Here is a 72,089-nt window from a genome sequence, read left to right as displayed (position 1 = left end):
ATATCTATATTATTGCGCAATAATATGCAAACAAACTTACAAATCTTAAACTCTAAATAAGCGCTTTTGCCCTTTTTTTAGCCCTGACCCAATGTTCACAGTTCCGTAAAGCTGCAAGCAACTCAGAGTATGCTAAAGTGCAGATGAAGGTAAGTTTTAGGCTGTTCAACAGAGCTGTCACTTAAGTTTCTATGCTCCGCTCCACACAAGGTGAAATGGTTCTCCCAAATATATCATAGACCATGGATCTTTAATGGCCCCCCAGATGTTGTGAAACTACTTGTTCCAACATGCATTGCCACATTTTTTTTCCTATAAGAGCATGCCAAAACTGTCAGGGCATGCTGGTACATGTAGTTCCACAACATCTGGAGGGCCACAGGTTGAAGACCTGTGTCATAGACCATTGTAAGTCTCCGGCCTGTGCTGAGCACCCTAGGGCTAGCTAGACAGCATATGGGTCCTAAAGCCGCCAGATTCCTGCTATGGTACCATAGACCCTGGCTGCTACAGGCATTTGCAATAGCATGATCAGAGACTATAAGCTGCTAATAAAATGTAGTATTATATGTATGTACTCCTGGTAGTAAATGTAATGGGAGTTGATGGAAACTTTTTCTCTCCCCCAGGTCTCTGGAGCGTGTACCCAGCCGATCCCATCATCGTACCACTTATGGTCTCTCCAGTTGTTTCCCTCCCAGGATTTCACCTTTCACCTGCAGGTGTCACCTCCGGTAAGCTGTTCCGATCTACTCACCAGTGTCCTTAGTGCATTTACAACCAATACGCAGCCATCAGCTTGGGTTACACTGCGCCTGTCTTCCCAGAATCCAGACACCGATTATACTACATTGCCAGTATTAGTGTAAGGTCATTAGGCAATAAATGCGCCTTCTAGCACCTGACATCCCCCTCTATTGTCTGATACTTGTGCAGTGTTCATGCCTCATACGCAGGAGTCTTCTCTAACTGTCCCTCTTTCTGTCTCTCAGGGAGCAGCAGGATGCTATGACACTTCTCTGGATCCTTCACAAGTTACAGACTATTATTTCAGTTTTTACCGACTCAGCGACTGACGCGCTCGTTGAACAGCTGGAAAAAAAAACAAATTTTTCCTTTTTTTTTTTCATTGGGCACAGAAAACGTGCCCGTGCCCCTCCTCCTCCATGCCCCCCAGACTGCGGGCAGTCGCGGGGTGACCCAAACCCCTCACTGGCTGTTCAACACTGGACCAAACCAAGCAGCACTGGAATCAACTGGGCACAACTGGAAATCAGTAAACCATCACACTGGAGACACAGGGAACTATCCCCACGCAAGAAAAATGTGATTGATTTTCTGTATGTTAAATGTTATGTATGATTCTATTACAAACCTTCCCTTTATCTGTGACCCTCCCAATCCTTGATTGAAGTTACCAGGAAGACCCCATCTCCGATTGTTGTTAACCATCTCCGCAAGCTGTGTAGCTCAGCAGTCTGACCTGTTAGCTGCTGCCACTAAGCCAGAGGCTGCACAAGCCGTTTTACGTTACTGAGATATCTTTGTGCTCTATTGTATTTTATGTGAATCCTTTTTTTTTTTGGTTCTTGTTTGTTTTGTATTTAATTCTCACCACAAAAGTGCACTTAATCTTAACATGGCGCGAGGACCAATATTGTGCCTCGAAAAGAAGGGGGGCAATCATTAGTGCCAGATGGTGAATCAGCGCTCCCTAAACTGGGCACGTGGCGCGCCAGCGCTGTGCAAACAGATGAAGTGGTGACTTTATTATTACGGACCCAGATACCAGACCCCCGATCGGTCTTTCTGACGTCATTTCTGCTCTTAATGTTACAATCCTGTAAGTATGGTTTTCTTACAGTTAATAAGACACTATCGCATTGTATCATTTTAACCCTTCCATGACTGGAGGTCCAGGCCTATAGTATTGGAAGGGTTAAACTGCCATTTTAGCTGGACCTATGAGCTCAAAGCATTTTTAATATTTGTTTTTATTAAATTTCCCAATTTGTATTTATATTTCCCTTGCTACTCTCCTTGCACTGTTATCCCCTTCCTCTTACCCTGTTCTTTGGGTCTGAAGTAAAATATATATATATATCTTGTCTACATATAAATCCCCAAAATATAAATAATTATTTGTACTCTGACTGGTGTTTTGTGTTTTGTGACTGCAGAAACATTGGATTTGGAGGCCCTGTAGACGCACACCACATAACACTACAGATAAAGGGGTTATTCTGGTTGATTCACAAGGCTGCAAATTCACAGCCTTGCGAGCCCACCAAACCCGGTCTTGCAAATGGTGGCCCGGCCACCACCCATTCGCAAGGTCTATTCCCTCGCAGGGCCTGCAAATGGATGTTACACAGTAACCCTCACGAGGGAGAATAGCCGCTGCCCGTCTGTCAGGGGTTTAGCAGTCGGGATTCCGACGTCGATGTAATTACTGTCGGAATCCTGACTGCCGCTCAGTCATCCGGCACCTATAAAGACAACCTGGTGCCACTGGGGAACAGAATATAAATCAGAAGCCACAGAATGTTGCTGTGACCCCTTACTGCGCCAAGCCATCACCCTGCCAGAATAAGCCTTGTAGGCTTGGCTTTGCTCTGCTTACCTAAACCAGTTGCTGCTGATGTTGTTGCTGTTGATTGTAGGTTACAATAATTCTTATTGCGTAGATTTTTGATAGACTTATACAATAATGAGTTTATCATATGTATGACCTTTGAGTATAAATAACCCTGTTCCAATATAAACAGGAGATTGTTATCTGATATAATACAATATTCATTTTAATAATGGTACTTGTTTCCTAGCAGGGCGCCAGCAATTTTAATTGCATCCATCGGGATCCCAAAAATTGTGTCGATCGCATCGCATGCAACCAAATCGCATGCGATGTGATCGACGCGATCAACGCGATTTTTTACATTGGAACCAATGTAAAATGGTCCCTGAGACCCGATTTTACATTGGCCCCAATGTAAAATGCCCCCCAGACTCCAATTTTCATTGTATACCCACCCTCATGGGTGAAATGCCCCTCTATTGTTAACGGCACCCCACGATCAACCCCAACCCGAAGCGTGGCGAGCATAGCGAGCACGCGAGGGGCGGCGGTACGCGTCCTCCGACCTTTTCATACCCCCACTATCCACGTCGGCGTGGAGTTGACTTTATACAGTGTGGCGAGCGCAGCGATCCACCGAGCCCAAAGCGTGGCTAGCGGACGCGCATTACTTCACAGGTATTACGTGTCCCCTCGCGGGGTATGAACAGGTCGTAGGACGCGTACCGCCTCCCCTTGCAGGCTCGCTATGCTCTCCACGCTTCGGGTTGGCGTTAATCGTGGGTTCCCATTAACAATGGGGGGGCATTTAACATACACATTACCCATTAGGGTGCCTATACAATCAAAAATCTGGATCATTGGCCCATTTAACATTGTTCCCTATGTAAAATCGCGTCGGTCGCATCGCATGCCATTATAATGGCATGCGATGGACGCGATCAACGTGATTTTGTAATAGCCGGCTAATTTAACATTGCTCCCTATGTAATATCACGTTGATCGCGTCGGTCGAACGCGTGCCATTATAACGCCATGCGATGGACGCGATCAACGCGATTTTCTCTTTGCCGGCAATAAAGGCTAAAAATAGCCAAATATCACGTCGGTCGCGTCCATCGCATACCCTAAGTTACCTTAACTTAAGGTATGTGATCACCCACGACGGGCGCCATGCTAGGAAACAAGTACCTTAATAATATGTATGGACAAACTCCCTTTCATTGAAATCACTTTGGTCAGGTGGAGAATGTGAAGGAAAGCTGTGAGACTGGAGACCAAGGAGCATTTTATTCACCTAACAGATAAAGTTATAGACATGCCCAAGGCAGGAAAGGCTACAAGATAATAGCCAATAATAAAGGCCAAGTGCTCTGATGTCCCACTGTAGGATCAGTGGTGAAATGGAAGCTATGTCCTGCTGCCCAGGTGCTGCCTAGACCAAGCCGCCCATCACAAGTCAGCGGTAGAGCCAGGAGACTAGTAAGGGACCCACAGGGTAGCCGACTATTATTATAGGAGGACCTACAGAGCTCAGTGCCTCAGGTGCGAGTGAGAAAGCACCAGTCAGCAATATGAAAAGCTCTGCACACAACTGTCCTGTATGGGAGGGTGGCTAGAAAGAAGCCATTATTAGAGAGACTGCATCAAAGCACATCTGGATTTGCCAGAAAGCATCAAAGTGACTCAGCTACAACGGGCCAGATGTATCAATCTTCAAACGGGATAAAACAGAGAGTGATAAACAGCCAGCCAATCAGCTCCTACCTGCCATGTAACAGGCTGGGTTTGAAAAATGACAGGTTGGAGGTGATTGGCTGGCTCTTTACCACTCCCCATGTTATCACATTTTTGAAGCTTGATACATCTGGCCCAATGCGAGATAAGGTTTTGTGGTCCCATGAGACAACAATTAAGCTTTGTTTCCTCATCTCTAAAGCTCTGGGTGGCACACAGCAAATGAATTGCAGATTCCTCAGCAAGCACCATCCTAACTGTGACTTATGGGGTGGGGATATACTGCAGGGTTGCCGACCCTCCCGGAATTTCCGGGAGTCTCCCGAAAATCTTGTCCCCCTCCCCGCCCCCCGGAAGGGTGGGCAACCCTCCCGGATTCAGGGGGGACCCCCGCTGACCCCCGGATCGCGGCATTAAAATGCAGCAATCCTCGGGTCTCAGAGGAGGGGGCGGAGCTAAAATGACACAATCGCGTCATTTTAGCCCCGCCCCCTCCATGGAGATCCGTGAATTAGCTGCTTTAACAGCATGGGGGCAGGACTTAGTGATGTCACTCGCAAGCCCCGCCCCCTGAGTGGCTGCTGAATCTCTCCTCTCCGTGCTTCTCCCGGAGAGGAGAATCTTAAAGTCGGCAACCCTGATATACTGTATTGTCATGGGGATGCGTTTCTTCAGTGAGGACTGGTACATTGGCTTCCTCGTACACTTTTACACTGTGTGTTCTAGGAGCAGGAGAGATGTGACAGGGGAACCATTTGCAGCCATGAGGCTGTATGTTCTGTAACCCGATCACACCTGTGCAGTGAAGAACAATTGGCACGAGCAGTAGTGATATAACTGGCTGCAGCCCTGGACTCACAAAGGTAGTTCAGAAGCATCCTGCAATGTCCTGGCCAGTCAGGATGGCTACCTAAATGACGATCGCAACCGGCTGCTGACAAGAGTGCAGGGACTGGCTGGAGTACTGTAGGTGCAGTGGTGCAAGTAAGGGGGGGGTACGGAGTCGTACGGCGCACCTTTAAGAAATATGTTGCTCATACACCGTATCACCCTGCATTCCCTGCTGCACTTCTCCCACCCCTCGGGTAGGTGCTGTCGATGAGAGGTGAAGGAGAGAGTAGAGCAGCACCACAAGTTCCCCCACCCCTCCAGCGCCTCTGCCGCTGCCACTGAGAGACTAGAAGAGTGGAGCGCAGCGCCGCAGGCTTTCCTCACCCCTTCAGCGGCTCTTGGCCATTTCAAATATAGTGCAGCTCCGGTGCCAATCAGAGCTCGCGTACAAGCAGCCATGTTGATGTCTGCCTGTTCACGAATTCTGATTGGCTCATGTATCGGCACCATATTTGAAATGGCCGAGAGCCGCAGGAGGGGTTAGAGAAGCCTGCTGCATTGCGCAGCCTGGGGTCAGGGGCCCAGGAGGGGCATGAGCCGACATGGTTGGAGGGAGCCCCCTGAGCAACAAGCATGTAATCCCCCCGCCTTGGGCAACAAGGATGTAAACCCTTTTTCATCCCCTGGGCAATGAATGTGTAATCACCCAATGGCAACGAGCATGGAACCCCCATGGCAGCAAGCATGTAATCCTCTCATGGCAACAAGCATGAAACCCCCTGTGCCAACAAGCACAAAACTCCTGGCATCGAGCATGCAGCTTCTGGCAACTAGCATGTAGGTAAGCGGCACTTATGTGACATGGTATGTAATTGGCATTATGGTGTGTGACATAATGACATGTAATGGGCATAATGGCATGTGGTTTAATAAGTAATGGGCATTACTGTGTTGCGCATAATGTGAAGTGGACAGAGAAGAAAAAAGAATGTCCTTTTTGTTGGTGCACCTCTAATTAATAAACCTTAAAAATTAACCTTTATTATTGTCTTTATTAAAAGGCTGCGAAAAATGAATTAAAAAACATACATAGACATATACAGTTGGGGTACACACATAAAACAAGGTGGCGGGCAGGGATTGCTCTTTATTGCGTTAATTCAAAATATGTTTATGAAGTGTTTAACAGTGTATAGAGGAGCCGATCCAAGTAGTGAATTGGATTTGCAAATAAAAATACCAATCTCTTCTTTCTGCCTGGATCAAGGTCTCAACTCATCTGGTCTGAGTCATCATATCTCAGTAGTCACATTTACCACTGTACAATTTGTAGGTGTGGTGGAGAAAAAGAGAGAGGGGATGTACCTGTCTGTGACACCTTATATAAGGGGGGTGCACACTGGTAAACCAACCCTCTTATCCAAGTGGGGGAATCACTCTCTTAGTATCGCTAATATCCTGGCATGGTCTTCACAAGTCTAACAAGTTGCCACCATGTCTGATAATCAGCAAGGTGACAATCTCAGCAAGGTAGCAGACTCAATATGATGTTGGTATCAAGTGTGTTAATAGGATCTGCTTGGTTACTCATATATGCTGCCACCATATATGGTAATCTGCAGGTAAGTATCTAAGACCAAGCACTGTTATCCCCAATTGGTAATAAAGGGTGTCACTCTGTACAATATCAGGGTGACCTCGACCCCCAAGGGGAGAAAGACCAGCCCTTTGGGAGGCTGTCTCACTGCCAGGTGAGGTCTGGGGGTTTTTGTTTAGATATTAGATACCCCTGCCACCATAATAGGTAATCTGCAGGTGGGTGAATCTAAACAGTTATACGGGGTTTGCTCAGTATCCCCACACTCCTGCCACCATAATAGGTAATCTGCAGGTATGCGAGATTGTCACCTTGCTGATTATCAGACATGGTGGCAACTTGTTAGACTTGTGAAGACCATGCCAGGATATTAGCGATACTAAGAGAGTGATTCTCCCACTTGGATAAGAGGGTTGGTTTACCAGTGTGCACCCCCCTTATATAAGGTGTCACAGACAGGTACATCCCCTCTCTCTTTTTCTCCACCACACCTACAAATTGTACAGTGGTAAATGTGACTACTGAGATATGATGACTCAGACCAGATGAGTTGAGACCTTGATCCAGGCAGAAAGAAGAGATTGGTATTTTTATTTGCAAATCCAATTCACTACTTGGATCGGCTCCTCTATACACTGTTAAACACTTCATAAACATATTTTGAATTAACGCAATAAAGAGCAATCCCTGCCCGCCACCTTGTTTTATGTGTGTACCCCAACTGTATATGTCTATGTATGTTTTTTAATTCATTTTTCGCAGCCTTTTAATAAAGACAATAATAAAGGTTAATTTTTAAGGTTTATTAATTAGAGGTGCACCAACAAAAAGGACATTCTTTTTTCTTCTCTGTCTTCTATACATGTTGTGTCCTTAGGTAGCACACACCTGTTCCTAAAAAATCAGAAATATAAATCGTGGACATATTTAGGGGTCCGACCAATATCCTTGTCTTGTGCGAATGACAACCTCCTCCCCCATTTACTCATAATGTGAAGTGGAATTTACGGTGTGGGATATTATGTGTAATAGGCATTACCTTGTGGGGCATAATGTGAAATGGGCATTACGGCATGTGTCATAATGTGGCCATACCACTTTTGTCCTGTAAACACTCGTTTAGTTTCATATGACCACGCCCCATCATGACACATGGCCACGCCCACTTTTGGCGCACTCGCTTAGAGTACTGATAAATCAATTCTACTTGCGCCACTGGGTAGGTGCCAGAGGGCAGAGGAAGTTCAGAGATTTGCCAGTCTCTGTGGAGAAGTCTGCCCTGATTTAGAGGAGCTGTCCTGGTGCAGAAAGAGGATCAGACGTACAGGTCTGTAACTAGACTCCTCATACACCTCAGAGATTACTAGACTGCCGGATGACAGGAAGTTTATTGTCATGAAGTCCTAAAACAGCGCAGTTGGAGGCTGATAGTGGATAGCTCGTATCGATCTGAGGGGGTGATTCAGGAGTGATCGCCCCCAGTGTATACGCGCCGGGGACCGATGGTGCTGCTCTGAGGATGCTTATGTCCAATTATACACATGTGCAGGGCCTCTGTGCGAACGCTTTCGACACCTGTCAAAGGTGAGGTGCTTGCACGGGTAGGGGAGGGTACAGGAAAAGGCCGGAGCATTTTATAAGCGTCTCCAGGAAAACGCTGCCCATTCCCTTGGAACGCAGGTGGGTCGATGGCCGGCGGCTGACGCCACATGATGTCAGCGCCCACCCTCTCTTTGGTGGACTCTGACGGAAAAGAAACTCAGTTTATTTCTTAAGAGGAGAGAAATCATTTGATGGCCGCATGTGAGGGGAAATGTTCACGTACATCCCCTCGCATGTTACCGACAGGATTCGGTGGCAGGGGGCGCGAGTTATGCCACTCACTAACTGACCACTGCTTAGTGAGCGGTACTGAATCAGGCCTCGAATTCGGAACCAGTCCTGATGGTCGGGTTTTGCACATTTCTGCGCATTTCCAATCCCTGACACCGAACGACTTTGGTGGGCCGGATTGGGGGGGAGGGGGTATGTATCCCCAGTCCCCCCTCTCTGAAAGGGCCCCTGTTCATTCAAGCCAGCTGACATTTTTTTTTTATATAGAGCGGAGCTGTGGGGAAAACATGGAGACAGTTTTGGATGTAATGTTGTAGAGCTGCAGATAGGTGGCGCTGCAGCGCACAGTTCCTCGGCTTTCAGGCAGCTCCTCTCTCTCTACACCTCACAGGGCTGTGAGATGGAGCTGCTTCTGTGCTGGTGAGGCTGACTCCCCAGGTATGTGTGCTTTGTTGTTGGTGCCAGCAGAAGGGGAATAGGCAGTGTGGTGAGGAGTGTAAGAACATAATACATCACTGTATGCTGGCCCAGTGAGCACTGTGATGTCTTGGTAGCACTGCCGCAGTGGGGGTGTGGGGATTGGGGAATAATCTATGATTGCTTCTTGTGAGCAGTGCCGTCTTTCCCATTGGGCACGATGGGCAGTTGCCCGGGGGCCCTAGGACCCCCCGGCCCAGCCCAATGGGAAAGATGGTGGCCGGGGTCCGGGAATCCGCTCACCCTCGCTGGGGGATCCGGGCAGGGGGATCAGGGCGGTGGCGGTAGCTAGAAGCCTGATTCGGCGAAGCTCTATTTGCCGGCGGGGCGGGAAGCGCTGTTGCATTTGAATAGACTGGCCGGACGCTGATTGGCTGAATTCAGAAAATCAGCATCCGGCCAGTCTTTGAAAAGGCAACAGCGCTTCCCACCCCGCCGGCAAATAGCGCTTCACCTCCTAGCTAGCAGTGAATTTAATTTCGGGGGTCCGTGTGCCGGGGTTCTGATCACCCTCACTGGGTGATCCGGCAGGGGGATCAGGGCATCGGTGGCGGTAGCTAGGAGCCCGAAGCGGCGAAGCGCTATTTGCCGGCAGGGGGGGCGAGAAGCGCTGCTGCATTTAAAATGACTGGCTGAATGCTGATTGGCTGAATTCAGCCAATCAGCATCCGGCCAGTCTTTTCAAATTCAACAGCGCTTCCCGCCCCCGCCGACAAATAGTGCTTCGCCGCTTCGGGCTCCTAGCTACCGCCACCGCCGCCCTGATCCCCTTCCCCAGCGAGGATGGTCGGATCCCCGCCACCCGGCCACCATCTTTCCCATTAGCGCTATTTGCCGGTGGGGCGGGAAGCGCTGCTGCATTTGAAAAGACTGGCCGAACGCTGAATGGCTGAATTCAGCCAATCAGCGTCTGGCCAGTCTTTTCAAATGCAACAGCGCTTCCCGCCCCGCCAGTTAATAGCGCTTTGCCACTTCAGGGCAGGCTCCTAGCTACCGCCGCTGCCCTGATCCCGCTGCCCGGATCCCCCAGCGAAGATGATCGGATCCCCGGCCGCCGGAAGCTGACTGGCTGCCGCACGGAGCCAGAGAGGTGAGGGTTGGGGAGGTGACTGTGGGCTCCTGGGCAAACTAATTTGGGGGGGGGGGTCCAGTGAACTAGGTTGCCCAGGGGTCCTTCCTAATGTTAAGACGGCCCTGCTTGTGAGGCTTATTTTCTTAATGTTTATTGCTCATGTGTTTTTATAAACATAGTGTGTTTTTATGCTACGTGTGTATGTATGGTATATGTGTGCGTATGCCCTGTGTGTATATATGGTATGTGTGCATGTATGTCCTGTGTGTATATATGGGGGGTCCAGTGAACTAGGTTGCCCAGGGGTCCTTCCTAATGTTAAGACGGCCCTGCTTGTGAGGCTTATTTTCTTAATGTTTATTGCTCATGTGTTTTTATAAACATAGTGTGTTTTTATGCTACGTGTGTATGTATGGTATATGTGTGCGTATGCCCTGTGTGTATATATGGTATGTGTGCATGTATGTCCTGTGTGTATATATGGTATGTGTGCTTGTATGCCCTGTGTCTATGTATGGTATGTGTCTTTGTATGCCGTGTGTGTGTGTGTGTGTGTGTATGGTACAGTATGTGTGCATTTATGTTCTGTCTGTGTGTATGGGATGTGAGCGTGTATGCCCTGTGTCTATGTGTGTATGTATGGGATGTATGCATGTATACCCTCTGTGTTTGTATGTATGATATGTATGCGTGTATGCCCTCCGTGTGTGTATGTATAGTATGTGTATATCTATGCCTTGTGTGTATGTATGGTATGTGTACGTGTAGGCCCTGTGTGTGTGTGTGTGTGTATGTATGGCATGTGTGTATGTATGGCCTGTGTCTAAGTATGGTATGTGTATGTCCTGTGTGTATGCCCCAACATTAATTTGTGCATGAAATATGCTGGCAAATTGGGCACGAAATATGCTGGCAAAGTGGGCACATGCACCATATTTAACGATTTTGAATAAGTAGCTGCAGTTTTTCAAGGGTTAACGAGTCTTGGGCTACAAATTTGACACCTGAAATCAGCAGAGGGGTATCACCTACATATGTGACCCAAGTGTATTTTGCCTGGCCCAACGCTGGTTTGGGCCAAAGTGGGCACCCGGACCATTTTATCATTTTGAATTAACTACGGTTTTGCAAAAGTTAACAAGTTTTGGGCCACAAAATTTACACCTGAAATCAACAGAGGGGTGTGACCTACAGATGACCCAAGTGTTTTTGGTCTGGCCCAACGCTGACTTGGGCATGAAGTACATGGGCAAAATGGGCACATAGATATGAGACATGTCTCATTTTGAATAAGTAGCTGTAGTTTTGCAAGGGTTAACAAGTCCTAGGCCACAAATTTACCACCTGAAATCAAGAGACGGGTGACACTAGCATATGGTCCAAGTGTATTTTGCCTGGCCCAACGCTGGTTTGGGCATGAATATCGGGGAAGCCCGGCACCGCAGTATATAGCGGTGCCCGGAGCTTCCCCGGCAGCGGAGAGCCTTTGGTGCGGCCGGGCCTGCTCCCTTCAATGACAATGCTGGCCGGGCCCGCCCCTATTCCTGACGACGGCAGCCGGGCCCGCCCCTTTTCATCACGACGCGGCCCGGGCACGCCCCTTTTGTGACCTAGGCGGCACGGGACCACCCAGAACAGTGACGACGGCGGGCCCGGTCCGCCCCCTTGACGATGCCCCCCTTGCAGCGGCTCACTGCCTGCCCCGGTTCCTAGAAGGAACACTAACAATGCTATGGGGTGGAGGAATGCTATGGGGCAGAGTGGGCGTAGGAATGCTATGGGGCAGAATGGGCAGCGGAATGCTATTGGGCGGAGGAATGCTATGGGGCAGAGTGGGCAGTTGTATAGTATGGGGCAGACTGGGCAGCTGAATGCTATGGGGCAGAGCAGGTAGCGGAAGATCTACAGGGCAGAGAGGGCAGCGGAATGCCATGGGGCAGAGTCGGCAGCAGAATGCCATGGGGCAGAGTCGGCAGCGGAATGCCATGTGGCAGAGTGGACAGCGGTATGTTATGGGGTGGAGGAATACTATGGGGGTAGGGAATGCAATGGGCAGAGTGGGCAGCTGAATGCTATGGGGCGGAGGAATGCTTTGGGGCAGAGTGGGCAGTTGTATAGTATGGGGCAGACTGGGCAGCTGAATGCTATGGGGCAGAGCGGGTAGCGAAAGGTCTACAGGGCAGAGTGGGCAGCAGAATGCCATGGGGCAGTCGCCAGCAGAATGCCATGGGGCAGAGTCGGCAGCAGAATGCTATGTGGCAGAGTGGACAGCATAATGCTAGGGGGCGGAGAAATGCTATGGGGGGAAGGAATACTATGGGCAGAGTGGGCAGCAGAATGCTATGGGGCGGAGGAATGCTATGGGGCAGAGTGGACAGTGGAATGCCATGGGCAGAGTGGGCAGCGTAAGGACTATGGGGCAATATCAAGAAGGAGGGGCACAAGCACCCGGGATAAGGGGGTACTCACTGCCACCTGTAGCGCTTCTGCATCACAACTCCTTCTGGACTCGCTCCACAGCAGGTGAGGCTTTGTTTTGTGTCCTCAGCTCCTGCAGCAGGAGGTGCTGGGTCATCCTCGGCTCCACCTGTCGTGCTGTTCTGGGTTGTCCTATGCAAGTTCCACCACCGGCTCCTACCAGGCTAGGGATCTTCCTGGGTCCTCTCCTACGCTCTGCTGTCTCCTGTCCTCCCCGCGGCTCTTGTCCTTGATGTTGCCTCAATGTGTCTTGATGTGTCCTTGATGTTGACAATGCTATAGGGCAGAGTGGGCAGTCGAATAGTATGGGGCAGACTGGGCAGCTGAATGCTATGGGGCAGAGTGGGCAGTCGAATGCTATGGGGTGGATGAATGCTATGGGGCAGAGTAGGCAGTGGAATACTATTGGACAGGGTGGGCAGTGGAATTCTATGGTGTGGAGGAATGCTATGGGGCAGAATGGGCAGCGGAATGTTATGGGGCGGAGGAATGCTATTGGGCAGAGCGGGTAGCGGAATTCTATGGGGAGGAGGAATGCTATGGGGCAGAATGGGCAGCAGAATGCTATGGGGCGGAGGAATGCTATTGGGCAGAGCAGGTAGCGGAATATCTACAGGGCAGAGTAGGCAGCGGAATGCCATGGGGCAGAGTGGGCAGCGGAATGCTATGGGGCAGAATGGGCCGGAATGCCATGGGGCAGAGTGAGCAGCAGAATGCTAGGGGGCAGAGAGGGCAGTGGAATGCTAGGGGGCAGAGTGGGCAGCTTAATCAGGGTTGCCGACTTTTTAATGCTCCTCTCCGGGAGAAGCCAGGAGAGGAGACTTTCCTTACCCGATCGGGGGGCGGGGCTTGACTGTGATGTCATTAAGCCCCGCCCCCATTACGGGAAATACAGTAGTACAAATGACTGATATCCATGGAGGGGGGGGGCTAAAATGACGCGATTGTGCCATTTTAGCTCCACCCCCTCCTCTGAGACCCGCGGATTGCGGCATTTACATGCCGCGATTCGGGGGGCTCAGGGGGGTCCCACAGATTCCGGGAGGGTTGCCCTCCCTTCCGGGGGGGCCGGGAGGGGGACCCGATTTTCGGGAGACTTCCGGGAGGGTCGGCAACACTGAGCTTAATGCTAGGGGCGGAGGAAGGGAAGGAATACTATGGGCAGAGTGGGCAGTGGGAGAGGTCTGCCAATGGAGGTTGTACCTCCATTCAACTACAGACTGGTGAGTGCTGCTTATTCTTTCTGAGAGAGAGAGAGAGAGAGAGAGAGATGAACGAAGAAAGCGGCATTCAGAGACTGTATTGTTTGTAGAAAAGGTAGGACAAATTTTAATCCATAGGAGATGGGGGGTCGCAGCCCCCGTCTTCAGGATCAAATAACAAATACAAAACTACATATATATATATATATACAACTAAGGGTGACTCTAGACGCGCCACTCAGAAGGCCGCTACTCTAAAAAGACTCCCCTGTTAGTGGGAGACAAAGGGTATGGATAGTAGAAATAGTAGAGAGCGCCAAAGGTTTCCACCACCTTAAGTGCAGTGCATGAATTAGATATACAAATGATCAAAACATGTCTTTAAAAATTAACAAATTTTATTAAAACGTTTATGAGAAAACGTGTGGTGTCTCAGTTCTTTTGAAGACGGTAACAACCCAACGCGTTTCGTCTTTAGAAAGACTTCATCAGGGGTTTTTAAAATACAAAGTATACATGGAGATGCCTCAAATATTTTCAAAATGTATGATGAAACTCAATGACAAGAGTGAGCTCGCAATCTTCACAGGATAATCAAAACAGCACCTGCCGTATGATGTAGGTAAATGTCTGAATGGGTCTGGACTGAATGGAACAAGACTGGATGGACGTTCTAAGAGGTCAAACGACCGTAATTTCTTCCAGATGTTTATCTGGGGTAGACCAGATGGTGCAGGTGGAACTAAGTCCGCATGAACAGGCGTTGCTGTATGGATACTTATATGGTGATTTAATGCTAGAATGATTCTTCCAGATGTTATATAGGATGAACAGGATGGTGAAGATGGAACTACTTCCGCAAAAACAGACGTTACTGTAAAAACACTTGTATGGTGGCTTTATGCAACCGTGGTTCTGCACAAATGTAGCAAAGAGGGCATCAGCAACGTTGCTGATGCCCTCTTTGCTACATTTGTGCAGAACCACGGTTGCATAAAGCCACCATACAAGTGTTTTTACAGTAACGTCTGTTTTTGTGGAAGTAGTTCCATCTTCACCATCCTGTTCATCCTATATAACATCTGGAAGAATCATTCTAGCATTAAATCACCATATAAGTATCCATACAGCAACGCCTGTTCATGCGGACTTAGTTCCACCTGCACCATCTGGTCTACCCCAGATAAACATCTGGAAGAAATTACGGTCGTTTGACCTCTTAGAACGTCCATCCAGTCTTGTTCCATTCAGTCCAGACCCATTCAGACATTTACCTACATCATACGGCAGGTGCTGTTTTGATTATCCTGTGAAGATTGCGAGCTCACTCTTGTCATTGAGTTTCATCATACATTTTGAAAATATTTGAGGCATCTCCATGTATACTTTGTATTTTAAAAACCCCTGATGAAGTCTTTCTAAAGACGAAACGCGTTGGGTTGTTACCGTCTTCAAAAGAACTGAGACACCACACGTTTTCTCATAAACGTTTTAATAAAATTTGTTAATTTTTAAAGACATGTTTTGATCATTTGTATATCTAATTCATGCACTGCACTTAAGGTGGTGGAAACCTTTGGCGCTCTCTACTATTTCTACTATATATATATATATATATATATATATATCATAGAGTACATTTAACACTTACCCTCCACCCGTGATGAACTCGGGATACGGTCGTATTATCGACCACAGTTAAGTCGACAGTCATTAGGTCAACACTGTTGGGTCGACAGGCAGCAAGGTCAACATGGATGAAGGTCGACAGGTGTCTAGGTCGACATGGGTTAGGTCGATATGGGTTTTTACACTGTTTTTTGTGCCGACAGGTGGCATTTCATGCCCTACCATCCACTAGGGCATGGTGGGAGAGTAAAATAGTGTGCCGAGCGCAGCGAGGCACCGTGCCCGAAGCAAGTGATGCGAGGGGCTGCAGTTGACTTCCAACTGCGTCCATGTCGACTGGGTCGACATTTGGGTAAAAAAAAACAGTGAAAAAAACCCATGTCGAACTGTCGACCTAACCCATGTATTCCTAATGCATTTGTCGACCAAAACCCATGTCGACCTTGTCCCATGTCGACCTAGACACCTGTTGACCTTCACACATGTCGACCTTGCTACCTGTCGACCCAACGGTGTTGACCTAATGACTGTCGACCTAAGTGTGGGCAGTGGAATGCTAGGAGGCAGAGTGGGCAGCATAATGCTAGGGGCGGAGGAAGGGAAGGAATACTATGGGCAGTGGAATTCTATGGGGCAGCCTCGTGGGGCGGAGGAATGCCATGGGCAGAGATGGCAGCGTAAGGACTATGTGGCAATATCAGGAAGGAGGGGCACAAGCACCCGGGATAAGGTGGTACTCCCCGCCACCTGTAGCGCTTCTCTGTCTCACCCACAACTCCTTTTGGACTCGCACCACAGCACACCCGGGATGCTGCGCATCGCAACAAACCACTGTAACATGAAGTTTGCAAGTGCGGTGTAATGACTGTGGCTGCTCCTCTGCTAGGTAGGTATAGATCCCCTTCAATTACAGTTACTGCATTGTGTTAAAGAACTTTTTAATTATCCCAGATAGTTCCTCTTCTGTAAATCAGTGACAGTTACTTCTCTGCTAGTTGTGTCTTCGGCTCCTGACCTGCAGCAGGAGGTGCTGGGTCGTCCTCGGCTCCGCCTGTCGTGCTGTTCTGGGTCGGCCTCTGCGCCCACCCCCGGCTCCTATCAGGCTGGGGATCTTCCTCTGTCCTCTCCTCCGCTGGGCTGTCCCCTGTCCTCTGAGTGGCTCTTGTCCTTGATGTTGCATCGTGTTCAAAGCTCACTTTCGGGCAGGCATCTCACAGGGCAGCTCCGCACCACTGAGGGGGCTTCTACAGGTCTCTCCAGCTAGGGGTCCTTTGCGTGTCCTCCACACTTCTGGTTCCTCGAGAGAGGGTGTCCTCCGCGGTGCCTGCGCGCCTTGGTCTCCACTTGCTGCGTCCTCTATCTTCTTCGGAGCAACCCCGGGGGAATCCTCCGGCTGGGTGTGCTCCTAGGTAATTTACCCCCTCAGCACCTTCTTCCTTGAGGTTCTAGTCTTTAATCTCTCAGCTCCTCCACGGGCAGGCACTATGTAGGACACCTCGGCAGCACACAACAACATCATTCTGTTCTCTCTGGGTTTGGGGCTCCTCCTGTGGTTGGCAGCTAGTGGGGGCAGCGCGGTTCCTGGTCACACAGCTGCGCAGCCTCCGCTCCTTACAGGTCAGCAGCTCACAGCACTGCCCCCCCCCCCCCCACACACAGGGTAGTGTCTAGATCCCATGCAGTTTAGGTAATTTTCCCATCATGCCCTGGGTCCACGTATACCTGGAGGGGGAATATAAATCTGTGGCGAGCGAAGCGAGCCACCGTGCCCGAAGCGTGCGAGCGTAGCGAGCCCGCAAGGGTACAATGCTGCAAAAATAAAACAAAATAAACGACACCTACATGAATTACACATAAATTTAAAAACGTTGTGAGGGCATCTAACAACTTCCGCCCTCACTGAACGTCACTTCCTGTAAGCTATACTGCATGGGAACTAGTCTCTACCCACTGCACAGGCCCTTGTCCGCTCCAGGGATCACCCTTCCCGGTGCCGGCACTCTCTGCTGTGGGTTATGCATCGCTGCAGGACCGCCTCTGCTCCCCCTGCCCTACCTCTCTATAGTCCCTGTCACTGGCTCCCTCGCCATAGCCTGTACTGGCTGTATCATATATTTTTATATTTCTTTTTACTCAAAGGCTATATATCCCCCTTCCCACACAGATTTAAGTTGACGAGGCTGAAGTTGGCTTCTTCACTTCTTATTCAAGCTCCAGCTTCTTATTCAGAAAAATCCCTCTTGCGAGGGTTAATGAGTATTGGGACACACATTTGACACCTAAAATCATCAGAGGGGGGCCACTTACAGATGACCCAAGTGTATTTTGCCTGGCCCAGCTACTTCTGTCCTGGTGAGGCTGACTCCCCAGGTATGTGTGCTTTGTTGTTGGTGTCAGCAGAAGGGGCATAGGCAATGGGGTGAGGAGTGTAAGAACCATTAATACATCACTGTATGCTGGCCCAGTGAGCACTGTGATGTCTTGGTAGCAGCAGTGGGTGTGATTGCTTGTGGGGCTTATTTGCTTTAATAATGTCTATAGCTTGTGTGTTTTTATAAACATAGTGTGTGTTTATGCCACATGTGTATGCATGGTATGTGTGTGTGTGTATGTCCTGTGTGTATGTATGGTATATGTGCATATATGCCCTGTGTATATGTATGGTTTATGTGCATATATGCCCTGTGTCTATGTATGGTATGTGTCTGTGTATGCCCTATAGGCTATGTATATACATATATATGTATGTATACTCGTATACTATTTATGAAATACATGCAGATGACTGGTGGTGTAGATGCCGGCAGTCAGAATACAGATGCCATCATCCTATCCCTCCTTGCTAGTGCCTAACCTTCGTGCCCCACAGCCTAACCCTAACCCCCCTTCTTTCTAGTGGCCGAACCCTCCTGCCCACAGCTTAACCCTAACTCCGCCACTATTGCCAAAACCTAATTTTCTTCCAGCCTGACGCTGGCCTGCCCCACATACTTATGATTGGGATCAGGGGGTAACTAGAACTTTCAGGGCCCAATAGCAAAATCTTGAAATGGCCTCCAACCACCACCTTTGTCACTACAATGCTTCTATGGGGGGTGGGTCAGGTGCTAAAAAGAGAAGGTGGAGAGAGGGGAGACAGAGAGCAGCAGGAGTGAGATAGAGAGGGGGTGAGGTGATGGGCGGGCAAGAGCTGGTGAGGTGACTAGGGATGATGAGGGGGAGGAGAGGATGCAGGTCAGGGGTGAGGTGACGGGGGCGAGAGGTGGTCAGGTGACTAGGGATGATGAGGGGAAGAGAGGATGCAGGTCAGGGGTGAGGTGACGGGGGCAAGAGGTGGTCAGGTGACATGGGATGATGAGGGGGAGGAGAGGATGCAGGTCAGGGGTGAGGTGACGGGGCGAGAGGTGGTGAGGGGAGAGATTGTGAGGGGGTGGCAGGGATAGAGTTGGTGAGGTGATGTGACGAGGTGAGGTTACAGAGGGTGATGGGGGAAGAGGAGAGGATGCATGTCTTGATTTCACTAGCGATGGAGGGACTTACATTCACAGCGCTGGCAGCCGCAGGCCTCCTCCACCTCCCACAGCTGCAGTAACTTTTCTCCTCCGGTGCTCCTGCAGCCGCTGGGTCTTCTCCTTCCCCTGCTGCCACAGTGACTCACATGTCTCCTCAGGTGCCGGCAGCCAGATGAGAGGGGGTAAGGTGACATGCCGCCATGGTGCCACTGGTCTCTTGAGAGCCGGCAGCCACTGGGCTTCCTGCTGCTCCCACCCACCATAGTGACAGAATTAGTACTCATATAGGCTCCTGCAGCCGCTGTGTTTCCTGCTCCCACCCGGCGATGAAGGGGGGAGTAACAGGATAGTGGCGCAGCCTCTTCCAAGGCGGCACTACTATTTAAAAAAAAATAAATAAACTTAAAATAGGGTGTAGGGGATTGCCCCCGTGCCCCACAGCAGTTGCATCCTCTGCACCCTCTGTAGTGACCCAACTGATTGGGAGGTCTGCATTGATATTCTGACTGCCGGCATCCCATTACATCCCCCTGCTGATGGACAGGAATGAATTCAGACCACGCATGGCACTGCAGTATTAAACCATTATATTACATTGCATTTATTAAACAGCATATTTGCAACATTTCTGGGTCACACAGGCTCTAATATGTAAATAAAAGATATGTATGTGTACACACACACACACACACACACATGCATACACACACACACACACACACACACACACACATACATACACACACACACACATGCATACACACACATACATACACAAACACACATGTATACATACACACACATGCATGCACACACACACATACATACACACACACACACACACATGCATACACACACACAAATTTGTAATATGATTTTAATGTTAGACCTCAGGGCCCCCCTGTCAAAAGTCCCCTCGGCCCTCCAGAGCCTTAACCCAGCTGTGTGCGAGGGGATGTGTGTGAGTACACTCCCTCGCATGGTACTGACGGAGCGTTCGGATGGTTGTTATGGGCTCGCCAAGCAGCAGTTGACCCCTGATTACCGAGCCTTGCTGAATCAGGCCCTTAGTGTGAAATGCTGCAATATAAACTACCAGACAATTACACTGAGGGGAGGGCATAGTTATTTTAAAAAGATTCATTAGGGTCGTACCCACGTGACCTAGGTAACGCCCATTACGACGCCTGCAGGTAACACCTCATAGCCCACAAAAAAAAAGTTAAACCATAGATATACACTCTCCCGCTCCCATGCTTTAGTGCCGCACATTGCCCCGCTGCTAGCCGCTGCCCCGTCACTTCCTCGAGACCTCACCATACATATACAGTAACATATATCAGTTCCCTACCGTCCCCGGTCAGCGGCAGTGCCTGCCGCACAGTGCCCAGCTGCTGGATGCACCTGCCTCCTCCTGCCCGCTGTCCTCTTCTCTCATCGCTGCCCCACCTCCTCCCGCCCTGCCTCCTAGGTCGTAGGTGGGTGTAGGTGGGCAGGCTGACATGGGGGGAGAGGAGGATGCTGCTAGAGCAGGGGTGTAGGTGGGCAGGCTAACATGGGGGGAGAGGAGGATGCTGCTAGAGCAGGGGTGTAGGTGGGCAGGCTGACATGGGGGGAGGGGATGATGCTGCTAGAGCAGGGGTGTAGGTGGGCAGGCTGACATGGGGGGAGAGGAGGATGCTGCTAGAGCAGGGGTGTAGGTGGGCAGGCTGACATAGGGGGAGAGGATGCTGCTGCTAGAGCAGGGGTGTAGGTGGGCAGGCTGACATGGGGGGAGAGGAGGATGCTGCTAGAGCAGGGGTGTAGGTGGGCAGGCTGACATGGGGGGGGAGGAGGAGGATGCTGCTAGAGCAGGGGTGTAGGTATGCAGGCTGACATGGGGGGAGAGGAGGGTGCTGCTAGAGCAGGGGTGTAGGTGGGCAGGCTGACATGGGGGAAAGGAGGATGCTGTTAGAGCAGGGGTGTAGGTGGGCAGGCTGACATGGGGAGGGAGGAGGATGCTGCTAGAGCAGGGGTGTAGGTGGGCAGGCTCACATGGGGGGAGAGGAGGATGCTGCTAGAGCAGGGGTGTCGGTGGGCAGGCTGACATGGGGGGATAGGAGGATGCTGCTAGAGCAGGGGTGTCGGTGGGCAGGCTGACATGGGGGAGAGGAGGATGCTCCTAGAGCAGGTGTGTAGGTGGGCAGGCTGACATGGGGGGAGAGGAGGATGCTGCTAGAGCAGGGGTGTAGGTGGACAGGCTGACATTGGGGGAGAGGAGGATGCTGCTAGAGCAGGGGTGTAGGTGGGCAGGCTGACATGGGGGGAGAGGAGGCTGCTGCTAGAGCAGGGGTGTAGGTGGGCAGGCTGACATGGGGGGAGAGGAGGATTCTGCTAGAGCAGGGGTGTAGGTGGGCAGGCTGACATGGGGGGAGAGGAGGATTCTGCTAGAGCAGGGGTGTAGGTGGGCAGGCTGGCATGGGGGAAAGGAGGATGCTGTTAGAGCAGGGGTGTAGGTGGGCAGGCTGACATGGGGGGAGAGGAGGATGCTGCTTGGGCAGGGGTGTAGGTGGGCAGGCTGACATGGGGAGAGAGGAGGATGCTGCTAGAGCAGGGGTGTAGGTGGGCAGGCTGATATGGGGGGAGAGGAGGATGCTGCTAGAGCAGGGGTGTAGGTGGGCAGGCTGACATGGGGGGAGAGGAGGATGCTGCTAGAGCAGGGGTGTAGGTGGGCATTCTGACATGGGGGAAAGGAGGATGCTGTTAGAGCAGGGGTGTAGGTGGGCAGGCTGACATGGGGAGAGAGGAGGATGCTGCTAGAGCAGGGGTGTAGGTGGGCAGGCTCACATGGGGGGAGAGGAGGATGCTGCTAGAGCAGGGGTGTAGGTGGGCAGGCTGACATGGGGGGAGAGGAGGATGCTGCTAGGGCAGGGGTGTAGGTGGGCAGGCTGACATGGGGAGAGACGAGGATGCTGCTAGAGCAGGGGTGTAGTTGGGCAGACTCACATGGGGGGAGAGAAGGATGCTGCTAGAGCAGGGGTGTCGGTGGGCAGGCTGACATAGGGGGAGAGGAGGATGCTGCTAGAGCAGGGGTGTCGGTGGGCAGGCTGACATGGGGGGAGAGGAGGATGCTGCTAGAGCAGGGGTGTCTGTGGGCAGGCTGACATGGGTGGAGAGGAGGATGCTGCTAGAGCAGGGGTATAGGTGGGCAGGCTGACATGGGGGGAGAGGAGGATGCTGCTAGAGCAGGGGTGTAGGTGGGCAGGCTGACATGGGGGGAGAGGAGGCTGCTGCTAGAGCAGGGGTGTAGGTGGGCAGGCTGACATGGGGGAAGAGGAGGATGCTGCTAGAGCAGGGGTGTAGGTGGGCAGGCTGACATGGGGGGAGAGGAGGATGCTGCTAGAGCAGGGGTGTAGGTGGGCAGGCTGACATGGGGGGGAGAGGAGGATGCTGCTAGAGCAGCGGTGTAGATGGGCAGGCTGACATGGGGGGAAAGGAGGATGCTGCTAGAGCAGAGGTGTAGGTGGGCAGGCTGATATTGGGGGAGAGGAGGATGCTGCTAGAGCAGGGGTGTAGGTGGGCAGGCTGACATTAGGGGAGAGGAGGATCCTGCTAGAGCAGGGGTGTAGGTGGGCAGGCTGACATGGGGGGAGAGGAGGATGCTGCTAGAGCAGGGGTGTAGGTGGGCAGGCTTACATGGGGGAGAGGAGGATGCTGCTAGAGCAGGGGTGTAGGTGGGCAGGCTGACATGGGGGGAGAGGAGGATGCTGCTAGAGCAGGGGTGTAGGTGGGCAGGCTGACATGGGGGGAGAGGAGGATGCTGCTAGAGCAGTGGTGTAGGTGGGCAGGCTGACATGGGGGGAGAGGAGGATGCTTCTAGAGCAGGGGTGTAGGTGGGCAAGCTGACATGGGGGGAGAGGAGGATGCTGCTAGAGCAGGGGTGTAGGTGGGCAGGCTGACATGGGGGGGAGAGGAGGATGCTGCTACAATAGTAGAGTGGGTGAATAGTCTGGAATGGAATAGAAGGACTTGGAATGGGTACTAGGGGCCGTGCGCATGTGCAGTTTATGAAGAATCGGCTGATATGCAAATTCGCAGCCACGTGATCAGGTCTGAATTAGCCCCAAGGAGATGGGGTGATACTCTATTGATGTATTTTATCACGCTGTTTGTGCTCATTAGGATTAGGTTTAGCCACGCACAGCCACTGGTCACTTATTTCAGCCCGTCCCTCCCCGGCCGGTGTGAGCTGAAATGCCGACTCCAGCGGCCGACAACGCACCGGATGGCGGAACTGTATTATAATCATCTTCTAATAAATCAGTATTTTAGTTGGTTTAGCATCTGTTCTATAAGGAGACCCTGGTTTCTGTATTTCCCCCGGAATGCCCTGTATACTATCTGATCACTCTCCCTCTCAGGGTTGGGCTACTTGTACCTACTAGGTGGGTACTTAGAGAGCTCAATATACATTACACGGTTCCCAGGCGTCAGCTCGTCGCACTGACTATTCTTCACCTGTTACATTGGCCGGCGGCTATAATCAGTTTCCAGCTTATTTACAATGTGATCGTTCCACTACGTTGAATTACATATATTGTTTTTTACAGTATCTGCTCCACGCTTTACTATTATTTGCATGTCATGTAATACATAGATTTAACAGCATTTAATGTATGATAATTGCGAAAAAGACATTTCAGGGCTCAGTCAGAGAAATGATATCAGTGATTCCCCCCTTTTCGTAGACTCCAATCCATGCTGGTCCGCACTCCCGGAATGCACAGGGGACTCCGGAATTTAGAGGCGATGTTCTGACTTCCAGAAGTGCATCCCGTTACATCTGCTGGAATTCCCGCACCCCCTACACCTGGTATCCCGGAGGGCACCATTTAATAGCAGGTGAGTATGTGATCACTTCCTGTCTTGTAATTTACATATAGGGGATTATTCTGGTTGATTCGCAAGGCTGTAAATTTGCCGCGTTGTGATTACACCAAAGCCCGCCTTGTGAATGGTTGGCTGGTGCAGTAACATCCACAAAGTAACATCCATTCACAGGCCAGGGGGGAACGGCCACATCTTTTGATGGTTGCCGACCATTGAAGGATGTGGTGCGTGCATGCAAATAAAAGTGACTTTCAAGGCACTTACATATGTGGGCACACTGGGAAGGAAATGGGGGGGCAGCTGACATCCGGTGATATCAGCAGCTGCCCACCCCCCGCATCATGGCCTCATTAGCATGAGAACGCCCTGAGTTCTTATAGGAACGTCCATGAAACACTCCCATATGCTAATGGGGCCACCCCCGCCCGCTGTCCTGGTTGCGTATGCACAGTGCCACCACCGTTCCCTGCGTGGCAACCAGAATAAGGGCCATAATGAGTTTTACAATCACATTTGCTGGAATGTAAGTAGAGATTTGTCCATAGGAGTTTTGTAGACACTACCATTTACATACTGAACAAATGACATCTGCATAGAAAATGGGGTCTACAGACCATATATAAGGTGTGCCCAAATGAAAAGGGAGACTACGGTTGTATGTAAACAATATTTTAATCAAAGAATATTTAATTACAGTTCATGTGTAACATTACAACTACACATAATTGACATTGATGCAATGATCCAGCGCGTAACAAGGGAGTGGATGGATTCAGTGTAGAAACTCCTTGGTTGCTGATGAATCCAGGTTTCCACGGTCTCCTGCACCTCCTTGTCACAGGTGAACCGTTCACCTTTAAGTGTTTGTTTTTTAAGTGGCCGAAGATATTGGAGTCACATGGGGAGATAACTTCACCATGCAGCGTAAGTGTATATTTATATAAAATATAACATCAGTTCTGGCCTCCATCCGCCCCAAGTTGCCAGCCAATCTTTCACCTTTGATGTTATATTTTATATAAATTTAGCTGAGCTTCCGGTACGGGGCAGAGAAAGGGCGCCATGACGGCGGAGGGGGAGGACGGATGGCGGCACGGTGACTACTCCCCCCCCACCCCGGCCGGGGCGGGCGCACTGCAAAGGCAGGAGATGCACGGAGATGCGGCACTGGATGACGCCACACTGGACCAGGCCGCAGCCAGCAGCGCACAGCTCAGCCCCCGGGTACGGCACCATAGGCTCAGGACCCGGCCACAGGCACGGTCCCCGGCATGATGACCCCCGAGGCGACGGTGGCCCCCATCGGCACCTGGAGGCGGCTTCCGGCCAGGACAGGGGAAAGATCAGGCCCAAGCTGCTGTCCCGCAGCATCAGCAGATGCAGGAGTCCGCAGCAACCAGTGGCGCCTCTGATGGCTGCCTAGGCGCTGTGCAGCTCGGCAGGTATGTGTTCCCTGTGTGATACTGTACTGTCCCGGCTTATATTGTTACATACCTGGCTGCTGCAACGACCAGTGGTGCCGCTGATGGCTGCCTAGGTGCTGTGCAGCTCGGCAGGTATGTGTTCCCTGTGTGAAAACTGTACTGTCCCTGCTTATTAGTGTTCACTCTAGCAGTTAGAGCGGGCAGGGCGCCGGGGGCGGACCGGGCCGCCATTGACACAAGAGGGGCATGCCCGGGCCGCTGCCGTCATCAAAGGGGGCGGGCCCGGCCACCGCCGTCACCAAAGGGGGCGGGCCCGGCCCCTCCGAAGTCGGTTTGCTGCTGAGGAAGCGCTGGGCATCGCCATCTACGGCGGCACTTTGCTTCCCCGTGGGGCTGTTTTAGCGGGGCGCTGCTAGAGCTAAAGCAGCCTAGCGGGAACACTACTTATATCGTTACCTACCTGGCTGCTGCAGAGACCAGTGGCGCCACTGATGGCTGCCTATGCGCTGTGCTGCTCGTCGGACATGTGGTCCCCGCATGTAATGTCTCAATGTAATGTATGTAATGCCGCCCCCCCCCCCCCCCCAGTGCTTGATGCTACACTGTAAATCCCCAAAAAATTCCTAGTGTGCGCAAGCACACATGGCCAATAAAGTTGATTCTATTCTATTCTATTCTTGGGTCGCAAATGATAAGCAGCTTATCATGTGGGATCCTAAAGCAATGCAAATGCAGGAGGAGGTGCATACCACCCCTTGCCGGAATTTGTGATCAAATCAAACTGCGATGCAATGGCAGTTTAGAGGGACATTGTGACCATCGGTTGCAGTGTCCCTCTATGGCTACAGCTTAGGTAAGTCTCCGCTTTCTCAGTCTTGCAGTTGCAGGCCGGCTTGTAAGGCGAAGGAACTTCACCTTGAAGCATCCCCGGCATGATGACCCCCAGAGGTGACGGTGGCCCCCATCGGCACCTGGAGGCGGCACCCGGCCAGGACAGGGGATATATCAGTCCCACAGAACCAAGCCGCTGTCCCCCATCATCAGCAGATGCAGGAGCCATCTATCCTGTGGCAGCACCCCCCATCCCCCCCAGGGAGGATGTATGATTAGACTATAGGGGGCAGAGGCGTGGAACTCAGCCCAGGGAGGGCCCAACTCCAGCCTCAGACCTCATTGTCTCTCCCCAGGCCTCAGTGACTCTATCCTCCCCGCCCCCCACCACCACCACTGTCCTTGCTTATATCGCTACCTACCTGGCTGCTGCAGCGACCAGTGGTGCCTCTGATGGCTGCCTAGGTGCTGTGCAGCTCGGCAGGTATGTGTTCCCTGTGTGATAACTGTACTGTCCCTGCTTATTAGTGTTCACTCTAGCATTTAGAGCGGGCAGGGCGCTGGGAGGTGGACCGGGCCCGCTGATGTCACAAGAGGGGCGTGCCCGGGCCGCAATGTCATCAAAGGGTGCGGGCCCAGCCGCCGCCCTCATCAAAGGGGGCGGGTCTGGCCCCTCCGAAGTCGCTTCGCTGCTGGGTAAGCACCGGGTATCGCCGTCTGCGGCGGCGCTGGGCTTCCCCGTGAGGCTGTTTAAGTGGGGCACTGCTAGAGGGGCAGGGCGAATTTTGCCCTTTAAAAATGTGGTCCCCGCATGTAATGTCTCAATGTAATGTATGTAATGCCTCCCCCCCCCCCCCCTTATCCATGCTTGATGCTGCACTGTAAATCCCCAAAAAATTCCTAGTGTGCGCAAGCACACATGGCCAATAAAGTTGATTCTATTCTATTCTATTCTTGGGTCGCAAATGATAAGCAGCTTATCATGTGGGATCCTCAAGCAATGCAAATGCAGGAGGAGGTGCATACCACCCCTTGCCGGCATTTGTGATCATATCAAACTGTGATGCAATGGCAGTTTAGAGGGACATTGTGACCATCGGTTGCAGTGTCCCTCTATGGCTACAGCTTAAGTAAGTCTCCCCTTACTCAGTCTTGCAGTCGCAGGCTGGCTTGCAAGGCGAAGGAACTTCACCTTGCAGTGTAAATGTATATTTATATAAAATCAGTTCTGGCCTCCATCCGCCCCAAATTCCAGCCAATTCCTCGCCTTTGATTTTATATTTTATATAAATTCAGCTTGGGTCACATATGATAAGCTGCTCACAGCAGCTTATCACGTGGGATCCTCAAGCAATGCAAATGCAGGAGGAGGTGCATACCACCCCCTGCCGGCATTTGTGTTCATATCAAACTGCGATGCAATGGCAGTTTATAAGGACACTGAGACCATCAGTCACGTTCACCCTCTATGACTACAGCCTAAGTAAGTCTCCTCTTACTCAGGCTTGCAGTCGCAGGCCGGCTTAATTTTTGGACTGCACTTGATGCGCACGATGTATTGCACGTTATAGATAGAAAGTTAGAGCATGTGACATGTGTCCTGTGTGTTGAGGTACCAGGAGTACCTTGTTGTGTGGAGAAGCCGATGGTCCATGGTCCCGGACTGCTACGGCCGTACCGTTCGCACAAGCTGATCTACGTTCTTCCTAGGTCAGTGTCCTGTACACTCTCACGTGGTGACAGCCGCATGCAGCTGGCAGTCATAGCCATTGCTGGGGAGCGATGATTTAGGCAGGCTGTCAGTACGTTTAAAGTGCAGACATGCAGCAATTTGGTATCACAGATGTGCAGCAGGTTGGTGTCACAGATGAGGCGGGAATCCTTTGGAAACGCGTTTCCGGCTTTGTCAACCTGGCTAAAGTGCTCAGATTTTAAGAGGCTTTAGAGAGTTGATGTTCCGGTCTCTCGGTCTCCAGTACTTGATGGACAGACCAATCCTTGGGATGCGTTTCGCCGCACTCAGGGTTGCTTTTTACGTGACGCCTCCCCACTTAAGCGCTGCAGACACCATTTTTTTTCCCAGCATAGAGAACAGGTCTGAATCAGGCTCTCAGTTTGGATTGCATATGATAAGCTGCTTGCAATAGTTTATCATGTGCAATCCTTAAGCAATGCAAATGCAGGAGGAGGTGCATTCCACCCCCTGCCTCCATTTGCCATCGTATCAAACTGTGATTGCAGTTTAGAAGAACATCGGGACCATCGGTGGCTGTGACCCTTTGCGACTGCAGCCTGAGTAAAGGGGCATACACACGTAGAGATCTGTGCTAAGCAATTTTTCTAAGCAATTTTGCTAAGCAACTTTGCTGGTGTCGATCTCCCATGGGGAGCACATATACACGCAGAGATTTGTGCTAAGCAATAATAGTGGGTGGATATTACCAGAGGGGAGTTTTTTTTTTTTTTTTCTCATATTTTACTGATGTCGTATGCATACATATTTTTTCAATACGAATTTGTATTTATCAGCCATTAAATACTAATTCGTATCAGCAGAAGCCTACATGGATCATTCAGATCCGTGCAAGTGTCAGTGTAGAAAATAAATATTTTAAAAAAAATGTCATCAAAGGGTGCGGGCCCAGCCGCCGCCCTCATCAAAGGGGGCGGGTCTGGCCCCTCCGAAGTCGCTTCGCTGCTGGGTAAGCACCGGGTATCGCCGTCTGCGGCGGCGCTGGGCTTCCCCGTGAGGCTGTTTAAGTGGGGCACTGCTAGAGGGGCAGGGCGAATTTTGCCCTTTAAAAATGTGGTCCCCGCATGTAATGTCTCAATGTAATGTATGTAATGCCTCCCCCCCCCCTTATCCATGATTTATGCTGCACTGTAAATCCCCCAAAAATTCCTAGTGTGCGCAAGCACACATGGCCAATAAAGTTGATTCTATTCTATTCTATTCTTGGGTCGCAAATGATAAGCAGCTTATCATGTGGGATCCTCAAGCAATGCAAATGCAGGAGGAGGTGCATACCACCCCTTGCCGGCATTTGTGATCAAATCAAACTGCGATGCAATGGCAGTTTAGAGGGACATTGTGACCATCGGTTGCAGTGTCCCTCTATGGCTACAGCTTAAGTAAGTCTCCCCTTACTCAGTCTTGCAGTCGCAGGCTGGCTTGCAAGGCGAAGGAACTTCACCTTGCAGCGTAAATGTATATTTATATAAAATATAAAATCAGTTCTGGCCTCCATCCGCCCCAAGTTGCCAGCCAATTCCTCGCCTTTGATTTTATATTTTATATAAATTCAGCTTAGGTCACATATGATAAGCTGTTAACAGCAGCTTATCACGTGGGATCCTCAAGCAATGCAAATGCAGAAGGAGGTGAATACTACCCCCTGCCGGCATTTGTGATCATATCAAACTGCGATGCAATGGCAGTTTACAAGGACACTGCGACCATCGGTCACGTTCACCCTCTACGACTAAAGCCTAAGTAAGTCTCCTCTTACTCAGGCTTGCAGTCGCAGGCCGGCTTAATTTTTGGACTGCACTTGATGCGCGCAATGTATTGCACGTTATAGATAGAAAGTTAGAGCATGTGACATGTGTCCTGTGTGTTGAGGTACCAGGAGTACCTTACTGTGTGGAGAAGCCGATGGTCCATGGTCCCGGACTGCTACGGCCGTACCGTCCGCACAAGCTGATCTCCGTTCTTCCTAGGTCAGTGTCCTGTACACTCTCACGTGGTGACAGCTGCATGCAGCTGGCAGTCATAGCCATTGCTGGGAGCGATGATTTAGGCAGGCTGTCAGTACGTTTAAAGTGTAGACATGCAGCAAGTTGGTATCACAGATGTGCAGCAGGTTGGTGTCACAGATGAGGCGGGAATCCTTTGGAAACGCGTTTCGAGCGCTCAGGCCGGCTTTGTCAACCTGGCTAAAGAGCTCAGATTTTAAGAGGCTTTAGAGAGTTGATGTTCCGGTCTCTCGGTCTCCAGTACTTGATGGACAGACCAATCCTTGGGATGCGTTTCGCCGCACTCAGGGTTGCTTTTTACATGACGCCTCCCCACTTAAGCGCTGCAGACACCATTTTTTTCCCCAGCATAGAGAACAGGTCTGAATCAGGCTCTCAGTTTGGATTGCATATGATAAGCTGCTTGCAATAGTTTATCATGTGCAATCCTTAAGCAATGCAAATGCAGGAGGAGGAGCATTCCACCCCCGGCCTCCATTTGCCATCGTATCCAACTGTGATTGCAGTTTAGAAGAACATCGGGACCATCGGTGGCTGTGACCCTTTGCGACTGCAGCCTGAGTAAAGGGGCATACAATTTTGCTAAGCAACTTTGCTGGTGTCGATCTCCCATGGGGAGCACATATATACGCAGAGATTTGTGCTAAGCAATAATAGTGGGTGGATATTACCAGAGGGGAGGTTTTTTTTTCTTTTTTTTTCTCATATTTTACTGATGTCGTATGCATACGTATTTTTTCAATACGAATTTGTATTTATCAGCCATTAAATACTAATTCGTATCAGCAGAAGCCTACATGGATCATTCAGATCCGTGCAAGTGTCAGTGTAAAAAATAAATATTTTTAAAAAAATGTCATCAAAGGGTGCGGGCCCAGCCGCCGCCGTCATCAAAGGGGGCGGGCCTGGCCCCCCCGAAGTCGCTTCGCTGCCGGGTAAGCGCCGGGTATCGCCATCTGCGGCGGCGCTGGGCTTCTCCGTGAGGCTGTTTAAATGGGGCACTGCTAGAGGGGCAGGGCGAATTTTGCCCTTTAAAAATGTGGTCCCCGCATGTAATGTCTCAATGTAATGTATGTAATGCCTCCCCCCCCCCCCCCCCTTATCCATGCTTGATGCTGCACTGTAAATCCCCAAAAAATTCCTAGTGTGCGCAAGCACACATGGCCAATAAAGTTGATTCTATTCTATTCTATTCTTGGGTCGCAAATGATAAGCAGCTTATCATGTGGGATCCTCAAGCAATGCAAATGCAGGAGGAGGTGCATACCACCCCTTGCCGGCATTTGTGATCATATCAAACTGTGATGCAATGGCAGTTTAGAGGGACATTGTGACCATCGGTTGCAGTGTCCCTCTATGGCTACAGCTTAAGTAAGTCTCCCCTTACTCAGTCTTGCAGTCGCAGGCTGGCTTGCAAGGCGAAGGAACTTCACCTTGCAGTGTAAATGTATATTTATATAAAATCAGTTCTGGCCTCCATCCGCCCCAAATTCCAGCCAATTCCTCGCCTTTGATTTTATATTTTATATAAATTCAGCTTGGGTCACATATGATAAGCTGCTCACAGCAGCTTATCACGTGGGATCCTCAAGCAATGCAAATGCAGGAGGAGGTGCATACCACCCCCTGCCGGCATTTGTGTTCATATCAAACTGCGATGCAATGGCAGTTTACAAGGACACTGCGACCATCGGTCATGTTCACCCTCTATGACTACAGCCTAAGTAAGTCTCCTTTTACTCAGGCTTGCAGTCGCAGGCCGGCTTAATTTTTGGACTGCACTTGATGCGCACGATGTATTGCACGTTATAGATAGAAAGTTAGAGCATGTGACATGTGTCCTGTGTGTTGAGGTACCAGGAGTACCTTGTTGTGTGGAGAAGCCGATGGTCCATGGTCCCGGACTGCTACGGCCGTACCGTTCGCACAAGCTGATCTACGTTCTTCCTAGGTCAGTGTCCTGTACACTCTCACGTGGTGACAGCCGCATGCAGCTGGCAGTCATAGCCATTGCTGGGGAGCGATGATTTAGGCAGGCTGTCAGTACGTTTAAAGTGCAGACATGCAGCAATTTGGTATCACAGATGTGCAGCAGGTTGGTGTCACAGATGAGGCGGGAATCCTTTGGAAACGCGTTTCCGGCTTTGTCAACCTGGCTAAAGTGCTCAGATTTTAAGAGGCTTTAGAGAGTTGATGTTCCGGTCTCTCGGTCTCCAGTACTTGATGGACAGACCAATCCTTGGGATGCGTTTCGCCGCACTCAGGGTTGCTTTTTACGTGACGCCTCCCCACTTAAGCGCTGCAGACACCATTTTTTTTCCCAGCATAGAGAACAGGTCTGAATCAGGCTCTCAGTTTGGATTGCATATGATAAGCTGCTTGCAATAGTTTATCATGTGCAATCCTTAAGCAATGCAAATGCAGGAGGAGGTGCATTCCACCCCCTGCCTCCATTTGCCATCGTATCAAACTGTGATTGCAGTTTAGAAGAACATCGGGACCATCGGTGGCTGTGACCCTTTGCGACTGCAGCCTGAGTAAAGGGGCATACACACGTAGAGATCTGTGCTAAGCAATTTTTCTAAGCAATTTTGCTAAGCAACTTTGCTGGTGTCGATCTCCCATGGGGAGCACATATACACGCAGAGATTTGTGCTAAGCAATAATAGTGGGTGGATATTACCAGAGGGGAGTTTTTTTTTTTTTTTTCTCATATTTTACTGATGTCGTATGCATACATATTTTTTCAATACGAATTTGTATTTATCAGCCATTAAATACTAATTCGTATCAGCAGAAGCCTACATGGATCATTCAGATCCGTGCAAGTGTCAGTGTAGAAAATAAATATTTTAAAAAAAATGTCATCAAAGGGTGCGGGCCCAGCCGCCGCCCTCATCAAAGGGGGCGGGTCTGGCCCCTCCGAAGTCGCTTCGCTGCTGGGTAAGCACCGGGTATCGCCGTCTGCGGCGGCGCTGGGCTTCCCCGTGAGGCTGTTTAAGTGGGGCACTGCTAGAGGGGCAGGGCGAATTTTGCCCTTTAAAAATGTGGTCCCCGCATGTAATGTCTCAATGTAATGTATGTAATGCCTCCCCCCCCCCCTTATCCATGATTTATGCTGCACTGTAAATCCCCAAAAAATTCCTAGTGTGCGCAAGCACACATGGCCAATAAAGTTGATTCTATTCTATTCTATTCTTGGGTCGCAAATGATAAGCAGCTTATCATGTGGGATCCTCAAGCAATGCAAATGCAGGAGGAGGTGCATACCACCCCTTGCCGGCATTTGTGATCAAATCAAACTGCGATGCAATGGCAGTTTAGAGGGACATTGTGACCATCGGTTGCAGTGTCCCTCTATGGCTACAGCTTAAGTAAGTCTCCCCTTACTCAGTCTTGCAGTCGCAGGCTGGCTTGCAAGGCGAAGGAACTTCACCTTGCAGCGTAAATGTATATTTATATAAAATATAAAATCAGTTCTGGCCTCCATCCGCCCCAAGTTGCCAGCCAATTCCTCGCCTTTGATTTTATATTTTATATAAATTCAGCTTAGGTCACATATGATAAGCTGTTAACAGCAGCTTATCACGTGGGATCCTCAAGCAATGCAAATGCAGAAGGAGGTGAATACTACCCCCTGCCGGCATTTGTGATCATATCAAACTGCGATGCAATGGCAGTTTACAAGGACACTGCGACCATCGGTCACGTTCACCCTCTACGACTAAAGCCTAAGTAAGTCTCCTCTTACTCAGGCTTGCAGTCGCAGGCCGGCTTAATTTTTGGACTGCACTTGATGCGCGCAATGTATTGCACGTTATAGATAGAAAGTTAGAGCATGTGACATGTGTCCTGTGTGTTGAGGTACCAGGAGTACCTTACTGTGTGGAGAAGCCGATGGTCCATGGTCCCGGACTGCTACGGCCGTACCGTCCACACAAGCTGATCTCCGTTCTTCCTAGGTCAGTGTCCTGTACACTCTCACGTGGTGACAGCTGCATGCAGCTGGCAGTCATAGCCATTGCTGGGAGCGATGATTTAGGCAGGCTGTCAGTACGTTTAAAGTGTAGACATGCAGCAAGTTGGTATCACAGATGTGCAGCAGGTTGGTGTCACAGATGAGGCGGGAATCCTTTGGAAACGCGTTTCGAGCGCTCAGGCCGGCTTTGTCAACCTGGCTAAAGAGCTCAGATTTTAAGAGGCTTTAGAGAGTTGATGTTCCGGTCTCTCGGTCTCCAGTACTTGATGGACAGACCAATCCTTGGGATGCGTTTCGCCGCACTCAGGGTTGCTTTTTACATGACGCCTCCCCACTTAAGCGCTGCAGACACCATTTTTTTCCCCAGCATAGAGAACAGGTCTGAATCAGGCTCTCAGTTTGGATTGCATATGATAAGCTGCTTGCAATAGTTTATCATGTGCAATCCTTAAGCAATGCAAATGCAGGAGGAGGAGCATTCCACCCCCGGCCTCCATTTGCCATCGTATCCAACTGTGATTGCAGTTTAGAAGAACATCGGGACCATCGGTGGCTGTGACCCTTTGCGACTGCAGCCTGAGTAAAGGGGCATACAATTTTGCTAAGCAACTTTGCTGGTGTCGATCTCCCATGGGGAGCACATATATACGCAGAGATTTGTGCTAAGCAATAATAGTGGGTGGATATTACCAGAGGGGAGGTTTTTTTTTCTTTTTTTTTCTCATATTTTACTGATGTCGTATGCATACGTATTTTTTCAATACGAATTTGTATTTATCAGCCATTAAATACTAATTCGTATCAGCAGAAGCCTACATGGATCATTCAGATCCGTGCAAGTGTCAGTGTAAAAAATAAATATTTTTAAAAAAATGTCATCAAAGGGTGCGGGCCCAGCCGCCGCCGTCATCAAAGGGGGCGGGCCTGGCCCCCCCGAAGTCGCTTCGCTGCCGGGTAAGCGCCGGGTATCGCCATCTGCGGCGGCGCTGGGCTTCTCCGTGAGGCTGTTTAAATGGGGCACTGCTAGAGGGGCAGGGCGAATTTTGCCCTTTAAAAATGTGGTCCCCGCATGTAATGTCTCAATGTAATGTATGTAATGCCTCCCCCCCCCCCCCCCCCCCTTAGCCATGATTTATGCTGCACTGTAAATCCCCCAAAAATTCCTAGTGTGCGCAAGCACACATGGCCAATAAAGTTGATTCTATTCTATTCTATTCTTGGGTCGCAAATGATAAGCAGCTTATCATGTGGGATCCTCAAGCAATGCAAATGCAGGAGGAGGTGCATACCACCCCTTGCCGGCATTTGTGATCATATCAAACTGCGATGCAATGGCAGTTTAGAGGGACATTGTGACCATCGGTAGCAGTGTCCCTCTATGGCTACAGCTTAAGTAAGTCTCCCCTTACTCAGTCTTGCAGTCGCAGGCTGGCTTGCAAGGCGAAGGAACTTCACCTTGCAGCGTAAATGTATATTTATATAAAATATAAAATCAGTTCTGGCCTCCATCCGCCCCAAGTTGCCAGCCAATTCCTCGCCTTTGATTTTATATTTTATATAAATTCAGCTTGGGTCACATATGATAAGCTGCTCACAGCAGCTTATCACGTGGGATCCTCAAGCAATGAGAGGTTTTGTTTTTTATATTTTACTGACTATTTTACTGATGTCGTATGCATACGTATTTTTTCAATATGAATTTGTATTTATCAGCCATTAATTCGTATCAGCAGAAGCCTACATGGATCATTCAGATCCGTGCAGGTGTCAGTGTAAAAAATAAATATATATTTTTTTGAAACGGCGTCCCCCCCCCCCCCGAACAAGTAAACAAGTAAGGGTTCCCCGTATTTTTTTAAACCAGCACCAGGCCCAATGGCCGGTCCTGGTTCCCAAAATACAGAGGACAAAACGAATGGGGTCCCCCGTATTTCAAGAACCAGCCCCAGGCCCAACCAGCCAGCAAGGTAATGCCACAGCCGGGGGGGCGAGGGGAGACTTTTTCTACAAGTCCCCCCCGCGAAAGCATTCATCCCTCCAACCGGTCAGCCTGGTCAGGGGTCCTGGGGAAGTGGGGACCCCACCGATAAAGGGGTCCCCCCTTCCAGAACTTACCTGGCCACGCAGTCCCAGTACCCCTGGCCTGTGAGGGGTGTGGTATGGGGTTCCAACATTCGGGATCCGGACAGCCGGACTCAGACAGCATGGCGAGCGCATAAAAACCCCTTGCGGGGGGTATTCTATTCTCCCTCTATGGGGGTCGTGGACCCCCACAAGGAAAAATAGCGAGTGGCCGTTGGGCTGTCGTTGTTTTGACAGTCGGGATCCCGACGTCTGGTAAATGACTGTCGGGAACGCGTCTGGCACCCCCAGTGGGTACCGGGCTGATTCAAGTGTAAAAATTTGAATAAACCATTGGGTTTTGCTGTGGAACTATGAGTTCCAGCAAGCCTGGAACGCATACTGGGACTTGGAGAACCACAAGTCCCAGCATGTGGCCCATTTAAGAGCTTGCTGGGCTCATAGTTCAAAAGCAGAACCAATAGTTAAATAAAAACACAAACACACATGAAAAATAAAACTTTATTACATTCAGAGCCCTTTCATCTGAATACTTACCTATCTTGACACGTAGGTAGGTCTCCTCCATCCATCTGGTGGTCCCTAAGAAATCCTGTTAGGTTACCTGGGGAAGGAAAGCATACTCACCAGGGTTCGCCGTTGTAGATGGCTCTGGCAAGGTTTGGAATAAATTTTTTCCATCTGTATAAACAGAAATGTCCTGCCTGTAGTATAATGTGGAAGCACCCAGCACAGGGGCGTAACTAGATCTCTCTGGGCCCCATAGCAAATTTTGAAAAGGGCCCCCCCACCCCTTTGTACAGGGTGTCAAAATGCATACACAGAGGCAGGAGGTAAGAAGCACAGGGGTAGTGGCCGACAGGAGGGTCAAACACAGAGGAAGGTGGTACAGTACTACAGGGGGTCACAGTGGGGGTAGGGGCAAGAAGGTGTCACACAGGCATAGTGGGTTCAGGGGGTCTTACACAGAGGAAGGATGTGGAGAGTGGGGAAGGTGACACATACAGGGGATGTGTGGTACAGGAGGGTTAAAGACCAGGGATGAGGGTGGAAGAGGGTCAAGGTGTCATACAAGAGAATAGGGGGAAATACACCAGGGGTGATGGGGGGTGAAAAGGGTCACACACAGAGGAAGGGTGTAGGTGGCTCATAAGGTTTCATACACACACACGCACACTGGGTACAGAAAAGAAGGTACAGTGCTCCAAGGGCACTTACCAAGCAGGGGGTGAGCTCCAGGCACAGGGTCAAGTGGAGACCGGCGGCAGGGGAATTCATGCTGGACAAGGCAGCAGTGTCATCCCTGTGCGGATGCTGGAGGCAGGCCCAGCACTGTGTTCCCATCATGATGCAGCTACTGGAGAGGAGGTGGGTGCAGGGACTGCTAGGCGGGGGTCAGGGTCACGCAATATCTCCGGCGTCTGGGGGGTAGGCAGTGCGGCGGTGGGACGCACATCTCTAGCATCTAGGAAGAGGGTGGGGGACCCGGGAGGTCGCAGGGCGCATCACCGGCTATTGGTGGGGCGCGGGGCGGCGCAGGACACACGCACATTTCTGGCTCCTGAAATGGGGGTGGGGGAGGTCAGTGCAGGCCAGGGTACATCTCTGGCTGGCTATTGAGGGGCGAGGCAGGACCCAAAATGATCTCCGGCGTCTGAGGGGGGGCAGAGGGTGTCGCTGCAGTGGGTGCCACTGCCTTTTTTTTTTTATAGGGTGCAGGGTGAGTAGCGGGCCCTACCGACAGCTCAGGACCTGTAGCAGCTGCACCCACAGTAGTTACGCCACTGACCCAGCAGATAGCAGGCTCCCCGTGTACTGCAGGATGTCTCATTCAGTGTATGTACACCTTATGCAGCATGTGCTGTAGTAGCGGGGGTGTGCTATACATGGGGACAGAGGGGTGACTGGGCATTAGGGTGTGCTCTACATGGGGACAGAGGGGTGACTGGGCATTAGGGTGCGCTATAGATGGGGACAGAAGGGTGACTGGGCATTAGGGTGTGCTATACATGGGGACAGAGCGGTGACTGGGCATTAGGGTGTGCTATACATGGGGACAGAGCGGTGACTGGGCATTAGGGTGTGCTATACATGGGGACAGAGGGGTGACTGGGCATTAGGGTGTGCTATACATGGGGACAGAGGGGTGACTGGGCATTAGGGTGTGCTATACATGGGGAAGGAGGGGTGACTGGGCATTAGGGTGTGCTATACATGGGGACAGAGCGGTGACTGGGCATTAGGGTGTGTTATACATGGGGACAGAGCGGTGACTGGGCATTAGGGTGTGCTATACATGGGGACAGAGCGGTGACTGGGCATTAGGGTGTGCTATACATGGGGACAGAGGGGTGACTGGGCATTAGGGTGTGCTATACATGGGGACAGAGCATTGACTGGGCATTAGGGTGTGCTATACATGGGGACAGAGGGGTGACTGGGCATTATGGTGTGCTATACATGTTGACAGAGGGGTGACTGGGCATTAGGGTGTGCTATACATGGGGACAGAGGGGTGACTGGGCATTAAGGTGTGCTATACATGGGGACAGAGGGGTGACTGGGCATTAAGGTGTGCTATACATGGGGACAGAGGGGTGACTGAGCATTAGGGTGTGCTATACTTGAGGACAGAGGGGTGACTGGGCATTAGGGTGTGCTATACATGGGGACAGAGGGGTGACTGGGCATTAGGGTGTGCTGTACATGGGGACAGAGGGGTGACTGGGCATTAGGGTGTGCTATACATGGGGACAGGGGGGTGACTGGGTATTAGGGTGTGCTACACATGGGGACAGAGGGGTGACTGGGCATTAGGGTGTGCTATACATGGGGACAGAGGGGTGACTGGGCATTAGGGTGTGCTATACATGGGGACAGAGGGGTGACTGGGCATTAGGGTGTGCTGTACATGGGGATAGAGCGGTGACTGGGCATTAGGGTGTGCTATACATGTGGACAGAGGGGTGACTGGGCATTAGGGTGTGCTATACATGGGGACAGAGGGATGACTGGTCATTAGGGTGTTCTGTACATGGGGCAGAGCGGTGACTGGGCATTAGGGTGTGCTATACATGGGGACTGAGGGGTGACTGGGCATTAGGGTGTGCTATACATGGGAACAGAGGGGTGACTGGGCATTAGGGTGTGCTATACATGGGGACAGAGGGGTGAATGGGCATTAGGGTGTGCTGTACATGGGGACAGAGGGGTGACTGGGCATTAGGGTGTGCTATACATGGGGATAGAGTGGTGACTGGGCATTAGGATGTGCTGTACAAGGTGACAGAGGTGTGACTGGGCATTAGGGTGTGCTATACATGGGGACAGAGGGGTGACTGGGCATTAGAGTGTGCTATACATGGGTACAGAGGGGTGACTGGGCATTAGGGTGTGCTATACATGGGGACAGAGGGGTGACTGGGCATTAGGGTGTGCTATACATGGGGACAGAGGGGTGGCTGGGCATTAGGGTGTGCTATACATGGGGACAGAGCGGTGACTGGGCATTAGGGTGTGCTATACATGGGGACAGAGCGGTGACTGGGCATTAGGGTGTGCTATACATGGGGACAGAGGGGTTACTGGGCATTAGGGTGTGCTATACATGGGGACAGAGCGGTGACTGGGCATTAGGGTGTGCTATACATGTTGACAGAGGGGTGACTGGGCATTAGGGTGTGCTATACATGGGGACAGAGGGGTGACTGGGCATTAGGGTGTGCTATACATCGGGACAGAGGGGTGACTGAGCATTAGGGTGTGCTATACATGGGGACAGAGGGGTGACTGGGCATTAGGGTGTGCTATACATGGGGACAGAGGGGTGACTGGGCATTAGGGTGTGCTACACATGGGGACAGAGGGGTGACTGGGCATTAGGGTGTGCTATACATGGGGACAGGGGGGTGACTGGGCATTAGGGTGTGCTACACATGGGGACAGAGGGGTGACTGGGCATTAGGGTGTGCTATACATGGGGACAGAGGGGTGACTGGGCATTAGGGTGTGCTATACATGGGGACAGAGGGGTGACTGGGCATTAGGGTGTGCTATACATGGGGACAGAGGGGTGACTGGGCATTAGGGTGTGCTATACATGGGGATAGAGCGGTGACTGGGCATAAGGGTGTGCTATACATGTGGACAGAGGGGTGACTGGGCATTAGGGTGTGCTATACATGGGGACAGAGGGATGACTGGGCATTAGGGTGTGCTGTACATGGGGCAGAGTGGTGACTGGGCATTAGGGTGTGCTATACATGGGGACAGAGGGGTGACTGGGCATTAGGGTGTGCTATACATGGGAACAGAGGGGTGACTGGGCATTAGGGTGTGCTATACATGGGGACAGAGGGGTGACTTGGCATTAGGGTGTGCTATACATGGGGACAGAGGGGTGAATGGGCATTAGGGTGTGCTGTACATGGGGACAGAGGGGTGACTGGGCATTAGGGTGTGCTATACATGGGGATAGAGTGGTGACTGGGCATTAGGATGTGCTGTACAAGGTGACAGAGGTGTGACTGGGCATTAGGGTGTGCTATACATGGGGACAGAGGGGTGACTGGGCATTAGGGTGTGCTATACATGGGTACAGAGGGGTGACTGGGCATTAGGGTGTGCTATACATGGGGACAGAGGGGTGACTGGGCATTAGGGTGTGCTATACATTGGGACAGAGGGGTGACTGCGCATTAGGGTGTGCTATACGTGGGGACAGAGGGGTGACTGGGCATTAAGGTGTGCTATACGTGGGGACAGAGGGGTGACTGGGCATTAGGGTGTGCTATACGTGGGGACAGAGGGGTGACTGGGCATTAAGGTGTGCTATACGTGGGGACAGAGGGGTGACTGGGCATTAGGGTGTGCTATACGTGGGGACAGAGGGGTGACTGGGCATTAGGGTGTGCTGTACATGGGGACAGAGGGGTGACTGGGCATTAAGTTGTGCTATACATGGGGACAGAGGGGTGACTGGGCATTAAGTTGTGCTATACATGGGGACAGAGGGGTGACTGGGCATTAGGGTGTGGTATACATGGGGACAGAGGGGTGACTGGGCATTAGGGTGTGGTATACATGGGGACAGAGGGGTGACTGGGCATTCAGGTGTGTGCTGTACAAGGTGACTGAGGGGTGACTGGGCATTAGGGTGTGCTATACATGGGGACAGAGGGGTGACTGGGCATTAGGGTGTGCTATACATGGGTACATTGGGGTGACTGGGCATTAGGGTGTGCTGTACAAGGTGACAGAGGGGTGACTGGGCATTAGGGTGTGCTTTACATGGGGACAGAGCGGTGACTGGGCATCAGGGTGTGCTATACATGGGGACAGAGGGGTGAATGGGTATTAGGGTGTGCTGTAGATGGGGACAGAGGGGTGACTGGGCATTAGGGTGTGCTGTACATGGGGACAGAGGGGTGACTGGGCATTAGGGTGTGCTGTACATGGGGACAGCGGGGTGACTGGGCATTAGGGTGTGATGTACATGGGGACAGAGGGGTGACTGGGCATTAGGGTGTGCTGAACAAGGTGACAGAGGGGTGACTGGGCATTAGGGTGTGCTGTACAAGGTGACAGAGGGGTGACTGCCATTAGGGTGTGCTATACGTGGGGACAGAGTTGTGACTGGCATTAGGGTGTGCTATACATGGGGACAGAGGGGTGACTGGGCATTAGGGTGTGCGTTACATGGGGGCAGAGGGGTAATTGGGCATTAGGGTGTGCTATACATGGGGACAGAGGGGTGACAGGGCATTAGGGTGTGCTGTACAAGGTGATAGAGGGGTGACTCGGCATTAGGGTGTGCTATACATGGGGACAGAGGGGTGACAGGGCATTAGGGTGTGCTGTACAAGGTGACAGAGGGGTGACTGGGCATTAGGGTGTGCTGTACATGGGGACAGAGGGGTGACTGGGCATTAGGGTGTGCTATACATGGGGACAGAGGGGTGACTGGGCATTAGGGTGTGCTGTACATGGGGACAGAGGGGTGACTGGGCATTAGGGTGTGCTGTACAAGGTGACAGAGGGGTGACTGGGCATTAGGGTGTGCTATACTTGGGGACAGAGGGGTGACTTGGCATTAGGGTGTGCTATAGATGGGGACAGAGGGGTGACTGGGCATCAGGGTGTGCTGTACATGGGGACAGAGGGGTGACTGGGCATTAGAGTGTGCTGTACATGGGGACAGAGGGGTGACTGGGCATTAGGGTGTGCTGTACATGGGGACAGAGGGGTGACTGGGCATTAGGGTGTGCTATACATGGGGGCAGATGTGTAATTGGGCATTAGGGTGTGCTATACATGGGGACAGAGGGGTGCCAGGGCATTAGGGTGTGCTATAGATGGGGACAGAGGGGTGACTGGGCATCAGGGTGTGCTATACATGGGGATAGAGCGGTGACTGGGCATAAGGGTGTGCTATACATGTGGACAGAGGGGTGACTGGGCATTAGGGTGTGCTATACATGGGGACAGAGGGATGACTGGGCATTAGGGTGTGCTGTACATGGGGCAGAGTGGTGACTGGGCATTAGGGTGTGCTATACATGGGGACAGAGGGGTGACTGGGCATTAGGGTGTGCTATACATGGGAACAGAGGGGTGACTGGGCATTAGGGTGTGCTATACATGGGGACAGAGGGGTGACTTGGCATTAGGGTGTGCTATACATGGGGACAGAGGGGTGAATGGGCATTAGGGTGTGCTGTACATGGGGACAGAGGGGTGACTGGGCATTAGGGTGTGCTATACATGGGGATAGAGTGGTGACTGGGCATTAGGATGTGCTGTACAAGGTGACAGAGGTGTGACTGGGCATTAGGGTGTGCTATACATGGGGACAGAGGGGTGACTGGGCATTAGGGTGTGCTATACATGGGTACAGAGGGGTGACTGGGCATTAGGGTGTGCTATACATGGGGACAGAGGGGTGACTGGGCATTAGGGTGTGCTATACATTGGGACAGAGGGGTGACTGCGCATTAGGGTGTGCTATACGTGGGGACAGAGGGGTGACTGGGCATTAGGGTGTGCTATACGTGGGGACAGAGGGGTGACTGGGCATTAAGGTGTGCTATACGTGGGGACAGAGGGGTGACTGGGCATTAGGGTGTGCTATACGTGGGGACAGAGGGTTGACTGGGCATTAAGGTGTGCTATACGTGGGGACAGAGGGGTGACTGGGCATTAGGGTGTGCTATACGTGGGGACAGAGGGGTGACTGGGCATTAGGGTGTGCTATACGTGGGGACAGAGGGGTGACTGGGCATTAGGGTGTGCTATACATGGGGACAGAGGGGTGACTGGGCATTAGGGTTTGCTATACATGGGGACAGAGGGGTGACTGGGCATTAGGGTGTGCTATACATGGGGACAGAGGGGTGACTGGGCATTAAGGTGCGCTATACATGGGGACAGAGGGGTGACTGGGCATTAGGGTGCGCTATACATGGGGACAGAAGGGTGACTGGGCATTAGGGTGTGCTGTACAAGGTGACAGAGGGGTGACTGGGCATTAGGGTGTGCTATACATGGGGAAAGAGGGTTGACTGGGCATTAGGGTGTGCTATACATGGGGACAGAGGAGTGACTTGGCATTAGGTTGTGCTATACATGGGGACAGTGGGTGACTGGGCATTAGGGTGTGCTATACATGGGGACAGAGGGGTGACTTGGCATTAGGGTGTGCTATACATGGGGACAGAGGGGTGACTGGGCATTAGGGTGTGCTATACATGGGGACAGAGGGGTGACTGGGCATTAGGGTTTGCTATACATGGGGACAGAGGGGTGACTGGGCATTAGGGTGTGCTATACATGGGGACAGAGGGGTGACTGGGCATTAGGGTCTTCTGTACATGGGGACAGAGCGGTGACTGGGCATTATGGTGTGCTGTACATGGGGACAGAGGGGTGACTGGGCATTAGGGTGTGCTGTACATAGGGACATAGGGGTGAATGGGCATTAGGGTGTGCTATACATGGGGACAGAGGGGTGACTGGGCATTAGGGTGTGCTATACATGGGACAGAGGGGTGACTGGGCATTAGGGTGTGCTACACATGGGGACAGAGGGGTGACTGGGCATTAGGGTGTGCTATACATGGGGACAGAGGGGTGACTGGGCATTCGGGTGTGCAATACATGGGGACAGAGGGGTGAATGGGCATTAGGGTGTGCTATACATGGGGACAGAGGGGTGACTGGGCATTAGGGTGTGCTATACATGGGGACAGAGGGGTGACTGGGCATTAGGGTCTTCTGTACATGGGGACAGAGCGGTGACTGGGCATTAGGGTGTGCTGTACATGGGGACAGAGGGGTGACTGGGCATTAGGGTGTGCTGTACATGGGGACAGAGGGGTGACTGGGCATTAGGGTGTGCTGTACATGTGGACATAGGGGTGAATGGGCATTAGGGTGTGCTATACATGGGGACAGAGGGGTGACTGGGCATTAGGGTGTGCTATACATGGGACAGAGGGGTGACTGGGCATTAGGGTGTGCTATACATGGGGACAGAGGGATGACTGGGCATTAAGGTGTGCTATACATGGGGACAGAGGGGCGACTGGGCATTAGGGTGTGCAATACATGGGGACAGAGGGGTGACTGGGCATTAGGGTGTGCTATACATGGGAACAGGGCGGTGACTGGGCATTAGGGTGTGCTAAACATGGGGACAGAGGGGTGACTGGGCATTAGGGTGTGCTAAACATGGGGACAGAGGGGTGACTGGGCATTAGGATGTGCTATACATGGGGACAGAGGGGTGACTGGGCATTACGGTGTGCTGTACATGGGGACAGAGGGGTGACTGGGCATTAAGTTGTGCTATACATGGGGACAGAGGGGTGACTGGGCATTAAGTTGTGCTATACATGGGGACAGAGGGGTGACTGGGCATTAGGGTGTGGTATACATGGGGACAGAGGGGTGACTGGGCATTAGGGTGTGGTATACATGGGGACAGAGGGGTGACTGGGCATTCAGGTGTGTGCTGTACAAGGTGACTGAGGGGTGACTGGGCATTAGGGTGTGCTATACATGGGGACAGAGGGGTGACTGGGCATTAGGGTGTGCTATACATGGGTACATTGGGGTGACTGGGCATTAGGGTGTGCTGTACAAGGTGACAGAGGGGTGACTGGGCATTAGGGTGTGCTTTACATGGGGACAGAGCGGTGACTGGGCATCAGGGTGTGCTATACATGGGGACAGAGGGGTGAATGGGTATTAGGGTGTGCTGTAGATGGGGACAGAGGGGTGACTGGGCATTAGGGTGTGCTGTACATGGGGACAGAGGGGTGACTGGGCATTAGGGTGTGCTGTACATGGGGACAGCGGGGTGACTGGGCATTAGGGTGTGATGTACATGGGGACAGAGGGGTGACTGGGCATTAGGGTGTGCTGAACAAGGTGACAGAGGGGTGACTGGGCATTAGGGTGTGCTGTACAAGGTGACAGAGGGGTGACTGCCATTAGGGTGTGCTATACGTGGGGACAGAGTTGTGACTGGCATTAGGGTGTGCTATACATGGGGACAGAGGGGTGACTGGGCATTAGGGTGTGCGTTACATGGGGGCAGAGGGGTAATTGGGCATTAGGGTGTGCTATACATGGGGACAGAGGGGTGACAGGGCATTAGGGTGTGCTGTACAAGGTGATAGAGGGGTGACTCGGCATTAGGGTGTGCTATACATGGGGACAGAGGGGTGACAGGGCATTAGGGTGTGCTGTACAAGGTGACAGAGGGGTGACTGGGCATTAGGGTGTGCTGTACATGGGGACAGAGGGGTGACTGGGCATTAGGGTGTGCTATACATGGGGACAGAGGGGTGACTGGGCATTAGGGTGTGCTGTACATGGGGACAGAGGGGTGACTGGGCATTAGGGTGTGCTGTACAAGGTGACAGAGGGGTGACTGGGCATTAGGGTGTGCTATACTTGGGGACAGAGGGGTGACTGGGCATTAGGGTGTGCTATAGATGGGGACAGAGGGGTGACTGGGCATCAGGGTGTGCTGTACATGGGGACAGAGGGGTGACTGGGCATTAGAGTGTGCTGTACATGGGGACAGAGGGGTGACTGGGCATTAGGGTGTGCTGTACATGGGGACAGAGGGGTGACTGGGCATTAGGGTGTGCTATACATGGGGGCAGATGTGTAATTGGGCATTAGGGTGTGCTATACATGGGGACAGAGGGGTGCCAGGGCATTAGGGTGTGCTGTACAAGGTGACAGAGGGGTGACTGGGCATTAGGGTGTGCGTTGTGTTGTGTGTGCCCATCACCCAGTGACCCGGCGCGTGAGACCCGGCAGCAGCAGCCTCTCTGACACAGCTGCAAGGAGCACACAATTACGGGGCAGATGATGAGTGAGAGCCGGGTGTGAGCGGCTGCGCCCCAATCCCGTCTGCCTGCAGCAGCCCCTGCTCCCCTCCTCCCGGGGCCGCCGGCATGCCCCCTGCCCCCCTGTGCCTGCTCTGCTCGGGCCTCCTGGTTCTCCTCCTGCACCTCGCCCGCTGCTTCTCCCCGCCAGTCTGCCTGCTGAAGACGGTCACCGCGTCCACGCTGCCCGCGCTCAGGGAGCAGGAGCCACTGTGTCCTCCGTGCATCCCGGAGCGGGGGATTCTCGGCTTCCCCTACACGTCCAAAGTGAGGCGCACAGGAGCATGCCCGCGAGGGACGACCTGCACAACACCGAGTGGCCCTACCACACACACTGGGTGAGGGACCAGGGAGATGGGGGGCTTGCACGCTGGAGAACAATGGGAGGGGACAAGTGATGAGGGGGGAGTGGATTCAGGACGCGATCGCGGAAGTGGTCGCGTCCTGTGTACACACGCAGTGAGACATGCAGATATTCTAAGCAATCTTACTAGATTGCGTCTGCATGCACTGACTTACTAATCAGGCGATCCCGGTGTGCGGGACCGCGCATCGGGATCGCCAGGAGCATACACACGGTGAGATTTGTGCTTAGTTTCTAAGCAATCTAGTAAGATTGCTTAGAAAATAGCACAAAATGCTCCGTGTGTGCACCAGTCTCATCAGGCTTGCAGATGCAGGTTGGCTTGCGAGACCAAAGAAACTTTGCCTTGCAGCTTAAATGTATATAAAATATAACATCAGTTCTGGCCTCCGTCCTCCCCAAGTTGCCAGCCAAACCCTCGCCATTGATGTTATATTTTATATACATTTTCAGTAGATGCCTGATTCAGTTTGGATTGCACATGATAAGCTTGTGCAATCCTTAAGCAATGCAAATGCAGGAGGAGGTGCATTCCACCCCCTACCTCCATTCTCTACACCGCAAGCTCCCCTGCAGTAAATATGGCAGAGGTGTTTGTTGTTCTGCGATGTGATCGCATGTGCAGAATGTAAACATTGCGCATAATGGGCCTTATTCAGATTTCATCGGTACTGCGCGCATTCGCACGCAGTACCGATGTTGGGCGTCTGCGCATGCGCAGACGTGTTTCTGCGCATGTGCAGGCTCATGGTGCGTGCACCCACGGCAACCTTTTGGGTCGCCGGGTGCACGCACCCATGGCAGCGAGGGGGGGGCAGAGATGGGCGGGGAGCGCCGGGCTGCCCCATTACCATATGGGAACGCCCAGCGTTCCATGGGCGTTTCCATGAGAACGCTGGGCGTTCTCATGGTAATGAGGAGGTGACGCGGGTGTGTGGGCCGGGTAGCTGACATCACCGGATGTCAGCTGGCCGCCCATATCCACGCCAGCGTGCACGCATATATATGCAACTGAAAAGTCACTTATATATGCGTGCACGCTAAACATCATTCGATGGTCACCGACCATCGAATGATGTGGGCGGACACCCCAGCAAAGCGAATGGATGTTTATGCAAAACATCCATTCGCTGCTGTGCGGGCGAAGCCACACTTTGCTGGGGCGGCGGAGGGGCATGCGTTCGCCGGGCGGGGTTTGGTGGATTCGCAATGTGGGTTGGATCGTACTTACCCAATCAGGAAGAGAGTTGATGTTCCGGTCTCTCGGTCTCCAGTACTTGATGGGCGTTGGAGAACATACCGTAGTTGTTAGTTGAGGGGCGATGTTCTGCCACCTTGTGTAATTCGGGCTGACGGAGGAGCCAGGTGTTCTTCTGGAAGCTGGAAGTTGTTATGTGGCTACTGATGGAGGTATCGGCTGCTCCTGTGTGAGATGATGTTATACCTCCTGCACCTGGGGAAGTGATGTTACCTTCACTGTGGCGGCTGCAGGGAGAAGCTGGGAGTGAATGGGTCCTGCAGATGTTCTAACTTCTCCCAATCGATTCCCGTGAAGAATGGATGTTCTCTGATGTTGCCGTTCTCACCCAGACGCATCTCAGGGTCACCACACAGGAGCTGGAAAGAGGAACAGGAGTGTAACTAAGGGGGTTATTCTGCTTGGTGCGTGGGACCGTACACGGTCGGTTCAGGGTTTTTTTGCATCTGCGCATACGTAGCTTTCGCTATGCGCATGTGCGGTGACCTCACACCGCTCACGAACGGGTCTCTCCGTGCGAAAAAACCTGTCCGCAAGAGTACGGTCATTGTGGGCGGCATGTGGGCGTTTTTATGGGAGCGGCCGGAGTAATGAGGAAAACTGGGCGTAAACATGGGCGTACAGGGGTGTGTGCACACAAAATGCACGGTGCCACAACCGTCTCGATCGGCGAATGCACCGTGAATTTTGGACCAAAAACAGGTGGACGCCAAAGAGTGCTCCTGACCACTCTTAGTGCTACCGCATGAGAGCGGACGCCTGGGTCTGCTAATTAATGCCGAATACAAGTAAATTACATACACCTGAATGCAATAAGCAATGCTGCAATAACCATCTCACCCATTCAGAAAGTGTTTTTGTATACTTTAAAAAGCAGGACACTCAATTCACAGAAGTCGACGTGTGTCAACTTTTTTACTGTAACACAAACATACCAGTTTTTTATTAGGAAAAAGACACAAACCACATCTAAGAGCAACAATGATGTTTTTGGACTCAATTTCTACTTGCACTGTGGCGTACGTTCAGATATACGGAAGGTGACGGTGTGAAAACAGACGAGACCCGTCCGTAAACGGTGGCGTACGCTCTGATGTACGCCAGGTGTCGGTGGCTAAGAGGGAGATCCGTCCGTGCACGGTGGCGTACGCTCAAGTGTACGCCACTCCCCATTGTGACCATCCGTGTGTGGCTGTTCTGTGGGCGGACTTACGCTCACCGTGAGCGTACAGGAAACGTACGGTGTGACGGACCGTACGCACGTTTCACCGATCCGATTAGAATAAGGCCCTAAGTTTCTGTTTATCTGCAGTCTGATTTCTTACAGTACATATTTAGGAGACATGATTTTAGCATCAAAGAAAAGAAGCATTATACTGTATTGCCCTAATCAGAGGATGTGTGTCTATGTAGTTTAGTATTCTTTCCCCTAACCTCTAGCAGGTTACTGCTTATCATGGTACCATTGGGGGTCATTCACTGGACTTGATTTGCTTATATTTGAATAGAAACAGGGAAAATGCCGGTGCTGTATAACGTGACCAGTAGTGTATGTCAGTGGTACAGTGACTCCTGCAGCAGGCATTGATCTGGCTTGGAGTTTCCTTCACTTATTTGTGTGTGTCAGGGAGCCAGTAATGTAATCTGACGTATGTAACTACGTATAGCTTCCCCATGTACAGCTACATGACCGCTCGTAGAACAACTACATGGCTGATACTAGAGAATGGGGGTTCTGTATAAATAACAGACGCTGACACATTGTTCATGGCCTCTTTGTTACCTAGTGCTGAATGCTAAGTATGTTCTCACACTCACCTCTTCAATGATGTTTCTTGTATTCGGGCACAGATGACAGCCCGCCAAAGCCGAGATGCGGCACTCCTCGGGGGATTTTCCTGTTGACATCTGGAATAGCACCACACCGAAGGAGTACCAATCCACTCCCGCATTATATCGGTCTCCCATGATGATCTGTCATTAAAAGGTAAGAAGTTCACTACATTACACTTCATAAACAGGACAGCAGATCTGGGCACAATACGCCTGCCATCAGATGTTACACTGACAAATAATTCCATACATGTGAGATGAATGAGAAATCAGATCATGTTTATCATATATAGGCATACTGGGCACACAGTTCCCAGGACAGACATGCTGGGCACACAGTTCCCTGGACCGACATGCTGGGCACACAGTTCCCAGGACCGACACTGGGCACACCATTACCAGGTTAGACATGCTGGGAACACCATTACCAGGTCAGACATGCTGGGAACACCATTACCAGGTCAGACACGCTGGGCACACCATTACCAGGTCAGACACGCTGGGCACACCATTACCAGGTCAGACACGCTGGGCGCACCATTACCAGGTCAGACACGCTGGGAACACCATTACCAGGTCAGACATGCTGGGAACACCATTACCAGGTCAGACATGCTGGGAACACCATTACCAGGTCAGACATGCTGGGAACACCATTACCAGGTCAGACATGCTGGGAACACCATTACCAGGTCAGACACGCTGGGAGCACCATTACCGGGACAGACACGCTGGGAACACCATTACCAGGTCAGACACGCTGGGAGCACCATTACCGGGACAGACATGCTGGGTACACCATTACCGTGACAGACACACTGGGAACACCATTACCGGGACAGACACGCTGGGCACACCATTACCGGGACAGACACACTGGGTACACCATTATCGGGACAGACACGCTGGGAGCACCATTACCGGGACAGACACACTGGGAACACCATTACCGGGACAGACACGCTGGGAACACCATTACCGGGACAGACACACTGGGTAAACCATTACCGGCACAGATATGCTGGGAACACCATTACCGGGACAGACACACTGGGAACACCATTACCGGGACAGACACGCTGGGTACATAATGGGAATAGAAATTTAATTAATTTATGTACAGATTAATTCTGGGGCTTTGGTAGTAAGAATGGAAATGTGACATTGTCTCCTCCATATCCACCTTATCACATAGCCCCTCAAATTTATTATAGCCTCACCTCTGGGGCAATGTAGCCACGTGTTCCAGCGTAGCCAGAGGCTCTGGGTTTGTTCTCGATCGCCAGCCCGAAGTCGGTGATTTTAATATGGCCGTCATGAAGCAGGATGTTCTCTGGTTTGATGTCTCTGTAAAAGGAACAATAAGTATTTTGTCATTAAGTACTTGTTTGCATACATCATAAGTGTCTAAGGCTGCAGATACGTCCTCAGACACATATTAAGGCAAAGTCTCCTGGTGCGTCTTAGGTGCATTGTGTTGCGAATAAGAAGTGTTTGCTGGCAGATGCTGGATGCTGGCAGAGTTGCTGTCCTTCCTGTATATTTGCACTTGCATGCATATAATCTTATAATCAGATCCACATATACACCGATAGCATTGCTCCCAATGTCTGAGATTGACTTGAGTTGTCTCAATTTGCTGGCTCTGCCCTGATGCCATGATTGGGACTGCATTATCCCAGGTGTCTGGCAGTTGAGATGTATTTCCCTGTGGCCCAGATAGAAGTGGGTGTGGTAGTGACAGGGTGGTAGTAGGGGCTTTGGAGGGATGTAATGGTCAGGCTAGAGCTGCACACAAAGGGGTGTATATATATAGGAATCCCAAATTATCTTTTCTTCTATGTTTATTTAAATGAGGAAAGAAAGAAAGTTACCGATGGATGAAGCCCATCCTGTGGAAGTACTGGAGACCGGACACGATCTCGGCAGCGAAGACTCTGTTATAGAAGAAATGTAACAACATTGTAATATCCCAAATCAGCCATTGTGTATGGGCAGGATAGAGAGATACAGTGTGGGATGGGGAACAGTGTAAGAGCTGTAGAACACGAAAGGAAGACAAATACGGGTAGAATAGAATTCTAGCAGGAAGAGACAAATTGATGGACGTCCAACAAGGAATCCTGGTACTTATGTATTATCTGGACATTTTTTCATACCCCTACTATCCAACTACGCATGGAGTTGATTTTCTATAGTGTGGCGAGCGCAGCGAGCCACCGTGCCCGAAGCGTGGCGAGCGCAGCGTGCCCCGCGAGGGGACGCGGTCTCATAAGAAAAACGGGAGTCCAGATATTACATAAGTACCGGAATCCTATATCACACAGAGTTATACACCAGATTATGCATAGATCGTACGTTGTAGCCGTAGACTCAAGACGCCCTCTTGATTGCAGCAGGTCAAACAGGTCTCCACCGCTGGCGTAGTCCATGACGAATGCCAAGACGTCTTCATTCTGGAAGGTCAGAAGTCCATGTGCTAAGAAGGGGCTCCCAGATGTTGATTGTAGGGCTCTGGTCTCCATCCACGCCTTCAGTTCTTCTCTATCTGACAGTCCGTTGTTGTTCAAGAGTTTAATGGCGACATCTGTCTTGGTGATGTTGTCGTGCGCCAGCAGGACCACTCCGTATGTGCCTCGGCCTAACTCCCGACGGATGTCATATCTCTCCAGGAATTGAGATTCGTCCTCGGGGCAGTCTGGCGGTGAGATGCTGCTTGGTCCTTGCGGAGTAAAATAATAGATTAGGAATTTATTATTCAACAGATAAGGAGATAGGGCACGATTCAAACTTACAGCGTAGCACACTATAGGGTTTTACAAAGCTACTTCTAGCTAATCGGAACCACCAGGCCTCATTGAACAGTAAGCCCAAGCTCCTGAATACACCTTTAATTAAGTATTCCTACGTGGGGCACTCCAGCCTCTCTGCCCTTCTCCTGTCTGGTCCGGTCTCTCTGCCCTTCCCCTGCCTGGTCCGGCCTCTCTGCCCTTCCCCTGCCTGGTCCGGCCTCTCTGCCCTTCCCCTGTCTCGTCCAGACTCTCTGCCCTTCCCCTGTCTGGTCCGGCCTCTCTGCCCTTACACTGTCTGGTCTGGCCTCTCTGCCCTTCCCCTGTCTGGTTCAGTCTCTCTGCTCTATCCCTGCGTGGTTTGGACTCTCGGGCTCTGTCTGATCCAGGCTCTCTACCCTTCCCTTGTTCCCTTGCAGTGCCTTAGCCCTTCCCTCTGCTTATGTAGGCTTTCTGTCCTTCTACACCTACCACCAATGTTTTCTATGTGCCCCCAGACTTCAGACACAGTATTGCCCTGCACCTTGATCACTTTTGAGTTTAATAATTTTGTTGCGTAACTGAATAGTGCCTATTTAATATTGTAGGAATGGAGCATGTGCATTTATGTGTTGTAAGGAACTGTTAGTGATGCATTCTCATGCAAATTTAAGCAGGTAAATTATTGCTAGTGATCAAAAGGATTGCCTGGGGTTCTAGTGACCAAGCCAATTCCTCTGAGCTAATCCTGTAGTTACTGGCCATACCGTTCTGGCACTAATCACATTGCCTGTAGTACATTTGTAATGGCATTGAGCTACAATAGATGCCAACCATTACATTTGCCTGATGGGCCCTTCATGTCCAAGTTTGACACGGGATATTATGCGTTTTGTTGTCCTATAAACAGCCTGAAAGGGTTTGCATCTGTATTCCTATATGTGAAATTCATGTTAACATACATTACTTTAGATTAAATATCTAATAATAGATTAAATATCTAATAATAGATTAAATATCCAAGTCCATAATTAAATGAAGGGAAAAAACCGCCATGACACCATGGCGGGGGATTTACTAAGATGTGTATTCTACTTCACATGTGATGTTGCTATGGGCAACCAATCAGATCCTGTCTTCTAGAGGATGCTAAATAAATAAGAAGTAGATTCTGATTGGTTGCCCATAGCAACATCACATGTGAAGTAGCATACACATCTTAGTAAATTTCCCCCCATGAGTCATTACACCGGGTGACACCAGCCCTACATTCTTCAGTTATCACCATGGCTGTCTTCCCCAGGGGGGTTGGGCTGTCACGTATAAATGCAGGCACCGCCATCCTGGGTATTACCACCTTTAGTGCCAGTAAACCTAGAGCTATTCTGTAAACCCCCTGATGTTTGGGAGTGGGGTTAATGAAGTAATAATCATAGTAATGTTAGGATTAGGCTAGGTAAAGGTAGAAGAACATTCATACTGTGTTTTCATTGTGTAAATGACACTGCGAATGCCGGCATATGCCTGTCACCAAACTGAGCTATACTGTAGGTTACAGCACCTTTGTAGTTGTGCACCTTTCTCCATAAATATTACAGTAGTTTTACTAATCCTTTTTTTTGAGACTGTCTTTATCTGAATAACTGTAGTAACCAATGAAATGAATATAAATTACATATAAAACATTATTAATATTTTTTTTATATAAACAATATTCAACTTTGCCAGTGTGAAAATGAACTACAGTGCAAGGACATCCAACTACATTTCCGCTTACCTGGTCTTGGCTGATCTTCATCCGGGTCTTTAGCCTCGCTTGCCGCTCTCTTTCTTTCTTCCAGCAATTCCTCCTCTCTGGATTTTCTTGATGAAGTGTTCTTCACTGTCTTCTGGTCTTTTTCCTTCATCTTGCTGCTGGACTCCTCAGGTGCTTCCTTTTCAGGCTTTCTTGATGTCTCCTTCCTGCACCTCTTCTTTCCGGCCATCTCCTCTGTGTTCTGGTCTGTCTTCTGTATCTTGCCGCTGGGTTCCTCCTCAGGTGCTTCCTTTTCAGGCCTTCTTGAGGTCTCCTTCCTTCTCCTCTTCTTCCCGACCATCTCCTCCATCTTCTGATCCGGCTCCTGCATCTTCCGACGGGTACACCTGATCCAATATGTGAACTTACCTCTGCTGATCTGGCTCCTGCGTCTTTCGACGGGTACACCTGATCCAATCAGTCGACTTACCTCTCCTGATCCGGCTCCTGCGTCTTCTGGCGGGTACACCTGATCCAATAAGTTGACTTACCTTTCCTGATCTGGCTCCTGCGTCTTCCGACGGGTACACCTGATCCAATTGGTCAATTTACCTTTCCTGATCTGGCTCCTGCGTCTTCCGACGGGTACACCTGATCCAATTGGTCAATTTACCTTTCCTGATCTGGCTCCTGCGTCTTCCGACGGGTACACCTGATCCAATAAGTCGATTTACCTCTCCTGATCTGGCTCCTGCGTCTTCCGACGGGTACACCTGATCCAATTGGTCAATTTACCTTTCCTGATCTGGCTCCTGCGTCTTCCGACGGGTACACCTGATCCAATTGGTCAATTTACCTTTCCTGATCTGGCTCCTGCGTCTTCCGACGGGTACACCTGATCCAATAAGTCGATTTACCTCTCCTGATCTGGCTCCTGCGTCTTCAGACGGGTACACCTGATCCACTAAGTCGATTTACCTCTCCTGATCTGGCTCCTGCGTCTTCAGACGGGTACACCTGATCCACTAAGTCGATTTACCTCTCCTGATCTGGCTCCTGCGTCTTCCGATGGGTACACCTGATCCAATAAGTTGATTTACCTCTCCTGATCTGGCTCCTGCGTCTTCCGACGGGTACACCTGATCCAATTGGTCAATTTACCTTTCCTGATCTGGCTCCTGCGTCTTCCGACGGGTACACCTGATCCAATTGGTCAATTTACCTTTCCTGATCTGGCTCCTGCGTCTTCCGACGGGTACACCTGATCCAATAAGTCGATTTACCTCTCCTGATCTGGCTCCTGCGTCTTCCGACGGGTACACCTGATCCAATAAGTTTACTTACTTCTCCTGATCGGGCTCCTGCGTCTACTGACGGGTACACCTGATCCAATAAGTTTACTTACTTCTCCTGATCGGGCTCCTGCGTCTACTGACGGGTACACCTGATCCAATAAGTTTACTTACCTCTCCTGATTCGGCTCCTGCGTCTTACGACGGGTTCACCTGATCCAGTAATTGGCTTTCTGTCTCCTGAAATCGCTTTTTCTCCCCTTCTTAATCCTCTGCTTGGGCTCCTGCTTCCTCCTCTGATGCTGTCTGCTGCAGAGATGCCAGTTGGAAAATAACTGCCACTCTCAGCTATGAAAGTGTATAGCTTGGGTCATGTGACCAGCTTGCTGCTCTCCCATATACACTCTATAGTATCCATGCTAATGGGTCTAATTTTATTTTTAGGATTTCTAAGTTGCTATAACTTACCCTGTTAATGTTATTTGTGCCTAATTTCAGTGAGATCCTATTTACATGTTGCTAATTTATAATCTAACTGCAAGAAAGGAACATTAAATGTACATAAATGTATGGCTGTAACTATTTCACCAACATAATACAATAGAATACAGCCCTCCGGGGTAGTGATAATCAGGTGCCTATGTTATTTCACTTTTAAATACATCTACTAAAATATCTGTTTTATAGGGATGGCCATCGTTGCCATTGCCATCGATGGCAATTCTGCAACTGGCCATCGATAGTGCTAAACTATGCAATGATGACCATCAATATTTTCACATATCGATGGTCATCCATTGTGTTTGATTGATTGGGCTGTGGGCCAATCAAAACACGGGGGACGGGGCTTCGCTGGTGTCAGGGGGCAGAGCTATGCTCTGTGTCCCGGGGCTTTGAAAAAATAAAGCAAACATCGTTTTACTGTTCCATCGATGGAGGGAAAGCATCTGGTTCTCCCCCATCGATGGCTAAAGTATTCGACATTGGCCATGAACCATCGATGATTTCGAATCATCGATCGTGAATGGCCATCCCTACTGTTTTACTTTTGTCTGTATTGACATGTGAGAGGGGAGTTAGGGATGGGAGTGGGGGAATAACAGATCCCCCAGCACGACCCCTTCCATCAGGTACAAGAGGATCTGCTCTTGGGCTTCCCCCTGTTTATGATTGTAATAATAATGATATTTATATAATAATGATATTTATATAGCACTTTTCTCCCAATAGGACTCAAAGTGCTTCACACATTGTCTTTACAGCTCGAAATACAAAACAAACTTAATAGTAGATGTCAGTGAAATGCTTGAGTAAATAAGTATGTCTTTAGTCTATTTTTAAAGGATTCTATAGTGGGCGCTTCTCGCACTGTGCGAGGAAGAGAGTTCCACAGAGTTGGAGCAGCAAAGTTGAAAGCTCGACCCCCAGATGAATTCAGGGAGATTCTGGGTACTGTTAGTAGTCCTTCTTCAGTGGAACGTAGTAATCGAGTAGGACAGTAAGGGATCAGCAGCTGTTGCAGGTACCTTGGGCCCTGGTCATGTAGGGCCTTGAAAGTGAGTAAGCCAATCTTGAAAACGATTCGCCATTTTACAGGTAGCCAGTGAAGGGCGTAGAGAATGGGAGTTATGTGGCAGGAGCGGGGCTGGTTAGTTAATAGTCTGGCGGCTGCATTTTGTACCAGCTGCAAGCGGTGCAATTCTTTTGCTGGAAGACCCAGGTAGAGAGCATTGCAGTAGTCTAGTCGTGATGATATAAATGCATGTATGACTTTAGGAAGGTCTTCTGAGGGAATTAAATGCTTGATTCTGGCTATGTTTCTCAGATGAAAGAATGAGGATTTGATTGTGGCTGACACCTGATGTTTAAGTGTCAGGCCATTATCCAGGACAACACCAAGATTCCGCACATGATCAGAGTTTTTTAGTGCTGTGCCCCCCAGCTTAAGACCTGTCAGTTGGCTATGCTGCCGTCTTGTCCTGTGATTTATCATCAGGACTTCTGTTTTATCTGGGTTCAGTCTCAGCCAACTGGCACTCATCCACTCCTGGATGAGTCACCTGTGTTGAACTAGATAATTGATGAGAAAGCTGTTTCACTGCAGGTAACTGCACCTGGGAAGTCCGGGAGCAGAGCTTTCTGTACCTGATGGAAGGGTCCTATTGGACGGTCTGGGTACAAGTGTATAGTGTTCTTCCTGTAAGTGGGAAAGTGCTGCGTAAGCGGATAGCCTTTGGTGACCAGTGAGCCAGTCAGAGGGCTTTGTGTCTGACTGAAGTGATTTGGCATAGATGGATTATTGAGAGATATTTTATATAACACATATAGGACATCACCATCTCTACACTTAGGCCCTGATTCTGGTTGACTCGGTAAGCTGTGAAACTCGCAGCGTACCGAGTCCCAGAGGGCCTGCCCCTGCCGAATCGCCACCGTATCACCTTGCAACCATGCGAGGGGAAGTGTCACGAATACACATACCCTCTCATGTGCCCGCAGCAGGAGAAATCATTTGATGATCACCGACCACCGAATGACTTATCCAGGCCACGCAAATATAAGTCAGTGGCCGGCCGAAACCAGGACGGACGGCTGACGTCATCCGCCTGCCCGACGTCATGTGACGTCAGCCGTCCAACCCTGGCACACCACCCGCTGCACGCAATCCCATAGGGACGGCCATGAAATGCTGAGCGTTCCCATGGTGGACACCCTACTCTGCTGCCCCACTCCCCTGGCCCACATTGGTCAGTGTGAACTGATCAGTCGCTGAGTTCAGTCGCCCAGGGACCCTGCACATGCGCATAATTCATTATGCGCATGCACGGAAAAAACCCATCGCTGGACCACGTGGGGGTGCAAATGAACAATATGACCCCCTTACTGTAACATTCATTTCTTATAGAGGAGCATTGCTTCCCATTTCCAGTTCTTGGGACAAGCTAACGTCGCACAATTTACAGGTCTCCTCACAGAAACACAAGTGAAATCCTAAGAATCATCTGTAGATATTTTATAATGTGTCAGTGAGTAATGAATATGCCTGTGCTCCAGCAAGGACATATGGAAAACATGCACTGCCAGTGTATGCAGAGGACTAGATCTGAGAACACTATAGTACAGTGATTGTGCGCCCCTCTGTCCCTGTTTCCCATTTCCACATATAAAATGCTGAAAGGGTGTTTCTTACAAAAATCCATGAAAAAAAGATGATAAATTGGTTAAAAATGTATTTTATTATTACATTTAAAGCAGTTGGGAAGAGTGAGGTAGAAAGTATTTTTAAGTCCCAGATCTTAGTCACCTTTCTCTGATGGTGGCAATAAGTGAGTTTCTGTTGCCCCAATAATAGGTAATAGACAATCCACCTTATTGCTGCATGTTAGTAACTAGACCCCTAGGTTGTGCACTATAGTCAGTATTGTGTGAATAGTGCAGTAATAACCTTTATCTATGTTACCCAGGTCTACACGAGTACAACGGGTGATCAGCTGGCCACCTATGTGTACACCGAATATGTGCTGCACCTGGACCTGTTCTAGCATTATATCAGAGGTGAGTTACATAGTTACATAGTTACATAGTAGGTAAGGTTGAAAAAAGACCTGCGTCCATCTAGTTCAACCTGGTATAGATATCCATTGCTGATTTGGTAGGTTCTGGTATTTTACAGACAAATTATATTTCTTATTTGTACCCATGGATGTTTTTCTCCAGTAAATGTTTGTCCAACTTTGCCTTGAACGCATTTAATGAGCCAGCCGTTACCACCTCTCTGGGAAGAGAGTTCCAGAGTTTGACTGTTCTGACCGTAAAGAAATTCTTTCTACTAGCTGAATTAAATCTTTTTTTTTCTAATCTATACTCATGCCCTCGCGTCCTAGATTCCTTTCTAGTAGAAAATAGGGTGTGTGACAGTTCCTTATATTGGCCCTTGATATACTTGTACATGTTGAGCATGTCCCCCCTTAAACGTCTCTTTTCTAATGTAAATAGTCCCAAATTGCTTAATCTCTCCCCATAGCTTAAATTCTCCATTCCCCTAATAAGCTTTGTTGCTCGCCTTTGGACTTTTTCTAATTCTATGATGTCCTTTTTATAGTGTGGGGCCCAGAACTGTACTCCGTACTCTAGGTGAGGTCTCACCAATGCTTTATATAGTGGCATAATTACCCTTGAGTTCCTAGTTTCCATTCCCCTCTTAATACATGCCAGAATTTTGTTGGCCTTTTTTGTAGCTACATTACAATGGGCACTACATCCTAGATTGCTGTCTATTTGGACTCCTAGATCCTTTTCAAGTATGGAATTACCCAGTTCCTCTCCGCTAAGGTTGTAACTTGCACACTGGTTGTGTCTCCCAAGGTGCATAACCTTACATTTATCTACATTGAACCTCATCTTCCATTTTTTTGCCCACTCATCTAGAATTGCAAGATCATTTTGAAGCATGGTGACATCTTCTGGTGATTTGATGACTTTGCTAAGTTTTGTATCGTCCGCAAAGATGGATACATTGCTGAGTAACCCTATCCCAATATCGTTAATAAAAATGTTAAACAAAATGGGCCCCAAAACCGAACCCTGGGGCACTCCACTTAGTACCGGTATCATATCTGATATGGCACCATTCACAACCACTCTTTGTTCTCTATTACATAGCCAATTCCCTACCCATCTGCAGATATTTTCACCCAATCCTAGGTTCTCCATTTTATTAATCAATTTCTTGTGTGGGACAGTATCAAATGCTTTAGCGAAATCTAGGAAAATCACATCTACAGCATTTCCATTATCGAGGTTTTTTTATCGAGTTGTTAGGTAACATATAGGTTTTCTGTGTCCTTCTTCCCTCCTGTCTCCTTACCCCTCACAGCCATTAACCTGGGGCAGAGGGAGAGTGTGTGAGATCTGTAGAGAGAGATGGCGACCATGAGCACAGACAGATAAAGAGGCCTGATTCAGTCCTGTTCGCTAAGCTGCATATTCTTCCAGCCTAGCGAACAGGTAAGCGCCGGCTGTCGGACAGATCAAAAATAAATAGGAGCCGTCTGTGGCGGATATGATACTGAGACCTGCCAATGCAATGGGTAAGGAAGATCAGTCAAAGACAAAATGAAAATCAGTGACAACAATTGTTTCCCCCACAAACAATACATTTGCATGGGCGTCTCTATGAAATGCTGGGCATTCCCATGGGAACGCAGCCAGGCCGATGCCTACTTGGGGTTCTCTATGCTTAACCATTGTTTCTGCCAGGGCTACACTATTCTTGCACCCATTAATAAGCAGTATGGCCCTTATTCTGGTTGGCTGGCAAAGCAGTGTTATTTTGCTTCTTTGTGAGCTTTGTAGCACCGCCCAAATGCCCACACCCCGCTATTCGCATATTTTCCCAAAATCATTCGATGGTCGATTTCTGAAGCGCTCACTCCCTGGTGACTTTATTTAGTGGCACCCTGCTCCGTGAACATTGTGGGCAGCTGACATTCGTGACGTCTGCTGCCGGCCCCCGGAAGGCAAGTAGCCACCCCCGTTCACTTGCTGATGCCCAGCATTTCCTGGGTGCATCCAATATTTTTGTGAGTACGCCCAGGAAACCCTGCGAAGGCCCCCTGCCCGCCTACTGTATGCCCACCCCGCTACGAGCACCTCGGAGACTATGCAAATCTCCGAGGACGCCCGCAGAGAAGAACGACTGATTAGATGTTTTCTTACAGTAAACAAATGTATTCTACAATTCTACTGTATTATGTTACAACCAATGAACATTCTTATTGTACTCGTAATTAATCACTTTAAATTGAACACATTCAAATATCTGTACCATTTAATAACTCTCTATTCAACCTTTTGCTGTAACACCTAAGTGCTTAAATATCTATATTATTGCGCAATAATATGCAAACAAACTTACAAATCTTAAACTCTAAATAAGCGCTTTTGCCCTTTTTTTAGCCCTGACCCAATGTTCACAGTTCCGTAAAGCTGCAAGCAACTCAGAGTATGCTAAAGTGCAGATGAAGGTAAGTTTTAGGCTGTTCAACAGAGCTGTCACTTAAGTTTCTATGCTCTGCTCCACACAAGGTGAAATGGTTCTCCCAAATATATCATAGACCATGGATCTTCAATGGCCCCCAGATGTTGTGAAACTACATGTTCCAACATGCATTGCCACATTTTTTTCCTATAAGAGCATGCCAAAACTGTCAGGGCATGCTGGGACATGTAGTTCCACAACATCTGGAGGGCCACAGGTTGAAGACCTGTGTCATAGACCATTGTAAGTCTCCGGCCTGTGCTGAGCACCCTAGGGCTAGCTAGACAGCATATGGCAAGGGTCCTAAAGCCGCCAGATTCCTGCTATGGTACCATAGACCCTGGCTGCTACAGGCATTTGCAATAGCATGATCAGAGACTATAAGCTGCTAATAAAATGTAGTATTATATGTATGTACTCCTGGTAGTAAATGTAATGGGAGTTGATGGAAACTTTTTCTCTCCCCCAGGTCTCTGGAGCGTGTACCCAGCCGATCCCATCATCGTACCACTTATGGTCTCTCCAGTTGTTTCCTTCCCAGGATTTCACCTTTCACCTGCAGGTGTCACCTCCGGTAAGCTGTTCCGATCTACTCACCAGTGTCCTTAGTGCATTTACAACCAATACGCAGCCATCGGCTTGGGTTACACTGCGCCAGTCTTCCCAGAATCCAGACACCGATTATAATACATTGCCAGTATTAGTGTAAGGTCATTAGGCAATAGATGCGCCTTCTAGCACCTGACATCCCCCTCTATTGTCTGATACTTGTGCAGTGTTCATGCCTCATACGCAGGAGTCTTCTCTAACTGTCCCTCTTTCTGTCTCTCAGGGAGCAGCAGGATGCTATGACACTTCTCTGGATCCTTCACAAGTTACAGACTATTATTTCAGTTTTTACCGACTCTGAGAATGACGCGCTCGTTGAACAGCTGGGAAAAAAAAAACAAATTTTTCCTTTTTTTTTCCCGTTGGGCACAGAAAACGTGCCCGTGCCCCTCCCCCTCCATGCCCCCCAGACTGCGGGCAGTCGCGGGGTGACCCAAACCCCTCACTGGATGTGCAACACTGGACCAAACCAAGCAGCACTGGAATCAACTGGGCACAACTGGAAATCAGTAAACCATCACACTGGAGACACAGGGAACTATCCCCACGCAAGAAAAATGTGATTGATTTTCTGTATGTTAAATGTTATGTATGATTCTATTACAAACCTTCCCTTTATCTGTGACCCTCTCAATCCTTGATTGAAGTTACCAGGAAGACCCCATCTCCGATTGTTGTTAACCATCTCCGCAAGCTGTGTAGCTCAGCAGTCTGACCTGTTAGCTGCTGCCACTAAGCCAGAGGCTGCACAAGCCGTTTTACGTTACTGAGATATCTTTGTGCTCTATTGTATTTTATGTGAATCCTTTTTTTTTTGGTTCTTGTTTGTTTTGTATTTAATTCTCACCACAAAAGTGCACTTAATCTTAACATGGCTTGTGCCTCAAAAAGAAGGGGGGCAGTGATTAGTGCCAGATGGTGAATCTGCGCTCCCTAAACTGGGCACGTGGCGCGCCAGCGCTGTGCAAACAGATGAAGTGGTGACTTTATTATTAAGGACCCAGATACCAGACCCCCGATCGGTCTTTCTGACGTCATTTCTGCTCTTAATTTTACAATCCTGTAAGTATGGTTTTCTTACAGTTAATAAGACACTATCGCATTGTATCATTTTAACCCTTCCATGACTAGAGGTCCAGGCCTATAGTATTGGAAGGGTTAAACTGCCATTTTAGCTGGACCTATGAGCTCAAAGCATTTTTAATATTTGTTTTTATCAAATTTCCCAATTTGTATTTATATTTCCCTTGTTACTCTCCTTGCACTGTTATCCCCTTCCTCTTACCCTGTTCTTTGGGTCTGAAGTAAAAAAAAATATATATCTTGTCTGCATATAAATCCCCAAAATATAAATAATTATTTGTACTGTGACTGGTGTTTTGTGTTTTGTGACTGCAGAAACATTGATTTTGGAGGCACTGTAGACGCACACCACATAACACTACAGATAAAGGGGTTATTCTGGTTGATCGAGTCCACCAAACCCGGTCTTGCGAATGGTGGCCCGGCCACCACCCATTCGCAAGGGCTATTCCCTCGCAGGGCCTGCAAATGGATGTTACATAGTAACATCCATACGTAGCCTACTGTAATCCACTCACATCATTCGATGGTTGGCGACCATCGAATGATGGCGAAGGTGCACGCATGTAAAAGTGACTCACACTTACATATGCGCGGATGCTCGGGAGTTAGCGGGCGGTCAGCTGACCCCCACAAGGGAGAATAGCCGCTGCCCGTCTGTCAGGGTTTTAGCAGTCGGGATTCCGACGTTGATGTAATTACTGTCGGAATCCTGACTGCCGCTCAGTCATCCGGCACCTATAAAGACAACCTGGTGCCACTGGGGAACAGAATATAAATCAGAAGCCACAGAATGTTGCTGGGACCCCTTACTGCGCCAAGCCATCACCCTGCCAGAATAAGCCTTGTAGGCTTGGGTTTGCTCTGCTTACCTGAACCAGTTGCTGCTGATGTTGTTGCTGTTGATTGTAGGTTACTATTATTCTTATTGCGTAGATTTTTGATAGACTTATACAATAATGAGTTTATCATATGTATGACCTTTGAGTATAAATAACCCTGTTCCAATATAAACAGGAGATTGTTATCTGATATAATACAATATTCATTTAATAATATGTATGGACAAACTCCCTTTCATTGAAATCACATTGGTCAGGTGGAGAATGTGAAGGAAAGCTGTGAGACTGGAGACCAAGGAGCATTTTATTCACCTAACAGATAAAGTTATAGACATGCCCAAGGCAGGAAAGGCTACAAGATAATAGCCAATAATAAAGGCCAAGTGCTCTGATGTCCCACTGTAGGATCAGTGGTGAAATGTAAGCTACTGTATGACCTGCTGCCCAGGTGCTGCCTAGACCAAGCCGCCCATCACAAGTCAGTGGTAGAGCCAGGAGACTAGTTAGAGACCCACAGGGTAGCCGGCTATTATTATAGGAGGACCTACAGAGCTCAGTGCCTCAGGTGGGAGTGAGGATGCACCAGTCAGCAATATGAAAAGCTCTGCACACAACTGGCCTGTATGGGAGGGTGGCTAGAAAGAAGCCATTATTAGAGAGACTGCATCAAAGCACATCTGGATTTGCAGAAAACATGGAGGGATATAGGGGGTTTGTTTGTGGGTCGCACAAGACACAATAATAGAAAGGACCCCCTTTATTTCAATGTACAAGACCAAACGGTATTTATAAATGGGGGTGTGCTACCTTGGACATAGGTTTGAGACAAATAGAGAAAACAAGAAAAAGATGTCCTGTGTCGGTGCACCGATTATGGATAGAAATAAAGTCTAACTTTTATTAGTACATTTAAGAACTGCGAGATAAAAAAAAAATACAATAACAGACAGGGGTGGGATATAACATTCTTAAAACTAAGGTGGCAGGCAGACTTTTGTAGTATAATATGATTTGTGTACTGTATTCACTGAGAACCATGTGCTGGTGGTCCGTACAGGGGATAACCTGTGCGGGCCAATTGCTGGTGTTTTGGCACCGGAGGGTTAAATAACCTCTTTATTATGTGCTCTATACCAGTTAATTAGTAACCAAGGAGACAGTGGGATGCAGTGCCACGGTTAGTGGAGGTTAAGTCACAATAAATTCCGTGACCACCGTCCCTGGTTACCGGGTGCCCCTTATGAGCGCACTTTGTCAGATTGCACTAGTTACTCCCATTTGGCTATAATTTTGCCTATAAATGGAGTCTATGTGCTAATTCTGGAGTGCCTCCGGGTGGGTCCACTGTGCCAGTCCTATGGAGTCGCCTCCAGGGGGACCTGGCCAACTCAGCCAGTCCTATGGAGTCGCCTCCAAAGGAACCTAGCTGTTAGCAATATAAAGCCCTTATAAGGGCTAGAGCGATAGCGCACAGGTTCAAAATTGTTTCAACATTAATATGAAAATAAACAAAACTACAATCGTCTGCCCGCGCACCGCTAGCCGGCACGCGCTTCGCAGATTACAGCTTCCTCAGGGCCAACCTGCCTGAGTGATTCCAAGGGTTTATATACCATAGGTAATTAGGTATGCTCCAATCACTGGGTGTCTCAATGGACAAGCCCCTGGAAAGTTTGGCGGGAAAATATAGCCCTATCCACGGAGCCCGCTGTCTGATCAACCTTTGTACGGTGTCTCACGTGTTTCAGACAGCGCGGCATGTCGTCATGGTTACTGTCAATACGCCCGTCTTGCGCCCGACATCCACGTCTTACTTGTTGTGTGGTTGTCATGGTTGCCGCACAGGGTGTGTTCAGAGACGGGTACGTCTGCTACGTACGTCTGCTCTGTTCCCTCCCCTTGCTGAGCATGTGATGTTGTCGCTAGGTTGTCTTGGTTATTCTTTGGATATCCAATCACGTAGTTAGTAGGCGTCACTCTAGCGTGCGTCTGTCCCATCTACGCCGCTTCCATTATTGTGGCGTCTGGTTGTCATGGTTACATTCAAATGGCTTTCATAAGATCTCTGATTTGTTGCTATCTGCTGTGATCGTGAGTTGCTGCTTTCAATTTTATGACAATGGTGTCGTTGTAAGGTGCTAATACGTGAAAATTAGAGTGACAGTGTATGATATAATATTAAATTATATCAGGTACGTGATATATAATCCAGTTGTTGGGGATGTTGTGACAAAAAAAACAGACAAACAAACATAGTCATTTCTTGTGCTTACCCCTATGAAATAACGGGGAAAAGATTTATTATGAGAGGGAGAAGAGCCAAAAAGAGTTGTGATTCTCATAGTGTATGATATGTGGCTAATATTTCTGCCACCGCCTCCTCTTATTGGAAAAGACAGGTAGCAAGAGTGAAAACCTATCCCGATAGGGGAAAATGTAGTGCTGCACTGCAATATAAAATGTTAACTCCAAATGTGACAAAACGTTGGGATAGGGTGAAGAAGGGAATCCATAAAGGAGTGATCAAAGAAATTTAATCTTCGTGTCATAAATTGATATTAATATTTGGTGTTACAGTGTCATATTTTCTGTATAGGATCATTAAAAAATATATATAATCTTCTCTATATAGATTCTAAAGTAAAACCCGATTTGTACCGTGACTTCAAAGTGCGGACACAGTACATCGGAATTTCTTACACTATAGTGAACTATTAATATAAGTAGAAATTGAAAGAGATCTAGGTGTGATTTTAAGAAATGGAGTATCCAAATGGGAAGTAATCTGGCAGATGTACCATGTAGTTGTCTTACGTGAAGAAAAGTAGGGATAATACAGGGTGTATTATGGCAACCTTTCCTAAGTCCGTATGGATGTCATTTTGCTGATATATATCAGATAAGACATAATTGTATGGAAAAAAATTTTTATATCCATAGGAATTTTTCAAGACTTGGCCGATTATAAATATGCCGCGTAACTGTTTTCCTCATTGAGGCCTTCTGGTGACATAGTACCCATTAAAAAGATGAGCCTAGTCTCTTGTCTGAGTAACTCTCTGTCTATGTCACCTCTTCTGATCCCCATGTCGACTTTTAAAATACCATAGGCTTTCAGCCCAGATGTCCTGCATTGATGATGTTTAAGAAAGTGACGTGCGACAGGGGTAAGTGCTTTCATAGCTTGCCTATCTTTCTCTGCATTTTTAATGCTAGAGATGTGCTCCAGAACACGTTTCTTAAGGGGCCTGATGGTCTTCCCAATATAGGTCTTACTACAGGGGCATTCCAGACCATATACAACCCCCGCCGTGTCGCACGTTATATAGTCCTTGACTTTCCATGTTTGTTGGTATTTGTCCGTGTATTGTTGTTTGTTGATCATGAAGGTGCAGGCTTTGCATGAGCCGCATTTATAAGACCCTAATTTCTGTGGATGGCGTTTATTCACTTTGTCCAAATGGCTGTGGACCAAAGTGTCACGAAGATTTCTGCTCCTACGCCAACTCATTTGGACTCGGTCATCCAGCACTTTGGCTAGGTCTGGGTCTGTTTTCAATACGTTCAGATGTGAGTTTAAAATGCCTTGAATTGTCTGCCATTCTTTACAGTAAGTCCCGATGAACCTGACAGGATCCTTACCAGAGAGACTAACTTCTTTCTGACGTGGCACCAGGAGTTGTTCTCTATTGTATGCTTGGGCTTCGTTGTATGCCCTTCTTATGCTCCTCTTACTGTAGCCCCTGTCAGAGAGGCGAGCACTGAGCTCCTTTGCTCTATGCTCGTATGTGCTCTCATCGGAGCAATTGCGCTTGATCCTTAAAAATTCACCTTTAGGGAGTCCCCTAATAACTGGAGGGAAATGTGAACTGGACTTGTGTAATAGGGAGTTTGTGGAGGTTGGTTTGCGATACAGATCAGTCCCAATGGACCCGTCCTCTCTAACGATGATATGGAGGTCCAGGTAATTGACCTCCTTCCGACTTATCTCATATGTGAGGCGTAAGTTAAGATCATTGTTGTTAAGCATATTAATCATTTCCTCAAAAAGATCTTTCTCACCCTCCCACAGAATCAAGAGGTCATCGATATACCTCAACCACAAAATTATGTGGTCTGTATATCTCTCATTTGCCTCATTGAAAACGAATTCTCGCTCCCACCACCCCAGGTACAGGTTCGCATACGTGGGGGCACAAGTGCTCCCCATCGCGGTCCCCCGTACCTGGAGGTAGAAGCCTTCGTTGCATACAAAGTAATTCTTTGTTAGTACGAATTTTAAAAGTTGTATGAGAAATTCGTTAAAATCACTCTTCTTGTCCATGTGGAGGAAGTATTCAGCTGCCTGTACACCGTACTGATGGTGTATACTAGTGTACAGGCTTTCCACGTCACAGGTTATGATCCACGAGTTTTTTTGAAGTATGACATCCTGGAGTTTATTGAGTACCTCCATAGTGTCCCTGACATACGATGGTAATGTGTGAACATATGATCTTAAATAAGTGTCCACAAACTGGCTGGCCTTTTCAGTAAGGCCGCCTATGCCGGACACTATGGGTCTCCCAGGTGGTATTTTGTCATTTTTGTGGACCTTTGGTAGAAGGTATAGCGTGGGTATCCTGACCTCCTTAACCTGTAGAAACTCAGATTGGGACTTGGTGATTGTCCCTAGGTGTGTAGCTTCTTCTATTATTTTAGAGTACATGGACAAGTAATCAGAGCCGGCCTTATCCAATTTGATGCCCTAGGCAAGATTTTTGTTAGCGCCCCCTAGCAGATGATACCACCACCAAATATTCAACTGACCCCCCCGCACTCACCATTTCCACCTCACGTGGAAATGGTGAGTGGGGCCGTGAAAACGTATCACATACCATAATGCATATTACACATAAAATCACACACCGTAATGCCCATTACACATTATACCAAACACTGTGGTACCCATTATACATAATGACACACACCGTAATGCTCATTACAAATTATGCCACACACCATAATGCCCATTACACATTATACCAAAACTGTAATGCCCATTATACATAAGCCACACACCGTAATGCCCATTACACATAATACTAAACACCGTAATGCCAATTACACATAATATCACATGCCGTAATGCCCATTACACATGTTACACACCGTAATGCCCATTACAGATAATATTACACATTGTAATGCCCATTACACATATTACATACCGTAATGCCTATTACGTAATGCTCCGTCACCATGGAGAGGCGTCTTGCGTCTCCATGGTGACGGGGCGAGAGGTGGATGTATACTGATGACGTGGGGAAGTCCTGGTCGGAAGTGTGGATTACGTGCACTGGGTGATGGGGATATAAGGTCAGTGTTTTTAATTTGGTGTTATGCCTGATGACGAATTAATGAAATTTGAAATGTTGCAAGAGATTGCCCTGTCGGAGTAACTTTATTACCTGTGTGCTGCCTGTGCCACCTGCGGGTGGTGAGAGGAGATATATATATATATATATATATATATATATATACTTCCAAGAAAAGGGCACTCAGGGACTCCAGATAGGTGAAACAAACGGACTGATTTATTGCTCAGTCATAGGTTGTCAAACCAGTCCGTTTGTTTCACCTATCTGGAGTCCCTGAGTGCCCTTTTCTTGGAAGTATACATTTGGAGCTGCAAAGTTCCTAACTGCAGGCACCGGGGCAAGTTACTCTGGCTCTACCTAAGCCCTGAAGTGCCAGTTCATATATATATATATATATATATATATATATATATACATACTGTACAACTGTATATATATATATATATATAGTATATACAGGCGCTGATGACAGTGGCGTCGCACCTGCCACCATAACACAGAATTTGCTGCTGCGTGGCTCACTGTCCCTCCTCCACTACTCCCAGCACGCACCGCGGTGGCTGGAGAAGGTGGAACAGAGTGAGATGTGACGGCGAGCACTGAGCCGCCTGCTGCTCACGTCACCGCATGCGTCATGTGGGGGTGTGCCGCGTCTGGCCGGGCGGACGTGATAAACAGTAAGCTCCGCCTGACATCATTAACAGGGCAGCTGGAGGCGGCCGTGGTGATCCGGCGAGCTATGTATGCGGGCCTGTGGCGAAAAGTATGTAAAGAGTGGATTGTCGCCCAGCCCCAGCTCAGTTGCGTAACTATAAATTTTGCTCCCCCCAAAAATAATTGTAGCGCCCCCTCTTCTGAGTGCCAAAACAGGGAAATAAAAAAAAATTAAATAAAAAATTAAATATAGGCATCAATATATAGATATCTAACTATACAGATGAAAAAATGACACCTGTGTTTTGCATAGTTAACAGGGGATATACACACACACTGTAACACACTGTGGTGTGTGACACTCACCCCCTCTGGAACACCCGTTATGCTCCATGCTGCTTAGGCTCCAGAGAGTCCACCCTGTAAACAAAGTCTCACGAGTCATGCTGGAAGTAAGGGACAGTCTGCAAACTACTTGCCACTAAGTGTAATCCAGAGTGTTTGAATACACTTGTAAAGTGGAAAATAGTTTACAGACTATCCCTTAATCCAGCGTGTGACACTGTGAGCTCTAGCAGACCTGAGAGGACATGCAGGGACTGGAGACAGAAGAAATCAGCGCAGCTCCGTGACCCCAGCGCCCTCTCTTATCCTGCACAGCAGGAGAGAAGGCAAGTCAGGGAGAGCGCCTCGCAGACCCCCTTCGGTCCTGGCTCCTTCAAGCCAGCGCGGGGGTTGCGGCATGCTAAATACGCCACTGCTGAACGTAATGATGCTGCCCCTAGGCATAGGCTGCTGCCCTAGGCAATTGCCTAGCCTGCCTATGCCTAGGGCCGGCCCTGCAAGTAATCATGCGTCGGGTTGAAGGTGAGTCTCTTGTAGCACTTTTGGTCTCCTAGCTGTTTTTCTAATTCCTTCACATAGAGGGACCTTGACCATAGGACTATATTGCCGCCTTTGTCCGACGGTTTCACGATAGTATCCTCCCAACTTCTGATTTCTTTCAGGGCCTCTCTTTCTTGGCGGCTCAGATTGTCTTCAAACTGAAGAACATGCTTATTCTTTTCGAGACGGTCCAGATCTTGGCTGACCATATCTATGAATGTCTTAACTACCGGGCACACCTGAAAGTTGGGGTAAAAAATAGACTTCTTTTTTAGAGTCCCAGGCCGTGTGGTCATGTCTGTAGTGGGGTGAGGACTAGGAATGTCGGGGTCAATTTCATCTTGAAGACTTTCAAGGTCTGCTATCGCTTGTATTTCTTCTCTATTCAAAAAATTCAGGGACTTGACTTATTTTTGAATAGAGAAGAAATACAAGCGATAGCAGACCTTGAAAGTCTTCAAGATGAAATTGACCCCGACATTCCTAGTCCTCACCCCACTACAGACATGACCACACGGCCTGGGACTCTAAAAAAGAAGTCTATTTTTTACCCCAACTTTCAGGTGTGCCCGGTAGTTAAGACATTCATAGATATGGTCAGCCAAGATCTGGACCGTCTCGAAAAGAATAAGCATGTTCTTCAGTTTGAAGACAATCTGAGCCGCCAAGAAAGAGAGGCCCTGAAAGAAATCAGAAGTTGGGAGGATACTATCGTGAAACCGTCGGACAAAGGCGGCAATATAGTCCTATGGTCAAGGTCCCTCTATGTGAAGGAATTAGAAAAACAGCTAGGAGACCAAAAGTGCTACAAGAGACTCACCTTCAACCCGACGCATGATTACTTGTCCATGTACTCTAAAATAATAGAAGAAGCTACACACCTAGGGACAATCACCAAGTCCCAATCTGAGTTTCTACAAGTTAAGGAGGTCAGGATACCCACGCTATACCTTCTACCAAAGGTCCACAAAAATGACAAAATACCACCTGGGAGACCCATAGTGTCCGGCATAGGCGGCCTTACTGAAAAGGCCAGCCAGTTTGTGGACACTTATTTAAGATCATATGTTCACACATTA

General features: G+C 49.6%; 2 long non-coding RNA genes across 3 annotated transcripts in view; both read left to right on the top strand.

Moving 5' to 3' along the window:
- Window positions 1–151, top strand: part of LOC146045875 (uncharacterized) — a 127,712-nt gene extending 127,561 nt beyond the window's left edge. For both annotated transcript variants that reach the window (XR_014465648.1, XR_014465649.1), the window contains one exon: window positions 82–151. This is a non-coding gene — a long non-coding RNA (uncharacterized LOC146045875). The remainder of the gene's footprint in view (window positions 1–81) is intronic.
- A 17,090-nt stretch (window positions 152–17,241) lies between these two features.
- Window positions 17,242–59,633, top strand: LOC146045332 (uncharacterized). The gene is made up of 4 exons (XR_014465415.1): window positions 17,242–17,804; window positions 23,674–23,827; window positions 49,761–49,896; window positions 59,002–59,633. It is a non-coding gene; the product is annotated as an uncharacterized LOC146045332 (long non-coding RNA).
- Window positions 59,634–72,089: the final 12,456 nt, after the last annotated feature.

The sequence above is a fragment of the Crinia signifera genome, chromosome 11, assembly GCF_055691185.1.
Source record: "Crinia signifera chromosome 11, ASM5569118v1, whole genome shotgun sequence".
Lineage (NCBI taxonomy): Eukaryota > Metazoa > Chordata > Amphibia > Anura > Myobatrachidae > Crinia > Crinia signifera.
The sequence above is the reverse complement of the archived record's forward strand: the minus strand, read 5'-3'. Positions and strand labels throughout refer to the sequence as shown.